Here is a 72,089-nt window from a genome sequence, read left to right as displayed (position 1 = left end):
AAACCGTGGGTAGAGCGGAAGGGCCTTGTCACTACCATTGAGGAGGATTTGGAGCCTCAGCTCAGTGAGGTGCGAGAAGGGGGGAAACCCACAATAGGCCTGGCCCTAACCCCAGGACAGAGAGAACAGGTGGAAGGTCTAATTCAGGAGTTTTGAGATGTCATTAATTCCCTACCAGGGAAGATCCATTTAGTCTCCCATAATATCCTCACCGAGCAGGGTAAGATTGTGAGGCAGAGGCCATATAGAGTGCCCGAAATGAGGAGAAAAGAGATTGTTCGGCAGGTGCAGGAGATGGTAGAGTTAGGGATCATAGAAGAATCGAATAGTCCATGCTCCAGTCCTGTTGTATTGGTACCAAAGTCGGATGGATCACAAAGATTTTGTATAGATTTTAGATGGGTTAATGCCATATCGCAATTTGATGCCTACCCCATGCCCCGCATAGATGACTTGCTAGATAAACTGGGGCGGGCTGAGTACTTAACTACGTTAGATCTCACAATAGGGTATTGGCAAATCCCTTTGACGGCGGGAGCTAAACCCAAATCTGCATTCAGCACTCCAATTGGTCTGTTCTAATTCAGGAGAATGCCGTTTGGGCTGAATGGGGCGTTAGGACAGCTCTGTGCCAGGAAAAATCGTAAAGTGAAAAAATAAACAAACTTTGAGCCAATCCCAGCACATTAGCAGAGCTAAAAGCGCTGTGATTGGTCAAAAGGACGTTGCATTACATATGTCCAAAAGAGCTGTGTTTGAGCTGTAAGAAAACGTGTCAGAAAACACATCAAATAAAAAAAATTAAAAAAAGGATCAGGAGGGGGCAAGGGCGCTCATCAGGAGCGTCCTGTATGGACGGCCATGCCCCCCCCCCCGCTGCTCCACACTGTCCGCCACTCCCCCCCCCCCCCCCCCCACACACGAGAAAGCGAAATTCTAGCAGCCCCGGTCCCCCTCCCTTCCTGTTCTTCTGTTTTGCAAAAGCTAACTCCGCCTCCCGTCATTCTTCCGCCCCATACCCCGCCCCCGCTGCCCCCCCTGAGGTCGACTACACCGCTCCCCCCCTCCACCGAGACCCCCCTCCCTATTACCGACCCAAGCAGCGCCTCTCATCTCTTTCTGAAGTGCTGCACGGGCAGGAAGATCTGTTGTGTTGGTCGCAGAGTCTCCATGACGTCTCTTCTTCCCTGGCCTAGGCCCGCCTCCTTCTGCTGCTCGGGTCGGTAATAGGGAGGGGGGTCTCGGTGGAGGGGAGGAGCGGCATAGTCGACCTCAGTGGGGGCAGCGGGGGCGGGGCACAGGGCAGAAGAATGACGGAGGCGGAGTTAGCTTTTGCAGAACAGAAGAACAGGAAGGGAGGGGGACCGGGGCTGCTAGAATTTTGCTTTTTCATGGGGGAGGGAAGCGGTGGAAAGTGGGGAGCAGTGGGGGGGGGCAAGGCCGTCCATACAGGACGCTCCGGACGAGTGCCCTTGCCCCCTCCTGATCCTTTGTTTTTGTATTTTGCTGACCGGGTAGCCACGTGTATGTGTTGTGGCTTTTTTGTTTGTTTGTTTTGATGTTTGCAGCATGCGCAGAGCAGCCAGCAAAACGCTTGGCTGCTTTGCGCATGATTTAGGGGCGATTACCGATGTGTATTGTGATCTTTGATACATTATACGTTTCAATACCGATCTGAGCATGTGTGACTTTTTTTTTTTTTGGTGCATTCTTCGTTTTTTAAAAATCGTTAGGGACTTTAACAATTTAGATTTTTTAACGTTTGGTTGATGCATCTGCCTCTAAGTAAGAGCTTGATTCCATTTGCTTTAGGACCAGGGACAAAAACAGTGACAGACTTCAGAAAGGCATAGGATAAACAGAGACAGAGTCTCTATTTCACCTCAAAGCTCAACTAAGAAGCACAGAGGGAGTAACCGGCACCTGACAGTAGATAATTCCTAAACAAAAGAGTGGTAACCAGTATAAAGCAGCAGTTACAACCCTAAACAAAAGAGAGGGGTAACCAATATAAGTGACAGTTACAACCCTAAACAATTTCTGAATTTCTGATCTGAAGAAAGCTTATCTTTGAAAGCTAATCAAAAAAGGTATTGTTAGTCCAATAAAAAAGGTATCATCTTACTTTCTTTTCTCTGTTTAGTTTATTTCTATTTATTACCTTAAAAAGTGGACTAACACGGCTATCCTACCATTTAACTCTAAACAAAAGATAGGAGCAACCTGCATGAAGTGACAGTTACAACTCTAAACAAAAGCGAGGGGTAACCAATAAAAACTAGCAGCTACAACCCTAGAGAAAAGAGTGGTAACCTGCATGAAGTGACAGTTACAACTCAAAAAAAAAAAAGATGGATAACCTGCATGAAGCAGCAGAAATGAATACTTGGGTCACAAATGCCGACTCTAGTGTAACCAGCTTCACTTTGCTTTCTTTTCCTGAAAGAGATTCATTTCTGTCATTTGAAATACATTTCTGTGGCTGGACCTTTTGTTGGATTATTTGTAGTAAATAATTAGCAGATTTTAGTACACACAGCTTCAGCTTTAGAAATGTTAATTTCTTTTCTTCATCTCTCTCATACACCCCAGAATAATTCACTGCTGAGTCACTTTAAAGTTGAAGTAACAAAACATCTGTTTACTCACAGTTTGTAGTTAGATTATATTCAGACAGGCTTATATATACATAATACTATACATTTGGATTATCAGCTCTTTCCATGTGCTTAGATGGTAATGGATGCTCACACCACCATAGATTCTCTCAGCTTAGGAGAGATCATGAGCTCCATGTGCTGTGTCTAACCCCCACAGGAAGTTGCATGGGTGTGACCTCTCTAGGAAATTCACATCAGAGGTCACAGAGTAATCACAAAGAAAAAATTGGTGACAGGCAATGCATGTAAAATACAATATATTATTCCAACAAACCCCTTCTCATGCATAACTGTCATGCAATTATTAATTTATACAAAGTCCAAGCTTTATACGCAGACTCTCAAAACGTTCTCTGGGTAACGGTTTGGTCATGATGTCAGCTGTCATCTCACTGGTGTGACAATAGTGTAGACTGATTACCCCTTCTTTCGCCAACTCTCGCACGTTGTGGTATTTCGTTGCGATGTGCTTGGTGCGTGACTGAACCTTGTCATTCTGTGACAGTCTGATGCAGCTCTGATTATCTTCCATTATCTGGATTGGTCTCTGTTCAGCTATTCCAAAATCCAGCAAATGTTTTTCAATCCACATCAGTTCTCTGCATGCTTCTGATACGGCCACATATTCAGCTTCTGTAGAAGACAGACTCACAATACTTTGTTTATGACTGGCCCATGAAATTTGTACATTTCCATACATAAACACATATCCACTTGTGGATTTATAATCAGAATGATCCCCTGCCCAATCTGAATCACAGTAACATATTAGTTTTGGATTACTATTGGCTAAAATCTTTAATTTACAATCAATGGTACCTTTTAAATACCTTACCATCCTTTTAACTGCAGTCCAATCTGATTTGGTAGGTGAGCTGACCCTTCTGCTCAAAATTCCTACTGCATTTGCTATATCAGCCCTGTATGTGGTAGTCAGATATAAAAGCTTACCTATGGCTGATCTATATTGGATGTTATCTGGTAAAGGTTCTCTTACTGTTTCATCCTTCAGAAAATCAGTGATCATGGGAGTGCTTACAACTTGGGCATCTTGCATACCTAAACTTTCAATAAGCTCATTTATTTTCTGCTTCTGGCTTAGAAGATAAGAACCATCATTTTGTTTCTCAATTTCTATACCAAGATAGTATGACACATTACCAAGTTCTTTTATCTCAACATTCAGGTTTAAATATTTTACAATGTCCTTGTACTCTTGCTCACTTTCGCTTGCAATGAGCAGATCATCAACAAAGCTAAAATGTATGCATATTGTCCATTTCTGCACCTAGTGTACAAGCATTTATCTGCTTCACCTTGCTTAAATCCTAAATTTGTCAATATTTCATGCAATTTGTCATTCCAACATTTTGCACTTTGCTTTAATCCATAAAGACCTTTGTTTAATTTACACACTAGCTGTCTTTGTTTTGTATTTATGAAACCTGTTGGCTGTTCCATGTACAAGTCTTCAGTTATATCTCCATGAAGAAATGCTGTTTTCACATCAATGTGGTTGACTTGCATGCCTTTTGAGACTGCAATGCTCAGAAGTGTTCTAATTGTCGTGTGTTTCACTACAGGTGCAAACACTTCATCAAAATCTTCTCCATATTTTTGAAGATATCCCTTTGCGACTAATCTGGCTTTATACCTTTCCACTTTTCCTTGTGCATTCCTTTTTAACTTGAATACCCATTTGCATCCTATAGCTTTCTTGCCAGGAGGTAATTTTGTAAGAATCCAAGTCTTATTTTTATGCAATGCATCAATTTCTTCTTGTGCAGCTTTATGCCATTCAGCAGCTTCTTCTGCTGGCATTTTCTCAATCTCATCCCATGTTAAGGGCTCTTGAGCTTCTGCTGACTTTGTTAGGTAAGACAGTCTTGGGGGTGGAACACCTTTGTTTTCCCTGGATGAGCGTCTGACAACAGGTTGGTCTGACCTTTCCGCATCCTCTAAATCTGAGAGTCCTTCTCCAATTGATTCCCCTTCTCCAACTGTACTGTCTTCTGCAATGATCCTCTCTGTGTCTGCTTCCTCTGCCTGTTCCTCATTAGATACAGATGAGTTGCTTTCAGACATCTGCCTTGGTATGGCATTTACAGTGGTGGAAATAAGTATTTGATCCCTTGCTGATTTTGTAAGTGTGCCCACTGACAAAGACATGAGCAGCCCATAATTGAAGGGTAGGTTATTGGTAACAGTGAGAGATAGCACATCACAAATTAAATCCGGAAAATCACATTGTGGAAAGTATATGAATTTATTTGCATTCTGCAGAGGGAAATAAGTATTTAATCCCTCTGGCAAACAAGACCTAATACTTGGTGGCAAAACCCTTGTTGGCAAGCACAGCGGTCAGACGTCTTCTGTAGTTGATGATGTCACGTCTGTGGCCGTGACCACCCTCATACTTACCCTGTTTCTGGAAGTCAGTGGCTGTGCTGGCTTCTGCTTGTCTCTGTGTCTGTCTCTGTCTTAGTTTCTCTCTGGCTCTGTGTGCTGATTGCCCTACTGAACCTCACCTGTGTGGGCTATGCCTCTTCCAAGATGGCTGCCGCCTCTTCCTCCTTGCCAGTTTCCAAGATGGCTCCCGCTGTTCCTTCCTATGGAATGACTGCTTTGTGTGTCAAGCCTCTGTTTGGTTGCAAGGTGATTGGTGCAGCTGTGGCTCTGGTGTTGATGAGCTTTATTAGTGACTTGGAGACTACAGTCCTGGCCTTTGCATTGCCATTCCCTCCGCAGTGCTTTAGGTCCCGAGGTTAGTGTGCTGTTAGCACCGTTTGCTTTCCTTGTCTTTTGCTCTGTGGGTTTTCAGCCCTTCTGTGTTTATTGTTCTGTGGGCTTCCTACCCTTCTGTGTTATTTGCTCTGTGGGTCTCCTACCCTTCTGTGGGCTTTCAGCCCTTCTGTGTTTATCGCTTGTGGGTTTCCAGCCCTTCTGTGTTTATTGTGTTGTGGGTTTTCAGCCCTTCTGTGTTTATTGCTTTGTGGGTTTCCAGCCCTTCTGTATTTATTGCGCTGTGGGTTTTCAGCCCTTCTGTGTTTATCGCTTGTGGGTTTCCAGCCCTTCTGTGTTTATTGCTCTGTAGGTTCCCTGCTCTTCTGTGTTTATTGCGCTGTGGGTGTTCAGCCCTTCTGTGGTTATCGCTTTGTGGGTTTCCAGCCCTTCTGTATTTATTGCGCTGTGGGTTTTCTGCCCTTCTGTGTTTATCGCTTGTGGGCTTCCAGCCCTTCTGTGTTTATTGCTCTGTAGGTTCCCTGCCCTTCTGTGTTCTTGCTCTGTGGGTTTCCAGCCCTTCTGTGACCATTGCTTTGAACCTACCTATTGCCAGAACCCGGACATTCCCTGCCTGTCTGCCTTGCCATCGCCTAGGGGCCAGGGGGCACTCCTGGACCTTCATTCCTGCGGTTCCGGTAAGTCCTACCGGCTGCCAGAACCTGAGGGCTCAACCTGAGGGGGAAGGCAGTCAAGTGTAGGTGAAGCCTAGGTCCAGTCCGGGTTCCAGTCCAGTGTGTTCCGGTCCGGTGTGTGTTCCAGTCTGGTGTGCTCCAGTCCAGTGTTCCAGTCCTGTGTCCTCCAGTCCGGGGGATTCCAGTCCAGGTGTTCCGGTTCGCTGGGCAGTGCCTGCAGTCCCTGCCGTTGTGCTTACCCAGTGTTGGTTGGTGGGTTTTGCCTGCTGCTGTTGCTCCTCGTCAGCAGCCCAAGGGCTCACGTTTGCTCCAGAGCCCGGTCCCGTGGGCTCAGAACCTGACAGAACCTGACAGAATGCAAAGGCCATGAGCCCGGCAAGAACCCCCACCCAGCTGACCCAGCTGGGGTCCAGCTCCATCGTTGTTCTTGATCCTTCTATGACTCTTCGTCAGTATCGTGGGAAACTTTTGTCTCATCCTGTTTTGAAGAAGACCCCTGAAGCGGCAGCTGAGAGAAAACGTGTCCGGTGGCTTGGAATCGCTGAAAACCCAGTTTCAGATATGGACCCTTTATCACGCTCGCTGAATATCGCCGCAGCCTTGTCTTGAATCCAGCTTTGTGGGATACTCCTGAAGCTGTCGCTGAGAGGAGACATCTTGGGAATTCCATGCTCTGGGCCCAGCAGGGGTCCAGTCCCGTTCAAGCAGCGCGCCCAGACAAGCCTCTGAATCCCGTCCAAGCAGCACGTCCAGCCAAGCTTCGGAGTCCAGTCCAGGGGATGCTTCATACTGAACCTCCAATTCAAGTCCAAGTAACGATGCCACTTAAGGCTCCGAGTCCAGTCCGAGGGGGGCTTTCGATGGAGCCTCGGATTCCTGTTCGAATGGTCCTCCAGGTCGAGCCTCCAGTCCTCGTTCAACTGGCACGCCCTCTGAAACCTCTGAGTCCAGTCCGTGGGGTGCTTCTGACGAAGCCTCAGATTCCTATGCAAGTGGCGCTCCAGGTCAAGCCTCCAGTCCTCGTTCAAGTGGCACGCCCTTTGAAGTCTCCGAGTCCAGTCCGAGGAAAGCCTTCGATGGAGCCTCAGATTCCTGTGCAAGTGGCGCTTCGGGTCAAGTCTCCGGTTCTTGTTCAAGTGACCCGTCCAGTCAAGCCACTGAGTCCAGTTCGAGGGGGGCTTCTAACCAAGCCTCCGATGCCAGTCCACAGGGTGGTTCAGGTGGCACCTCCGCTTCCAGTTTGGAGGGTACCTCCACTCAAGCTCCGAAGGCCAGTTCGAGTGGTGCTTCCGCTCGAGCCTCCGATCCCTGTCCAAAGGGTGTGTTCTGCCAAGCCTCAGTTAAAGTCCAGTTCACGGGGCGCTCCCAGCCAAGCTCCTGAGTCCAGTTTGAGGGGCCCTGCCAGTCAAGCTTCTGATTCCAGTCCGGGTCCCAGTCCCGGTTCAACTCCTGTTCAAAGTTCCAGTTCCAGCCAAGATGCTGACCCTGCTCCGAGCTCCAGTTCCAGCCAAGATGCTGAGTCTGTTCCAAGTTCCAGTTCCAGCCAAGATGCTGAGCCTGCTCCAAGCTCCAGTTCCAGCCAAGATGCTGACCCTGCTCCGAGCTCCAGTTCCAGCCAAGATGCTGAGTCTGTTCCAAGTTCCAGTTCCAGCCAAGATGCTGACCCTGCTCCAAGCTCCAGTTCCAGCCAAGATGCTGACCCTGCTCCGAGCTCCAGTTCCAGCCAAGATGCTGAGTCCGTTCCTAGTTCCACTTCCAGCCAAGATGCTGAGCCTGCTCCTAGCTCCAGTTCCAGCCAAGATGCTGAGTCTGTTCCAAGTTCCAGTTCCAGCCAAGATGCTGACCCTGCTCCTAGCTCCAGTTCCAGCCAAGATGCTGAGTCTGTTCCAAGTTCCAGTTCCAGCCAAGATGCTGACCCTGCTCCTAGCTCCGGTTCCAGCCAAGATGCTGAGTCCGTTCCTAGTTCCACTTCCAGCCAAGATGCTGAGCCTGCTCTGAGTTCCAGTTCCAGTCAAGCTTCTGACGCCCACCTGGGTCCCAGGCCCGGTTTGCTTTTTGACTCTAGTCCGGGTCCCAGTCCCGGTTTGCTTCCTGAGTTCAGTCTGGGGTCCCTCGGAGAAGGGTGCCTTTTGAATGAGGTTCCTCTTGATGCTTCCAAGTTCCTGAGTTGGCCCAGCGGGGATTGGAAGGAGCCTCCTGTTGACAAGTTCCGCTCCTGTCTGCCACTTTGGAACTTCTTTGTGACTTCCAGTCCAGTGATCTATGTCGGGCTTTTGAGACCCATCAGGAGGTTTCACCATAGTTACCCCTGGACACCTGAACTCCTCAGGGGGACCGAGAGGGGGGTCTTGAGGAGGGGGTACTGTCACGTCTGTGGCCGTGACCACCCTCATACTTACCCTGTTTCTGGAAGTCAGTGGCTGTGCTGGCTTCTGCTTGTCTCTGTGTCTGTCTCTGTCTTAGTTTCTCTCTGGCTCTGTGTGCTGATTGCCCTACTGAACCTCACCTGTGTGGGCTATGCCTCTTCCAAGATGGCTGCCGCCTCTTCCTCCTTGCCAGTTTCCAAGATGGCTCCCGCTGTTCCTTCCTATGGAATGACTGCTTTGTGTGTCAAGCCTCTGTTTGGTTGCAAGGTGATTGGTGCAGCTGTGGCTCTGGTGTTGATGAGCTTTATTAGTGACTTGGAGACTACAGTCCTGGCCTTTGCATTGCCATTCCCTCCGCAGTGCTTTAGGTCCCGAGGTTAGTGTGCTGTTAGCACCGTTTGCTTTCCTTGTCTTTTGCTCTGTGGGTTTTCAGCCCTTCTGTGTTTATTGTTCTGTGGGCTTCCTACCCTTCTGTGTTATTTGCTCTGTGGGTCTCCTATCCTTCTGTGGGCTTTCAGCTCTTCTGTGTTTATCGCTTGTGGGTTTCCAGCCCTTCTGTGTTTATTGCTCTGTAGGTTCCCTGCCCTTCTGTGTTTATTGCGCTGTGGGTGTTCAGCCCTTCTGTGGTTATCGCTTTGTGGGTTTCCAGCCCTTCTGTGTTTATTGTGTTGTGGGTTTTCAGCCCTTCTGTGTTTATCGCTTTGTGGGTTTCCAGCCCTTCTGTATTTATTGTGCTGTGGGTTTTCAGCCCTTCTGTGTTTATCGCTTGTGGGTTTCCAGCCCTTCTGTGTTTATTGCTCTGTAGGTTCCCTGCTCTTCTGTGTTTATTGCGCTGTGGGTGTTCAGCCCTTCTGTGGTTATCGCTTTGTGGGTTTCCAGCCCTTCTGTATTTATTGCGCTGTGGGTTTTCTGCCCTTCTGTGTTTATCGCTTGTGGGCTTCCAGCCCTTCTGTGTTTATTGCTCTGTAGGTTCCCTGCCCTTCTGTGTTCTTGCTCTGTGGGTTTCCAGCCCTTCTGTGACCATTGCTTTGAACCTACCTATTGCCAGAACCCGGACATTCCCTGCCTGTCTGCCTTGCCATCGCCTAGGGGCCAGGGGGCACTCCTGGACCTTCATTCCTGCGGTTCCGGTAAGTCCTACCGGCTGCCAGAACCTGAGGGCTCAACCTGAGGGGGAAGGCAGTCAAGTGTAGGTGAAGCCTAGGTCCAGTCCGGGTTCCAGTCCAGTGTGTTCCGGTCCGGTGTGTGTTCCAGTCTGGTGTGCTCCAGTCCAGTGTTCCAGTCCTGTGTCCTCCAGTCCGGGGGATTCCAGTCCAGGTGTTCCGGTTCGCTGGGCAGTGCCTGCAGTCCCTGCCGTTGTGCTTACCCAGTGTTGGTTGGTGGGTTTTGCCTGCTGCTGTTGCTCCTCGTCAGCAGCCCAAGGGCTCACGTTTGCTCCAGAGCCCGGTCCCGCGGGCTCAGAACCTGACAGAACCTGACAGATGATGAGGTTTGCACACATGTCAGGAGGAATTTTGGTCCACTCCTCTTTGCAGATCATCTCTAAATCATTAAGAGTTCTGGGCTGTCGCTTGGCAACTCGCAGCTTCAGCTCCCTCCATAAGTTTTCAATGGGATTAAGGTCTGGTGACTGGCTAGGCCACTCCATGACCCTAATGTGCTTCTTCCTGAGCCACTCCTTTGTTGCCTTGGCTGTATGTTTTGGGTCATTGTCGTGCTGGAAGACCCAGCCACGACCCATTTTTAAGGTCCTGACGGAGGGAAGGAGGTTGTCACTCAGAATTGTACGGTACATGGCCCCATCCATTCTCCCATTGATGCGGTGAAGTAGTCCTGTGCCCTTAGCAGAGAAACACCCCCAAAACATAACATTTCCACCTCCATGCTTGACAGTGGGGACGGTGTTCTTTGGGTCATAGGCAGCATTTCTCTTCCTCCAAACACAGCGAGTTGAGTTCATGCCAAAGAGCTCAATTTTTGTCTCATCTGACCACAGCACCTTCTCCCAATCACTCTCGGCATCATCCAGGTGTTCACTGGCAAACTTCAGACGGGCCGTCACATGTGCCTTCCGGAGCAGGGGGACCTTGCGGGCACTGCAGGATTGCAATCCGTTATGTCGTAATGTGTTACCAATGGTTTTCGTGGTGACAGTGGTCCCAGCTGCCTTGAGATCATTGACAAGTTCCCCCCTTGTAGTTGTAGGCTGATTTCTAACCTTCCTCATGATCAAGGATACCCCACGAGGTGAGATTTTGCGTGGAGCCCCAGATCTTTGTCGATTGACAGTCATTTTGTACTTCTTCCATTTTCTTACTATGGCACCAACAGTTGTCTCCTTCTCGCCCAGCGTCTTACTGATGGTTTTGTAGCCCATTCCAGCCTTGTGCAGGTGTATGATCTTGTCCCTGACATCCTTAGGACAGCTCCTTGCTCTTGGCCATTTTGTAGAGGTTAGAGTCTGACTGATTCACTGAGTCTGTGGACAGGTGTCTTTCATACAGGTGACCATTGCCGACAGCTGTCTGTCATGCAGGTAACGAGTTGATTTGGAGCATCTACCTGGTCTGTAGGGGCCAGATCTCTTACTGGTTGGTGAGGGATCAAATACTTATTTCCCTCTGCAGAATGCAATTAAATTCATATACTTTCCACAATGTGATTTTCCGGATTTAATTTGTGATGTGCTATCTCTCACTGTTACCAATAACCTACCCTTCAATTATGGGCTGCTCATGTCTTTGTCAGTGGGCACACTTACAAAATCAGCAAGGGATCAAATACTTATTTCCACCACTGTATATACACTGGCATGTCTATTATGGTTCTAGTTTCATATTCTGGATGATAAGGCTCATCTGGGATAATCCAGCCTTTATCAACCCTTTTGTTTTCATCAAAATATGTAACATGTCTTATGCCAACAATGCCAGTTTTCAGATTCAAAATTCTATATCCTTTGTGTCCTGGAGCATAGCCAACTAAAATGCCCCTTTCTGTTGTGGAATCCAGCTTATGCCTTCTTTGCTTTGGTACATGAGCATATGCTGTACTTCCAAATGTTCTTATGTGTGACAGGTTTGGCTTCCTACCTTGCCATGTCTCATGTGGTGTGCGCTCAGCGCCTTTAGTTGGCATTCTGTTTTGTAGGTACACTGCTGTGAGAATGGCTTCCCCCCATAGTCTTTTAGGGAGATTGCTATCTGACAGCATACATCTGGTCATTTCCACAAGTGACCTAAATTTTCTCTCTGCAACAGAATTTTGCTCTGGTGTATAAGCTACTGTTGTGATATGCTGAATGCCTTCTTGTTCTAGAAATGTGCGCATGCTTTGTGAAGTGAACTCACCACCATTGTCGGTCTGAAGAACCTTTGGTTTTCTTTCAAATTTATTGCTCACCATGGCTACGTATTTCTTCAGCATGTCTGTGACTTGACTTTTTTCTTTCAGCAAATAGGCCACACAGTATCTAGAGAAATCATCCAAGAATATTAGCACAAATCTGTTATTTCCCAATGATGGGATATTAAACGGTCCACATAAGTCACTGTGTATTAAGTCCAGCACTTTATTACTCCTATTTCCTGTGTATGCAGGAAATGAGGGTCTCACACCTTTTTGAGTAACACAGTCTATGTATTTCTCCATTTTACCAGTATCTGCACTTATCTGAATGCCAGTGGCTAGTTGCCCACTGTGAAGATCCTGGATCACCTTAAAATCACGATGTCCCAGGCGGCGATGCCAGATTTCCAGACTACATTTACCATCATTCTTCCTTACTTGCGCCAGATGTGAGGCTTCACCTGAAATGCTCAGTTTATAAATATCATTATGCATAAAAGCTTCAGCATACACTTCATCATTTTTAGAGATTGTGCACTTACTGTTTTCAAAATGAATCACAAATCCCTTCTTATCTAATGTAGATACACTAAGCATATTGCAAACTGCTTGGGGAATATACAAGACATCACTTACAGGAATTTCTTTAACTTCATTAGACACTTTGCATTTTAGGAATCCAATGCCTTTTGCTTGGATCTTAGCAGTCCCTGCGTTTGCAGTATTAAGAATACCTTCTTCTGGACACATTTCCTGAAAGAAATCCTTACAATTGGTTAAATGGCATGTGCTCCCCGAATCCAAAATCCAAGTACTTTCATTTGAATTATTATTTACCATAGTCAAAGATTTTTCTGCCATTAGAAAGCTCTTATGTTTATTATTGTCCTTCATACATTTCCTGGTTGGAGAATTCTTTTGTTCCATTGGCTTAGGTGAGCTAGAGGGGGTGTTTTGTGTTTCCTTACACCATTTAGATACATGTCCCTCCTTTCCACATGAATAGCAAATCAGCTTGCCCTTGGGTGGAGTTTTCCCATAGCTCCGCCTTCCTCTGTTCTTTGCCAAGAAATTTGTTTCATTTCTCTCTGACTGACTTTGAGAACACTTCTCCTCAGAATCATTAATTATGCATTCCTGCCTCAGTTTTGATGCTGCCTGTTCAAAAGATTGCCCTTCAATGGCTTCATTTACAAACCTAAAAACATCAAACTTCTTTGATAGTGAGGTAAAAAGAAATGCTCTTTTCAATGCATCACACATGGGAATTCCAGAAAGTTCTAACTTTTGAAATGAAGACATAAGATGCATAATGTGATCATTACACTTACTTTTATCCCTTAATTTGGTTTCATTCAACTCTGCTAACCAAATTGGTTGCTGTTTTGCATATGTAGTTGCATACATAGTTCTCAGTTTATATAACATTTCATTTGCTGTATCTTTTTCTTCCAGCAATATGGCTTGTTTCTCTGAGAGAGCTTCCAAAAACATGCACTTCACATAATAGTTTGCATTGTCCCATTCAGCCATATTTTCAGCTGTTCTGTTTTGGTCTAAGCATATATTTAATTTCTTTGCTTGAAGGAGACATATGAATCTTAGTTCCCACTGCTGATAATTAAATTCAGTTAATTTAGGCACCTTGAGAGAGTGGAAAAATGGTGAATTTCCTCCCTCAGCCATTTTCTTAGCCTTCTGTTTGGTGTGTGGGGGGAGAGAGAGACAGACTGAATCTTTCTTTTAAAACTTAAGAGAAAAAATGTGGCTTTTTTACTGCCTGGTAATATTTCTCTTCTTTTTCAATTCCTGGCCCTGGGCCCATAACCCTTTTGTTGGATTATTTGTAGTAAATAATTAGCAGATTTTAGTACACACAGCTTCAGCTTTAGAAATGTTAATTTCTTTTCTTCATCTCTCTCATACACCCCAGAATAATTCACTGCTGAGTCACTTTAAAGTTGAAGTAACAAAACATCTGTTTACTCACAGTTTGTAGTTAGATTATATTCAGACAGGCTTATATATACATAATACTATACATTTGGATTATCAGCTCTTTCCATGTGCTTAGATGGTAATGGATGCTCACACCACCATAGATTCTCTCAGCTTAGGAGAGATCATGAGCTCCATGTGCTGTGTCTAACCCCCACAGGAAGTTGCATGGGTGTGACCTCTCTAGGAAATTCACATCAGAGGTCACAGAGTAATCACAGAGAAAAAATTGGTGACAGGCAATGCATGTAAAATACAATATATTATTCCAACACCTTTCTCCTCCTAGCCATCAGCAGGTTTCCTTCCTTTCACAAAACTGGACATCAACTGCTGTTCTACAAGGATTTGACTTCAAAGTCATCTGGAATAAAACAAATACGGGGAATAACAACTTTGATGCTTTCAGGTCATAACCTCTTCTCTAAGCATATAGATGGTAACTCCCAAATGGTCTTAATGATCATACATTGTACACCTAACATTTCAGTGTATCGGAACAGAATTTAACATATCTTCATAATGATAAATGGTGAAACAGTGTGCAGAATGAAAATAGAATGTAACCCCAATTTTGATGGGTGAGCATTAGGCAGGTTACTTTAGTCAATTTTAATAGTTTGTAGAGAGGTCAAGGCTGCTGTATGGTATGAGTGCCAGCGAAACAAAAGCCAAAGACAAGGGATTTGAAACTAGGTTAGGGTTTTATACAATCACGGTTTCCCTTGAAGAGCTGCTTCTTCCTACCACTGTCAATCAATGGTAAGACAACCAGTCCTTTGTTCAGGAAGCTGTGGGGAAATTTACAAGTGAAAATCAGCTTCTATGCACTTAGACAATTCCATGCCACTCATCCATTCCTGGACCAGTCATCCCAAATTGCAGTCCTGCTTGCTTTAGTGATTTCAAAATTTGATTACTGTAACGTTGTATATGCTGGGATATCGCAGTCACTTCTAAACGGACTTCAATCAATACAAAATTTAGCAATAAGGATCCTGTGTCAGGCTACCCATTTTGACCACATTTCCCTGCTTCTGAAGCAGCATTATTGGTTACCAGTCGCCTATAAGATAATATTTAAAGTGCTAACACATAAGGGAAAGACTCTACATTCTAATATTCCTGTATATCTTTCCTCACATATCGTTCCCTATATTTCCTCTCATATTCTCCGCTCTTTGGAAGACCACCGCCTTCACCTACCCCCTTTGTCTTCTGCTCACTTGGATTCCACCTGGTTATCTACATTTTTTCACCATATGCCATCCCTCTGGAATTCATTAGCAAAACACCTTCACTTAGAAATATCTTTTCCAAAATTCAAAACTGGTTTGAACCCCCCCCCCCCCCCCCTGTTTTCAAATGTCTATGGGTCCTAACTCCATTGTTCATTCTTCCTCAAATATCGACTCCCTGATTCAGCAGTGCCTCCACCTCTGTCTGTCTTTCTTATATCCTCTTTATGCTTCTACGTTTCTACATTAATGTTGTAGTTCCTTTCCCACTGCTGACTGCTTTTATTGTAAACTGCCTTGACATTATCTTCGAAAGGCGGTATATTAAAATTAGAAAAACCCATAAACCATATATTAATAGAACCACTAGATGTCTCTGCAGTTCTTTAAAGAGCAGAACCTTGGGATCTCATCAAGAGGGAATAATAACACTATGCTGGTAATACAAGCTTCCACGAAAACAAGGCATCATACAGAAATGACCAACTTACAAAGCCATGTGTTTAATTGCCATTACACTGGCACTTGCATAGGTTTGGACACTTTATTGAATAGTGCTCGAATTTGTTTGGCACACAGATTTGCTCATTTGTCTTATGTCAAGATATGGGGACAGAGTGTTTTGATATGAAGACATCAAACTGGATTTGTGTAGTGAAAGCACCTCATCAAAGCTTTAATGAATAGCCCCAAGTTTCATATAGTCATAAAGAAATGTTTACACCCCTGAAGATTAGTGAACCTGCCACAAAAGGTTTTAGCATAAAAGAGGAAGCAATAGACCACTGATGTAGAACTAGCATAATGGGATTAAAACTTTGTATAACATAAAGCATGGCATTGTTGCACAGAAATGCTTTCAGAGGAATCCCACTACTACATTTTAAATTACTCACTCTAACTTGCCCACTCACTGGCATTTGCACTTTGTGTGGGATTGAACAAGACAAATATGTGCCAGATAGATATTTGCTAGAGTATTTCCCAAAGGATTAGGATGTAGGCCCACTGGGCCTACATCCTAATCCTTTGGGAAATACTCTAGCAAATATCTATCTGGCTTTATTTAAATGTTGCAGATTCTAAGTGAACCGTAAGGAAAATACTGATTTGATGACTCACATCATAAATATGTTGATTTTAGCATGAAGCCAATTTTATTTTATCAAAAAGTTCACAACATTTAAGAGAAACAGAATGGGTTTTAGGATCATTATCAGTAGCTGGTCATTCCAACCTGAGATAAACTATTGTCAGGCAGTTAATCAGCTTTGCATCATATCTACAAATGGAAGTGTTAATGCTGACCAGCCCTTCCACCTTACTGGCAGGGAGGCATTGCAATCCGATGGCATTCTCCTCCTTGCCAGTGTTGGGGCAGCATTGCTTCATTGAGGGAGGGGTCCTAGGCTGCAGGCACATGCCAAAGATGTGGCTTTGTGGATGGCGAAAGGAACTCCTGCTGGGGCCACTGTAGTTCCACTTCCGGACCAGGAGGTATTTCCCCAAGCGCTACTACTACTACTACTACTTAACATTTCTAAAGCGCTACTAGGGTTACGCAGCGCTGTACAATTTTGCAGAAACAAGGCTGGCAACATAGAGGGACAGTCCCTGCTCAAAGAGCTTACAATCTAGTAGACAAGTGAACGGTCAAATTGGGGCAGTCTGGTAAGAGTTAGGTGCCGAACGCAGCAATGAAGAGGTGAGCTGTCCATCCTCAGTCAATGCCTCCACAACACTTTAAGCTCTGCTGTCTGTAGTTGCCAGCCTTGTTTCTGAGTTTTCAGTTGTTTCTGGGTTCCAGTCTTCAGCTTGTTCCTGAGTTCCAGTCTTCAGCTTGTTCCTGAGTTCCAATTGTCTACAGCCTTGTTCCTATGTTCCAGTCTTCAGCTATTCCAGAGTTCTAGTCTTCAGTTGTTTCTGGGTTCCAGTCTTCAGCTTGTTCCTGAGTTCCAGTCTTCAGCTTGTTCCTGAGTTCCAATTGTCTACAGCCTTGTTCCTATGTTCCAGTCTTCAGCTATTCCAGAGTTCTAGTCTTCAGTTGTTCCTGAGTTACAGTTGTCAGCTTGCTCCTGAGTTCCAGTCATCTACAGCCTTGTTCCTGATTTCCAATCATCTGCAGCCTTGTTCCTGAGCTCCAGTCTTCAGTTGTTCCTGAGTTCCACTCTTCAGCCGTTCCTGAATTCCAGTCTTCAGCTTGCTCCTAAGTGCCAGTCTTCAGCAGCCTTGTTCCTGAGTTCCACTCTTCAGCTTGTTCCTGAGTTCCAGTCTTCAGCCGTTCCTGAGTTAATCATCTGCAGCCTTATTCCTGAGTTCCAATCTTCAGCTGTTCACAAGTTCCAGTCTTCCACAGTTCCACTCCTGAGTTCCAGTCTCCTATTGTTAGTTCCTGGGATCCGGTCCACAACTTTCCATACCAGGCTTCCTTTCCCAGAGTTCCTGTATCTGATTTGCCCTGGTGGTGACACCGTCTGCCCTCTACGGAGTCCTCCCTGGTTCAGAGCTCCACAGCCTAAGGGCTCACTATTTGGTTGAACACTCACAATCCTAACAGTTAATTTCTGATTCATCACTTACAATTATTATATGAATTGCAAAGTCATTTTTGCTGGATCATTTTTGTGCATTGTATTGAAGGCCTCATATTCTTGCCACTGTTGCCCTATATAAGCCACAAAATCTTAGTCCCCTTTCAAACATATTAGCATTGTCCATAATGCCTGGGGTCTGATCAGAAATAAAAAGCTGAGCAATATCAGCTTCCCTGAGCCTGGGAAACAGTGCCTCAGACACCAAAAAAGGAATCCAGTCTTCTCTGAGTGGGGTATACTCTGTGCTCTTGGAACATGTGTTACTCCTTTTCCCCAGGATGTAGCAACCACCACACATCCATCAGCCTCCCTCTTGGCATAACCATAGGATCCCCCCATATTTCTCTTCCCTCACTAAGCTCATTAGAATCCTATCCATAATGGAATCCACAACCCTATTAAAGAATCTAGCTATTGTCACTGGAGCTTCTTCTAACACTGCTAGAACACTCCACATTTTTTTTGCAAAATAAGGCTCATTTCTCTTCATGGGGAAAGAAACTGAAATAGCCAGCATTTATCCCTTCCTATTTCCTCTAATACTCCCACACATCACCTTAGAAGATCCAGAACTGTCACCTACTCTATAAATAGCACATTTTCACAGATCAAACTGGCTACCCTTACCTTCCTAGGGTTAGGTGCTGATGCAGAATAAGAGAGGTCCACCCAATTCCTCTTAAGCCTAGCATGCTCCTACTCATCTAAATGGGTTTGTTGCAACTGCACCACCATAGCTTTTGGTTTTCCAGCACATCTAACACTTTCTTCCTTTTTAAGTAGCACAAAAGATCTTGATTCCATGAAATCAAGATCTTTTGTGCCACTGTAGAACATCAACCTCCAATTTCTCACCCCCACACACAAACACCTCATGCAGCCATTATGCACTCACCTTCCCCTGCTTTAACCCCCTCCTCCCCATTCACTCATCCACATTCCTTCCTCATCCTACTCCCATCCCCTCCTTCCAAATCGACATCCCAGAGGAAAAATGTCACCTCTGCGGTAACCTGGTGGGAACCGGGCAGTACGTGGCAATGCCTGATTACTGCCGGGTTAGTGCCGCGCTAGGGAAAACTTTTTCCCTGAGCACCGGAAATGGCGCATGCTCCATTCGGAACTACCAACGGCAGCCACACTGGGCCAGCGATAGTTCCATTTTAGCTTGCAGTAAGCTCGCATTGGGATTACTGCCGCTTTGTAAAAGACCCCATGCATCAGCCCTATTCTCCAGGTCCCATGCTATCTCGCCACATTCCACAACCATCTTTTCTTTACCACATAAGCATTATTTGAGATCACTGACTCAGCTTTTGCCAAATTTTAGGAACACGATAAGCTAGCATCATCCTACCTCTAACATAAGGAAAGATAAAAGATGAATTATTAATAGCTCTTCTGTTCCTAAAAAGAGTAACAAATAGAAATTGAGAAAGTATTCCAGGCAAGCGCCATTTAAAACCTTACATGAGAACTTAAATAGAATCCTGGCTTCTATGGGAAGCCAGTGTAATCTTATATAATACCCTGAGATACTATCATGTTTGTTTAGAGCAAAAGTCAAATGAACCATAGTATTCTGAATTGTTTGACGCTATTTAAGTAAATAAGGTTACAACAATCCAACTTGGACAATAATAGAGCCTGGACCAATAATCGATCAGTTTCAAAAATTTCCTAACACATCTCAATTTTCTTACCCCCCCCCCCCCCCCCCCCCCGTTTACTAAACCATGCTAGTGACTGCCGTGCACTAATGCCGACACAGCCCATTCACTTTAAATGGGCTATGTTGGCATTGCTGCGCGGCAGTTACGAGCATAGCTTAGTAAACAGGGGATGTTAATAAAAATAATACATTTCTAACTAGGGCATTAATATGTGTGTCAAGAAAAAAAAGTTTGATCCACATAGACCCCTAAGATCTTAATTACTGGAGAAAAAATGTGCTTAGTCTGATCAATATGAATATAGTCAGAAAAAAGATCAGGTTTATTATTTATTAACAAAAATGTTGTCCCAGTGGCTTGTTTTTATGCATTTTTCTCTTAGATTTTTTTTTTTTTTTTTAAATGGTCACAAACGAAAAATGCACTGAGCACAAAATGTCTAAGAAATGATCATTTTCAAAACAAAAAGACATTTTTCAGGTTCAAAGATGGCTATGTTTGGCACTTGATTTATGGACATTTTCAGCAAAACGTCCAAAGTTGGATTTAGACATCATATCAAAAATGCCCCTCATTATCAGTAATTTTTGCCTGTGCATTAACCATAAGGCTTATTGCAGATTGTTTTAAACTGTGAAATCCACATTTAGCTGTGTAAAGTTAACTATATCCCAACGTTCAGCTAACTTCCTGTGAAAACACTGGCACACAAATGTGACTACTGATGCGTCATCCTTCTCATCTCTAAGCAGATTCCTTCCTTCCTTTTTCCCCAAACTGCGCCTCCCTTCCAGTATCAAACTCTGCTGCTGTGCTTGTGACCAAAGCTACAGGGCAAAGGGAAACCTCAGGTCCACCTGGTGCCAATTTGAATATCTGTGCCATTGTGCATAAGCAACTGGATATAGTGCATGTCCAGGGGACCCTTGACTGATGATTTGGGATGAAGAAGGTTGACTGGGGGGGGGGGGGGGTTGAGAGACACTGACAAGCCATTGGCTATTTAGTTGTGGTGGAGCTTATCAACACTCAAGATCGGTTTGATACCTGGGGAAAGATATATTTGCTGGAAGACTAGATTTTCCTTGGAGAGAAAGAAGGAAGGGCAGCACACCTGATTTGGTAGGACAGCATATTCAGGCCTACATGCCCCTTTTGCCACCATGATCATGGGGAACATTAACAAGCATGTATATGTTTCAGCCACTAATAATGTACAAGCATTAATACTAAATAGTACTTTAGAAGGAGATACCCAATCAACAAATCATTCAAGATACAAAAAATATAGGGTTCTTTTCTAAATCGCAAGCAAACGTGGAGAGTGTTACAGGAGGAAAAGCCTCGAGAAGCTCCTAGATGTACTTTACAATCTTACAGGAGCAGGACTTCTTCATCATTGGCAAAAACCTCCTTTATTTACAAAACAGCCCTCTGAGTAAATTCAACCCCAAAATCAAATTCAAATCATCAAACTTAGCTTTGGCTGCCGGGTCTCTTCTCTTCTCATCCTTCAGACAATTTATTCAAACTGACCATGATCAACGGTGGTCAGCATTTTGAATAACTGCAGTGCTTCAGAATCACAGGCCAGAAGAATCTGTAGGGGAGAGAGATGTCAATTTTTTTCATAAATGGCATTTATTTTCGTACCATATCCTCCACTCTTCTTTGCTTACTTTAATTCCGTTCAAAAGCCGACGGAGGCTGCAGAGACAACTTCCTGAAAATGGCGACCCTTTTCAGGATGGAGCCATTTCTTATAAGACACTCGTTTGTAGCCTAGTATGGCATAACCAAATGCTAACATCTTTACGGTAAGATCCAGCCGTACTTAGTTTTTTAATGTTTCCTTAAGGCTTTCCATTGGCTACTAGGGCAAGAGCGTGTGATGTCATCTAAAGCTTTATAAAGGGTCGCCTTGGGGACACCAGAGCTGGAGAAACTGAGGAAAATCATAAGAGACCTACAGCCTCTACTCCAGAAAGATGAATTACTGAAAGAGATATTCCCATCCCCACCAGTGCCTGCCTTCCGACAGCCACCCAACTTAAAACACAAGCTAATCAGAAGTAAACTCCCAACACAGACTGAAAAGGAAAAGAAAGGCACATTTCCCTTTAATATATCCAGCTGCAAGCTATGCCAAAACATTTCACAGGACCCCACAGTCATTCACAAAGGAAAAATATTCAACATAAAGGAATCTTTCACATGCTCATCTTCCAATGTGGTATATATCATTCAGTGTAAAAAATGTAACGAAGGATGCTATATTGGAGAAACAGGCCAGATGCTTAAGACAAGATTCAATCTGCACAGACATCACATGAAAATAGCCGGTGCCAGTCAGGTTCCCACCCCGGTGGGCTAGCATTTTACAAGACCAGGACACTGCACCTGAAAGATAACTTTAAAACAATACAGGAACGTAAGACCTTTGAAGTCAGAATGATTGAATATTTTGACATCCAACAGACAGGACTTAACAAGGATTTGGGTTTTCTAGCCCATTATAAACCATAAAATTGTATTTCTCTGTTTAGCACCCTCCTCTCACCTACCCACACCCATCCTGTTAGAATATCAATGAAATGCTTTGATGTCCCCATGCATACCTCTTACCCACCCCCACCCTCCCACCCTGTCAGACTGTCAAAGTAATGCTTGGATGTTTCACTTATATATACTATCTGCTACCACATTTGCTTATTTCCGATCTGACGAAGAAGGGCAACCTTCGAAAGCTAATCAAGAAATGTATTAAGTTATGTCCAATAAAAAAGATATCATCTTATTTACTTTTCCATGTTTTATTTTGTTTGATTTCTATTGATAACCTTAAGAGTAGACTAACACGGCTACCACACTTCTCTATATACAGTATATAAAGTCAATTCAGTACTAAAATGCCAAAAGCAGTACTAAGATGCCAATGTATGAAAGGTTTTCTCCCATTGTTTGTCAGAGAAAATTGCTTACTACATCTGGCCATAAATCTGAGATATTCTCTACAGAAACTCCAATTCAACAGCATTTGTTGTGACTTTGGCTGATATTCCACTGAAGAATATTTTCAATGTTGGTAAAACAGAGTGGCATTATGTATCCATATCTTAGATCATAAAAGCAACTTTAGAAAATGCGTTCCAGGCACCCAGATGGTCTCAAAATGTTCATCAGCCCTTCTCCAATAGGAAGATTTTCACATTTGTTCCTTGGCAATGATTATTCCAAACTTGAGAAGAGAGAATACTTTGAGATTTTCAAGCTGAAAGACCTTATTTAATTGCAGATAAATACAAAATAATAAGAGAATAAGACTAACCATACTGAGTCAGACCAATAGTCCATCTAGCCCAGTATCCTGTTTCCCAACAGTGGCCAATCCAGGTCACAATTACCTGGCAGAAACCCAATTAGTAGCTACATTCCATGCTGCCAATCCTGGGGCAAACAGAGGATTCCCCACGTCTGTCTCAATAGCAGACTATGGACTTTTCCACCAAGGAACTTGTCCAAACCTTTTTTTAAACCCAGATATGCTAACTGCTATTACTACATCCTCCGGCAACGAGCTCCAGAGCTTAACTATTCATTAAGTGAAAAAATATTTCCTCCTATTTGTTTTTAAAGGATTTCCATGTAACTTTATTGAGTGTCCCCTAGTCTTTGTACTTTTGGAACGAGTATAAAATCGATTCACTTCTACTCATTCTACACCACTCAGGATTTTGTAGACCTCAATCATATTTACCCTCAATCACCCCTTTTACAAGCTGAAGAGCCCTAATCTCTTTAGCCTTTCCTCATATAAGAGGAATTCCATCCCCTTTATCATTTTGGTCGCTCTTCTGTGAACCTTTTGTAATTCCGCTGTATCTTTTTTGAGATACGATGACCAGAACTGAATGCAAAACTTCATATTTAAGTAAGGCATATATTGTTTGAATTTTGAAGATGCTTCTTACACATTGTATAACTAATTTTATAACTATGCGCATGCATAAGGAGTATGCACACATTTTCCCTGTGTGAGCTTCGGTGAATTTTCAAAATGAAAGTATTCACATATTGCCACTTTGAAAATTTCTCAGGGAACTTATGCACACTTATTTACATGTGATGTTTGATATGCCCATATTTTCTCATTTTTTTAGGCACACACAAACTGGTGACTATGGGGCTACTCATTCCTCTTATCTACCTTCATTTTCTATGTTTCTATCTGAGGAAGCAGTACAGTTTAGGGCAGTGGTTCTCAACCCAGTCCTCAGGTTCACTCCCAGCCAGTCAGGTTTTCAGTATATCAGTGATGAATATGCATGATAAAGATTTGCCAACACTACCTTCTTGGTATGTAAATCTACAGAGGAAGCATTTCTGTACAACCACCTAGAGAACTATCTTAAACAATGCTAGCCAGCTTCCTAGGGACAGAGTTAGATCTCTCATCACTGCAGCCTAACAGCCATATCCCATAAGAGCAGCTGAACATTACACTTGTATAAATATGCCAACTTCCCCAATAGAAATACCCAAATTCTTAAATTGGCCATCCGCACACCACAAGAGAAAATAGCCCATTCAATTTAGTCCAATCCATTGTTGTGTTGGAAACTTCGCCAATTTATCCAGATTTAACTTAAACGCAAGAATCCTCCATATTCCTGAAACTCTTGGATCAACACTTTTAGTGAGTGGTGTTGATTGGTGAGGTCTTCAAAAGACTGCAAACATGGATAAACAAAATTTATGTCTCTTTTTGTTACTCTTATGGGTTGAATTCTAGATATGGTGCCGAAAAAGCGCTATTCTATAAGCCACAAGTTAGGCACGGTTTATGGAATAGCACTTATGCCCGAGAATCACACCTAACTTTAGGCACAGCCATTTGCACCATCTGAAACATGGTGCAAATGTACGCACCTAAATTAGGCACATATCCACCATCATTCTATAACAATGGGTGTAAACATAAGGAATGACTCCATTTTGTCTATGACCCTCCCATTTCCGCATTCCCTTTTTCAACTTGTGCATAAAATTTAGGCACAGATCTTATGTCTAAATTTATGTGCATATATTCCAATTAAATCTAATTAGTGCCAATAATTGCTTGGTAAAAAGCCATTTACTGGTGCTAATTAGCTCATTATTTAATAAAATTGCAGATGCAAATTAGGCACATGCCCAAATTTGCAAGCACAGTTGGTGACTTTTATAGAATTAGGGGGATAATGTCTATATAGGTTCATAGGTGAATAGGGGATCCAAAGTTGGTACAAATATCAGTGGGGACAAGGGCAACACTGTTTCGTTCAATGTTCCAAATTAAATTCCTCTGATTGCACTCCATTAGCCATCACCTCACTTGTGAATTAGAATATAATAGATGTATCACCTGCACACAAGTTTCCTCCTGCCCACAATGACTCAACACCAAAAACATTTAGGGTTGGATTCTATATATGGTGACTAAAATCTGGGCGTGTCCGATTTATGTGCCTAGCAGTATTCTATAAGCCACAACTACATTCAGACGTGATTTATAGAATAGTGCATGGACAAAGTGGGTGTGCCTAGATTTAGGCACAGCCATTTACATCAGTTAAAAGCTGGTGTAAATGCCTGCACCTAAATCTAAACACACTCCCCTGAATTCTGTAACCATGCATGTAGATCTGATTGATTGCCCTGACATGCAAACTCTTCTCCCATTGCAATGCCCCCTTTTTGGCTATGCCTAAAAAGAAGTGTGCGTAAATTCCAATTATTGACAATTAGTGTTGATAGTTGGCCATTATTGGCCAATTATCAACAGTAATAGCCTTGTTAACTACCACATATAAATCGGCCATGCGTACAATTTAATGTGCGCTACTCGGCACACCAAATATAAAATCCAGGGGATAGTGCCAGTGTACCCTATCAAATGCCAACAAGGGCTCCTCCTCCTCCCTTTGGACACAATAGACTATGGATGCCAAAATCCATCGTACATTCCCAACTGCATATCACTCAAGCACAAACCCCCACCTCTTACTTGTGCTCAAATTCAGCAGGATCCCAGCCAACCTATCTGCCAGGATTTTTGCAAACACTTTGTTGTCTGCATTCAATAGGAATATGAGATGATATGATTCCAGTTTTAAGGAGTTCTTGGTAAAAAAAGGAAGCCAGTGGCTATTGTGGAGGAGCCAGGAAGCGATAGGTTCAAGTGGGAGGAAGCCAGGAGATACAGCTGGCCAGAGAAGGGTGAGACCCTTGGAGGCTCTCTCCCTCTGAACTGCTGGTGGGATTGTCAAACTGCTGGTTTTTGAACTACCTGTTTAGAAGTGCTTGTTTTCTTTGAACTGCTTGTTTTTTGGAACGGTTTTTGTTTTTGGAATTGCTTATTTTGAATTACATCATTGTGACTGCTGAGATTCATGCCCTGTTTGTGTTGAACTGCATTATTGAAACTGTTGGGTGATTTCTGAGCTGGGTGTTTATGAACTGCATTTTTGAAGCTGTGGAGATTCCTGAACTGTTTTAGGGCTTTTCGCAATGCAATCTGAATATGCTTGCCTACTATCCTGACTGTTATCAAAAAATACTTCCAATCTATGTGGGACTTTGTCAAAGGCTTTACTACTACTTGACATTTCTAAAGCGCTACTAGGGTTACGAAGCGCTGTACAATTTAACATGGAAGGACAGTCCCTGCTCAAGGAGCTTACAATCTAAAAGACAGGTGTACAATCTAAAGACAAGTGTGGAGTCCATCTGATAGGGAATATTATATTTCACGAAAGGTTAGGTGCCGAACGCAGCATTGAAGAGGTGAGTTTTAAGCAGAGATTTGAAAATGGGTAGGGAGGGAGCTTGGCTTAGGGGTTGAGGAAGATTGTTCCAGGCAAAGGGTGAGGCAAGGCAGAATGAGCGGAGCCTGGAGTTGGCAGTGGTGGAGAAGGGAACTGAAAGGAGGGATTTGTCCTGTGAGCGGAGGTTACGGGCGGGGACATAGAGGGAGATGAGGGTAGAAAGGTAGTGAGGAGCCGCAGACCGGGTTGCTAAAAATCTAAAAACACCATATCTAGCACTCTCCCTCAATCCAAATCTGTGGTCACCAAAAATAAATCAGATGTTTCTGACAAGACCTGCCTCTAGTAAATCCATGTAGCCTCAAGTCCTGTAATCCATTGGATTCCAAAAATGTTACTATTCTCTGTTTTAAAAGCTTTTCCATTCATTTACTTACCATATAAATCAGACTTAGCTGCCTGTATTTCCCAACCTCTTACTTACTTCTGCTTTTGTGGAGAGGGACCACATCTGCTCTTCTCCAGTCCTCTGGGACCACTCCCAATTATGTGTTCAGCATCAGTGCTGAATAAGTGTGTCTTTCAAAAAAAAATTCAGGGCAACTGAACATATGATTCTAGACTTACCCATCATTATACATCCAGAATTATACAGCCGAAAAGGGGAAGTACCCAACATTCCTTGCTACCAATCACATGGTATGCAGTGACTTCGCCATGTCTATCTCAATAGTAGTGTCACAAGCCTAGAAGGGTAAGCCCTTGGACCGCCACCAGGTTCCCAACCTGGAGGTCAGGAGGTTCCTGACTGATGGCAGGCAAGTCACCAGGTGGCTCTGAAAAGAGTCCTTGGGGACAGACCAGAGGCAAAACAAGGCAGGCTGGAGATAAGGCAGGAAGACAAGGAAGGGCAGACTGGAGACAAGGGAAGATGCAAGGCACGGCAGGGCTAGGCAAGGCACTAAAGACAAGGGTAGACAGGGCTAGAGACAAGGCTAATAGATGGAAAACAAGGCAGACATTATGAAGGCAGTGGGGGAAGGCGAGTTGCTGCTTTAATGGGACCAGGCGCTGGATGTCATCAACATATGCCCAGTCTGGCCCTGCACTGCAGGTCCTTTAAAAGATCTTCTGGCACATGTGTGCATGCCTATGGATACTGGCGCTGCAGGATGCCAAATTAGTCAGCCGTGCCAAAGACTAGGCCCAGAGAGACCCGGGAGAGGATGACAGGACTCCACTCCACCCCCTGCTAATGCCTGCCGGTAAGTCAGGATGTGGGGCACGGCTGTACTGTGACATGCAGATTATAGACTTTTCCTCCAGGAACGTGTCCAAACCTTTTTAAACCCAGATATGCTAACCACTGTAACCGCATCCTCCGGCAACAAATTCCAGAGCTTAACTATTCATTGAGTAAAAAAAATATTTTCTTCTATACATTTTGAAAGTATTACCATGTAACTTCATTGAGTGTCCCTTAGTCTTAGTACTTTTTGAAAGAATAAACAATCGATTCACGGTTACCCATTCTACACCACTCAGTTTTTTATAGACATCTATCATATCCCTCTTCATCCATCTCTTTTCCAAGCTGAAGAGCTCTAACCTCGTATGCCATTCCTCATCTGAGAGGAATTCCATCACCTTCATCATTTTGGTTGCCCTTCTTTGAACCTTTTCTAATTTTTAATTAGTTTCAAATTATATGTTGCCAGTGCTGCTGACTATTGATCTCACAGTACACTTCCTGGACATAGGTGCGACTGACAGTAGATAAATGCTGCTTATGTGAGGCCTAAAGCTTTGTTATTACTTGCACATGCTGAAGCAGCTGCATTTGTTTTTATGCAAGTTCTGATCTAGCCCTTAATTTCTGCATTGAGCAAGCTGAAACTATTGCAAAATAAATTGCTGTAAGATTTTCTTCTGTGCCAAGTCCATGAGAAAAACCCTTGATAAGGTCACATCAACATGAAGCTCCACATTTTGTGATTCCCTTTCAGTCAAAGAATATTTTATACTTACACCATGAAAACCAATTCGTCATCTTTCTGTATTTTCATTCAGTCAGGGGGAAATAATCAAATAGTAACATAGTAACATAGTAGATGACGGCAGAAAAAGACCTGCACGGTCCATCCAGTCTGCCCAACAAGACAAACATATGTGTATACCTTACCTTGATTTGTACCTGCCTTATTCAGGGCACAGACCGTACAAGTCGGCCCAGCAGTACTTCCCGCCTCCCAACCACCAGTCCCGCCTCCCATCACCGGCTCTGGCACAGACCGTATAAGTCTGCCCTCCACTATCCTCGCCTCCCAACCACCAACCCCTCTTCCCCCCACCTGCTCCTCCACCCAATTTCGGCTAAGCTTTTGCATGGGTAAACAGGTGGTTACTTACCTAAAACTGAGGACACCTTTTGCTAAACAGCAGTAAGCCCAACACGAGCTTACCGCTCGTTATTCAGGAAGTACCGCCAGGCTACAGCAGCAGCCCAGCGGTACTTCCCAGCCCTAGCGTGCCGTCATTTCCGGCGCTACAGAAATTTATTTATTTTTGTAGTGCCGGAATGTACCCAGCGGTAGGCACTGCCTGGTTACTGCCGGATTAACGTGGGAGCTCTTACTGCCACCTCAATGGGTGGCAGTAAGGGCTCCCCCCAAAATGGCTGCATGGCAAACGCTTTACTTACCGCGCAGCCATTTCCTGTAGGAAGGCAAGGCTTCCCTTTTACCAGCTGTGGTAAAAGGGGGCCTCGGCGCGCATATAAAACATGCTCCGACACCAGCGCCGGCTGCCTTTTGCCGCAGCTTGGTAAAAGAGGCCCTGAGTTTGAAAACTGGCCTCTATGAACATAGCACCGAGGGCAATTCTCTAAGTGTGCCTATAGTTGGCCCCTAGAGGGCACCTGTTAGGGGCCTACAGTACAAAGCACAGTATGGTTTATGATTTACTAGTAAAAAAGGCCCGTTTCCAAAAACCAATGAAACGGGCGCTAGCATGTGGTTTTTTGTGTGTGTGTGTGTGTATGTGTCACAGAGTTATTTTGTGTGTGTGTGTGTGTGTGTGTGTGTTTGTGTGTGTGTGTGTGTGAGTGTGTGAGGGTGCGGTGTGTGTGCAGGTTGTTGATGTGTTTCTTTTTTTGTTTTGTTTTTTGCTTGGGGGTTGGGGGATGTGCTGTGCTGGCAAAGTGGGTTGGATTGGTGTGTGGCTTTGAGGGTGTGTTTCTGTTGTATTGTGTGTGTGTGGTTTTGTCTGTCAAGGAGGTTTTTGGAGGGGGGTCTTTCTGTTGGTGAAATGTAAATGTAAATTTTTGCACATACCCACAGCAGGAATATTCTTCTCTCGTTCCAGCGGTGGTTCTGTGCTCTCCGTGCTGCACAGATAATGAGCCATTCTGCTGGGGAATGCTCCTCCCTTATTGTCACGTAGTTTCCTCTGATTGGTCCGTCTTACGTTGCCTAGTGTTGCCTGGGAACGGTGTTGTGATGGTCCTTTGTGTTTCAGAATGTTGAGGGTGTTTTTTCTGATTGGTCCGTCATGTGAGGGCGGGGCAGTAAGACATGGTCAGTGTTGAGGCTTCACCACCATGAATCCATGAACGCTTCAGTGACTGACTGAGTGACTTCAGAATGTTGTCTTCAGAACGTTGAGGGTGAGTTTTATTATAGTAGATAGTTTGCTTAAAATATAATATACCACCTTTCCTGGAAACATAACAAGGTAGTTCACATTATAATAAAATGGAGTAGAAAAGTGGCCTTATGGTTCGTGTAGCAGGTTGTGGACCTGGGGAACTGGGTTTGATTTCCACTGCTACCTGATGGTCAGCAGTGGATTGAGATCCTGGAGAACCAGGTTCAATTCCCTCTGCTGCTCCATGTGACCCTGGGCTAGGGTTACCATATGGCTCCAGAAAAAGGAGGTCACATTGATCCAGTCCAGGTTTTGATTCCATTGAAAGCAATGGAAGTAAAACCCAGACTGGCTCAATCTGTCCTCCTTTTTCTGGAGCCATATAGTAACCTTACCCTGAGCGAGTCATTTAACCCTCCGTTGCCCCAGGTACAAGAGTAGTACAATGTATAACTTAGATTATGGGCCCACTAGGGACAGAGCCAGTACCTGTCAAATAAAATTGTAAATCACTTAGGTCTAAGCGGTATATAAATACTTAAATGAATGAATGAAATGAATAAGGAAAAGAACACCATTTTAAAGGGGAAAGAAACAGTCATACAACAAAGAAACTTCAAAGAAGGAAAGAAAACAATGAGCCTAAAACTAAACAGACAAAAGGAATTTGGGTCAGTGGAACTGCGGCATCCCGCCACTGTTGGCTATGATATCTCCAAAAGCCCTTTCAAATAAATGTAAAGGGCAGTATGAAATTTGGAATAGGGGTATACTTTCCTTTATAAAACACTAGCATAACTGGGTATATATGCACACAAGCTCGCATGTGCCTCTGTTCATTAAGAGAAAAGAAACACAAACAAACACCTTATTTTGCTCCGAGAAACCATTTCCAACAGGAGTCTACACAGGTTACTTCAAGATGTGGCAGCCTGATTTATGAATTCTGAATGCTGTTTCTGGGCCTTTTGAAACTTTCAGCACTCTTGTGATGGTTAAGATTTTGGTCTCACTTCAGAGCTGCAGTGTACCATGAGTAAATAGACGTATTGTTCACAGGTAAAAACAAGACTTGTGAATCCATGTGTTACAATGGAGTGCACTTTATAAAAGGGGCATTTTCGAAAGGGACGTCCAAATCGCAACTTGGACGTCCCTTTCGAGGTGCGAAGATTTACACCAGGGTGGTCCGTGTTATCTGGTTAACAACAATATTCAGACCACTAACCGTTAATTGGATAAAGACAGGTATCAGTTGGCGTAAATCCTCATGCCCAAAGTTGGACATGGATCCCCGCGCTATGTGCTTTTCTTTAAATGGCATCCAACTTGGAGCACCGTTCATAGAATAGTGCTCAGCGCTCATTTTTTTGCGGTGACTAAATTTGGGCACCATTTATAGAATCTGGCCCTAACTGAATAGTGCTGCTGAATATCCACTCTGACCACCTCAGCGCTGACCAGACAGTGTCAGGGTGGTCCGTGTTATCTGGTTAACAGCAATATTCAGACCACTAACCGTTAACTGGATAAAGACGGAACAGTGAAAATGCTGTCCTAACCTTTTCTGGTTTGTTATCCAGTTGGCGGATTTGGATAGGCCGGAGTGGACGGCAACTTCAGTAGTTGGAAACTAAGGACAAGGCCAGGCAGACTTCAACGGTCTATGTCCCAGAAATGTCAAAGAGAGACAATGATCAAGTATTTTATATCACATTCATTGCTGGTATAATCATAATTTGATAATGAGTGTGACGGCTGGGCAAACTGGATGGACCCTGTCGCTAAGCTCAGTTCTGTGTGGTAGGCCTGCTAACGTGGGATGCTTCTTTAGAAAACCTATTTGTTTCTGAAAAAAAACTTGGAAACAGTCCTAGAATGATGTATATTTTAAAATGTTATCTTCAAAGAACATCTGGCAGATAACAACTCATCAATCCACCACAGCACCCAAAACTGTCTGCCTTTAACTTTCGGTGAGTCACATTATAGGGTGAAAATGCTGTGACAGAAAACATACAGAAATAATTTACTGAAGCATTAACTGCCTATAATCTAAAGTACTATCATCCGCAAATCTCTTGATTGCTATTTTAAGTTCAGAGTAGCAATTCCACACACAGGATGCTTCATAAGAATAAAAGTATGATTGTATTGTTGTAGTTCTTGAGTATTTCCACAGTATATGAGGGGGTAAAAACTGGAACCCCATACCTCTGGGGTCATGTTGAGTAGACAAAAGAAAACCTTCAAGTCCCTAACTCAGTGGATTTTACTTCTCTCTCATGCAGGGCCTTTTTTGAGGGGGTACTGAGTACCGGCACCTTTTCCATTGTCTGCTAAAATTGACCCACGGACCACAAGTTTTAATGAAAGAGCTCAGGCTCAACACTCCAATTCTGCCTTGTCATAAGTTCTGTGACTGGTTGCAGGGGGTCTGGCTATTGTGGGGTGAGTCCCTCAGTGATCACCCCACCCCTGAAGGGTGGCCTGGCATTTGAGTACCGGCACCTTTTTTGCTAGCAAAATTGCACTGCTCTCATGTCACCACCAATCACTCTCATGAAATGAAATAATTTAGTCTGAATGGCTTTTCCAAAGAAAAGGGATCTCTACTGATGAAATTGTTCAAACAAGTAAAGAAGCAAGCACACAGCAAAAGTCCAAAATCAAAGCGGGATAGAAATAGAAAAACACTTTTCTACTCACAGTTCACAATTTTTGCAGTTTGGAGGGAAGCCCTGGTAAAAAGCAAAAACAACAGTTTTTGCTCTTTACCAATAGTGAGCCCTTGATATCCCTAATCAAATCAAACACTTCTTCCAAAAAGACTTGCACTTAAGACAGGACCAGCATATATGTTGAAAAGTGCCTGTCTCACCACATTCACATCAACACAGATCACTTCCATTCCCATACATATGTTTCCATCATACTGGAGTATGAAGAGGTAGGACAGGAAAGGGGGGTGGGGAGGTAGAGTCAAAAAGGTACAGAGAAGAGCGACGAAAATGATAAAGGGGATGGAACGACTTCCCTTTGAGGAAAGGCTAAAGCGGCTAGAGCTCTTCAGCTTGGAGAAAAGGCGGCTGAGGGGAGATATGATACAGGTCTATAAAATAATGAGTGGAATTGAACAGGTAGATGTGAAGCGTCTGTTTACACTTTCCAAAAATACTTGGACTAGGGGGCATGCGATGAAGCAACATGTAATTAAACTCTGGGATGCATTGCCAGAGAATGTGGTAAAGGCAGTTAGCTTAGCGGAGTTTAAAAAAGGTTTGGAGGCCTTCCTAAAGGAAAAGTCCATAGACCTTTATTAAATGGACTTGGGGGAAAATCCACTATTTCTGGGATAAGCAGTATAGAATGTTTTGTACTTTTTTGGGATCTTGCCAGGTATTTGTGACCTGGATTTGCTACTGTTGGAAACAGGATGCTGGGCTTGATGGACCTTTGGTCTTTCCCAGTATGACAAAAGTTATGTACTTACGTCTTCCCCAGGGGCGGACTGAGAATACTCTGCCCCCCCCCCACCACCACCGTCACCACCCTCCCAACCGCCGCTAACCTGCCCCACCACCCCCCACACTCTACCACCATCCCCACAGCCCTTACCTTCCTCCATGTCCAGCAGCATGCCCTCTGATTTCCCCTGTCCCACCTTCTTCCATCCCTGCTGCTGCTGAGCGTGCTGCTGCTGCTGCCCATGGCAGCTCCACAATTTAAAATGACATCTGTGACTTCTCACGGTAGTCTCGTGAGAGTTCGCAGCCACCATTTTAAACCATGGAGCCAGCACAGGACACAGGCAGTGGCGATGTGCAGAGGCAGTGGCAGCAGCAGCAGCAATGGACAAGGGCAACAGGGGCAGAGCCTCTGGGGCCCCTGAAGTCTCTGGGTGCTCGGGCACTGCCCGGTTGCCTGAATGGTCAGTCCAGTCCACCCCTGGTCTTCCCCCTTCCTTTCTCTGAAATAATATTGCTTGAACTGGATCCTTAAAGCCAGTTACCTTCCCATTTGGAAGAGAGAGTGAGAAAGGTTTCCCTCTTGTTCCTCCTAAAGAGATCGTTAATATGGAAATATGGAGTGATGGTTAGGGTAGAAGTCATTGTCCAGTATACTGGTCAGTCTGGGTGCCACAGCAGGAATGACACTGCTCAATACATCTACTACTGAAAGTATAAGTTTCACCCACCATGCTGACAAATGCTCACCTTCGTAGTGTTTTATAAAACATGGGTAAATATAAGCCTCATCCCAGCTTCATGTCCCACAGAAAAAGAAGAATGAAAAGAATCAGCTGCTTGGGTCTTACTCCTACATCTTGTATGATCAACTGGCAGTAAGGATTGCAGAAACCTTGTAAAATTGTCAGATGGTGAGGACCCATCACTGCTCCTATACAGTATATTGAACTACCTTAAGTTTCAGCTATTACAACACATAAATGGCTAATAGACCAAGATAGGTATTGGCCTTTTCAAGAAACAAACATGATTTTCCTTAGTCATCACTCCTTCCTTAGCCATTTGTATTTAAATTACATAACCAAAATCAGGTTGATTTCCTTTTTTATTATTATTATTTCAGATATAATTGATAAACGATCATTATCAAGCCTAAGCTTGTATAGAAAAGTATATATTACAAGAATAATTAATATAAAGAAAGAAAAAGTTATAGATATGTAAATACACTCAAGTCTTCATTTTGGATCCAAGATTACCAATAGTGGAGAAAGAAGAAGATATAACATTTTCTAAAGTAATTTAGAAGCCTAACATCGAAGTGTCATATATTAACAGAGCTCAAATAAATGTCAATAAACATTAACATTCTCTCGATCCCAAAGCGTATTTGGTTACAAGGAATTCTGTAAGCTGGGATGGCTAAAAAAAAACATATTTAACTGATTGGAATCTGACTATACATTTACAAGGGTATTGAAGATGAAAAGTAGCCCCAATCTGAAGAACTCCTTGCTTAAGCAGCAAAAACTGCCTACGTCTTTTCTGAGGTTGGTTTCCTACATGAAGAAAATTAGGATAAGTTTTTTTTTTAAGTTACATTAAACAAGCACCACAACAGTTTACTGAACAGTTTACTGAACTCTCACTCATACTACCCCTCTCCTCAAGACCCTTCACTGGCTCCCTATCCGTTTTCGCATCCTGTTCAAACTTCTTCTACTAACCTATAAATGTACTCACTCTGCTGCTCCCCAGTATCTCTCCACACTCGTCGCTCCCTACACCCCTTCCCGTGCACTCCGCTCCATGGATAAATCCTTCTTATCTGTTCCCTTCTCCACTACTGCCAACTCCAGACTTCGCGCCTTCTGTCTCGCTGCACCCTACGCCTGGAATAAACTTCCTGAGCCCCTACGTCTTGCCCCATCCTTGGCCACCTTTAAATCTAGACTGAAAGCCCACCTCTTTAACATTGCTTTTGACTCGTAACCACTTGTAACCACTCGCCTCCACCTACCCTCCTCTCTTCCTTCCCATTCACATTAATTGATTTGATTTGCTTACTTTATTTTTTATCTATTAGATTGTAAGCTCTTTGAGCAGGGACTGTCTTTCTTCTATGTTTGTGCAGCGCTGCGTACGCCTTGTAGCGCTATAGAAATGCTAAATAGTAGTAGTAGTAGTAGTAAATGAATTAGCACACATGTAGGAGCAACCTAGTGGTTACAGCGGCAGACAGATAATCAGGAAGGCACAGTTCAAACCCTTCTTCTCCCCCTAATAATTCTAGTAATTTTTGGGCAAGTCATCTCACCTGCTATTATCTCAGGTACTACTTAGACTGTAAGCCCACAGCACACTGAGCACAGTAGGGAAATAACTTGCCCTTTAATGAAACTTGCCATGAGCTCAAATATAGAGAAAGTGAGTTTATTTACATATATTTTACTGCAAATAGGATTAATAAAAATCACTTGGCTGAGAGCTAATCTTGCATTTAAAACCTCTGGAAGTTACAAAAGATCTATAATTAGTTTACTCAAATCATTTCATATTAAAAGTGGATACACTTGAAATAGGTACTGCTATCTGAAATTCTAGAAAATAATAAGAGCTATTAATCTACCCACTAACATGTTTACTAACATGTTTACCTGGCTTCTTTTGCTCCTATAGAATATTTCTCAGACTATAATGATGGCTGTCACCATCACTGCCAAGTCTTACTGTTAATTTATCTAGACTGTAAGCTCTTTGAGCAGAGACTGTCTCTTTTTGTGTATGGTGTACAGCGCTGCGTATGCCTTGTCGCGCTATAGAAATGATAAATAGTAGTAGTAGTACATCACACTGTACAACCACCACCTCAGAAAAGCACAACAAGAGAAGATAGGAAACAAGAATGAGCCATGACAAAAAGAAAACTGGATTTTTGGGCCTTGCTGGTGTGAAGCTGCAGGGATCTGCTGAAGATCGGTGGCAAGTCTAAGGGGCAGTCCAGCAGAGTTTCTGAGTGGTAGCCCCTGCCTAAGACCAGCCCTGTGTAGCCCCCCTCCCCATGCTTACCTTACAGCTCTGATGGTTTCCTCCTGTGCTCCTGCCCATGTGGTCTCCTTACTGAAAATGGCTGCTGCAAGTTTCTACCTGCAGTCTCGCGAGATTGCCTTGGGAACTCTCAGCAGTCTCATGAGATTGCCGTGGGAACTTGAGCCAGTCTCACCACTGGAATATCAGAGTTGTAAGGTGGGCCCGGGGAGGGAGGGAGTTCATGAGTGGGAGCTGGAGGCAGAGCTGGCCTGGGGGAAGGGAGGGGAATGGTGATGTCAGATGCTGGCTTGTAGCTGATTGGGCCTGAACCTTTGGTCGCAGCTCAGCTGTTTTTGGAACTGCAAGAAATACAGAAAATACTTTTTAAAAAATACTTTCTTGAATTGTATTTCGTTACAAAGTACAAAAATACTGATTATTTGTAACAAGTAAAAAGTATTGCAAAAAAATGTAACTCATTACAATTTAAAGTACTTACAACTGTACTTGAATACTGTTAATGAAGTATAAGTACTTCATTACTACCCATCTCTGTGCATTTGTAAAGGATATCTCGTTGATTTGTTCTACTTTGAAAGGATCATTGCCTCCAGAATACTTGAGATCTAGATGAATTGCTTGATGCAGAGTTTTTTCAGTAAAGTTCAAGTTTGGATTTACAAAAACCCTGGACTGGAGTGTCTTCATTGTGCTCTTGAACTAATAAAGAAAGAGTAAAGGGTAAAACTTAACCTGCACCTTCCCAATTGCCAAGGACTAAAGTATAAAACATATCATGATTCATGAATCTAACTTCCCCTACCTAGGATCCCAACTCTGGAATGCTCTACCCAGATACATTCGATCAACTAGTGAATACCTTCCCTTTAGGAAACTATTGAAAACCCATCTATTCAAACAGATTTACCCAAATGACTTGACCTACCATAAGCAAACATAAGCAACCCATCCATTTACCGGTTCATCTAATCATTAACAACAATGGCTCAGAAATTACCTCCTACCAATATTCTTACCTTCCATGCTCTTCCCCTACCTCTTCTTCATCGCTCCACTTCCTTACCCATCCCTATCCTTTCTCTCATACCTCTTTTATCCCATTTACCCTTGTTCATTTGTCCTACCACATACCTCCTTTGTTGATTCAGATACTACAGATTGTATTTTCTTGTTACTATGTAAGCCGCATTGAGCCTGCGATGAGCGGGAAAGAACAGGATACAAATGTAATAAATAAAAGGGCCTGACTAGCACCCTATGGCCTACTGGATCTTATCCGACCCCGGCCTGCACCTAGCTCAGAGTGTTGGGAATTGTGAAAGAAAACTGTTTGATCGTGGCCCGCATCAAGGGTGCCCAACCCTGAGAGCTAGTCAGTGCCTGAGGACATTGGAGAGAGAGTGGGGCCCGGGTTACATATACAAACAAACCTTTCCAAAGACAAGAAAGTGTTAGAACTAGAGGACATGAACTGAGGTTGAAAGGAGGCCAACTCAGGAATAACATCAGGAAGTACTTTTTCATAGAGATGCCTGGAATGCCTTCCCGCAGGAGGTGGTGGAAATGAAAATGGTAACGGAATTCAAAAATGTGTGGGATAAACACAAAACAATTCTGTACAGAAGATATAGAACCAAGCAAACTTAGTGGTGATTAGATGACACCAGTAATTGAGAAGTAAGCCGGTGCTGGGCAGACTTCTATGGTCTGTGCCTTGATCATGGCTGGACAGGGCTGGATGAGCTGGAGTGGGGTCAGGGCAGGACTCACAGCAGGGCCATGACAGGTTTACCACAAAAAAAATTAAAGCATTTTGTGCTAGCTTTTTTTTTTTCATATTTTATGAGGGGGGCATGTCATGGGCAGAGATTTGGCATGGAAGCATTAACCAGCTAGCACATTCAGGTTGCCACATGCTAATTGGCTAACATGGCATTAACACGGGAGAACTTAGTGCCTCCTATATAGGAGGTGGTAATTGCACTTGCATTAATTTTTTTCAGGTAGCACATGATAATGTTGACTTTAGCATACAATCTGAAAAAAAAATGGAAAACTTCTTAAAATACTGCCATGTTAGAAATGGGCTTAGCACAAGGGAAAGTCCCACATCAAATGCGCTAAGCCCATTTCCTAATGCAATTTAGTAAATGGGCCCTTAGTTCTTTGAGCTCAGTACTTAGCTCCTTGAGTCCTCAACCAGGAAGAGATGACTTCAAAGAATGCCCAAACTTCAGAGGGCTATGAACTTTACTGTCTGCTAGGATGTACTCTGGTTCAAATGAGAAAGTAAGCACAGCATCACAACACAGACTAAGGCAACCTAAGTACCAATCTGTCGGATTGCTATTTATAAATCAAGCTGCCCTTTGCTGTAGGCAAATAATTACAAAACTCTTAGGCCCTGATGCTCAAACTTACTGTGTTTGCAACGTTTGATTTAGATTGTTTGTAGCTGGTCTAGTACACTCGTTATTCAGTGTCTAATGCACAAAGAGGTTCTGTGTTGCTTTTCTATTTGTGGTAGCAGCTGTCACGCCCCTAGATCATGCCCTGCCCTCCGACCCACCTGCAGCCTTTGGCGGGGAGTCGGTATTGGCTCCATGCTTTCCCATAGACTGGGCTTGGTTTGGGACAGCGGCACAGCAAGCCGTCAGCGCGTTGGGATCGGGCATTCCGGGGGGGGTGCATTCTCCATGCTAGCAGCTGCTGGCTTCCTGGGGCACATTCCAGAAACTTACTTGAGCTCCACTACTGGGAAGGTGTTGAGATGCCTCTCTGTCCCTAATCCCTCCTCTCTGAGCCCAGCATTGTCCCTGTGTCCCTATCCCCCATATTCAGCATTTCCCATGTCCCTATCTGGCCCCCCATGCTCAGCATTGCTGCTGTGTCCCTATCCGCCCCCCTCCCCCGTGCCCAGCATTATCCCTGTGTCCCTATCCCCTCCTCTATCTCTGTGTGCCCAACTTTGTCCCTATGTCCCCATGTCCCTTTTTACCCATTATAACCCCTATGTGTCCCTGTCCTTATGATCCCTCCATGCACAGCATCTCTTCTTTGTCTACCTGACACGCCCCTTTTTCTTCCTTTTCTCCTGCACCCACTATCCTGGGGCCAGTATCTCTCCCTCTCAATTCCCACCATGCCTTCATGGTCCAGTGTCTCTCCCTGCCTCTTCCCTTGTCCAGTCACTCACACACACACACCCTCTCTCTCTCTCTCTCTCTCCCCTACCAGCTGGTCCACATCTATTACTCCCTGAGCTTTTATACTTCCTGGACCATGCCCTCCTGACTCTGCTCCTCCAGTGTCACTTCCTCCATCCTGGGTGGGAATGTGAGGTTTAAGGTGATTCTGCCACTGCGAGGAAGTGTCATTAATATGGAGTGGTAGATCCCTCTAGCCTCCCTCACAAAAGGGTCTTGTCAAATGTGATCATTCAATCAATTCCAAGGTAGATTGGGGGGGGGGGGGGGGGGGATAAAAATCACCACTGACCACAGAAATGTGCTTGTTGTACTCACCCATGTGTATTGTTCTTCATTCAGCAGGTGGGTTTGGCGAGCAGAGAATCTTACCTGCTGGTTTTTCCCCTGCTGGCTTTCCTCTGCAGTCAGAACCACTGCAACCTTGTTTGTGAAAATATTAATGTTATGGTGGGGGCCAAATTCACTTGTTTGCCTACAGCTCACCAAGCAATGTGCTTGTTTGCCCTGGTTTTGGTATCCCCAGGATAGGTTTTGGAAACTCTGTAGCAGAGTGAAACTCCCCAGAGCCACTAATGCTCTGCATAGGAGTCTCAAGAGCTAAATAATTATACAGGGCTATATGGAAAAGGCTTTGCACACCTGTTTCAGACTGTTCTTTTTTTCATATTCTGTCAAAACATTCAGGGCCCCTTAGGTGTAGATTTACTTCATTTGGCTTCATGCCATTTCTAAAATTATTAGTACGGATTCTTTAATACTGGAAAATAGTGTGTAGCCAGGTGGTTAATCTGCTTTAAAGGTTAATAAATAAAATTACAACATAAAATGGAAAATAAGATGATACCTTTTGTATTGGACTAACTTAATACATTTTTTTTAACTTTAAAAAGCTAGAGCCTTCTGCGTCAGGTCAGGACAGTGTGAGCAAAAGATGACAATACTAGATTATATAAGGAAAACATAAAAACATTCCAATGATTCTTGAAAGGAAAAAACTGGGGGAGGGGGGCAGGAGACGGCTAGTGAAGAGAAGGAAGAGATGAATAGGTGATCAGGTGACCAAACAGTAGAATTTTATGGTTTATGATGTGATAGAGCTTAACAAAGATATGTTGGTACCAAAGTATTTCATCATTTTAACTTAAAAGATTAACTTTTTACTTGTTTTAAAATTTCCTTTTAGTGTTCTGACCAAAGTGCTCTTCCACATAGGGGTCACCTTGGTTTGCTTTGTGGAATTTGATGTCATGCCTAGCATCTGGCCTGTCTCCCAATCAGTGGCGTAGGAAGGGGGGCGGTGGGGCGGTCCGCCCCGGGTGCACGCGCTGGGGGGGGTGTCGGCTCGCTGGTTCTCTGCTCTTTCTGCCCCGGAACAGGTTACTTCCTGTTCCGGGGCAGAGAAAGCAGGGAAGCAGCAGAGCCGACGCAGCTCCCAGTGACGTGCACTGGGGGCGGATCGGCCCTCCCGCCTTCCCCCCGCTGCAAGGTAGGGTGCATTTTGGGGGGGTGCGCTCCGGAGGGGGGTGCGCCGTGCCCTGCACCCGGGGGTGGGTACGCAGCGGCACCCTCGCTACGGCACTGCTCCCAATATAATTCTTCACATTTTGTGTACTGAATTATATCCTATATAATAAAACTCACCTTCAACGTTCTGAAGACACTGACGTCACTTCCTTCAAGACGGGTTCGAAGGGTTCGTGGTGGTGAAGCCACCGAAAACGCCAAGTCTCGGGGCCCCGCCCTCGCGTCAAACGTGATGACACCGAGGGCGGAGCAATGGCGTACGGTCTGTTCAGGAGGTGCGGAGCAATGGCATCAGAACGACGAAGGGGTCGGCAGGTAGGTAGGGAGGGAGGGAGAAGGGGGGGTGTTGGGGAGGAAACCCTTGCTAGCACCCGTTTCATTTGCTCCAGAAACAGGCCTCTTTTACTAGTATTCTATATTTATGGAAAAGTATGAATAGGATCACTTTACACTGAATGTTTTTCTCATATGTGTAGCTATGCAATCTTGTGTTATGTGCTGGCACAATTTGCATCTTGGTATAGTGCAAGAATCACTATCATTCTCTCCTTTTTTTTTTTAGCTTTACGTTCGGAGCTAACCCTAGTGGTTAGGATGGTGGACTTTGGTCCTGAGGAACTGAGCTCGATTCCCACTTCAGGCACAGGCAGCTCCTTGTGACTCTGGGCAAGTCACTTAACCCTCCATTGCCCCATGTAAGCCGCATTGAGCCTGCCATGAGTGGGAAAGCGCGGGGTACAAATGTAACAACAACTATTGTTGTTTCAAATTGGGTGGTTATCAAAAGGCCAACATTAGTGGAGCAGGAAATCTTTCAGCAATTCATCCTCCTGGAGTACTGTTTCTAACTCTTATGATTTTTCTCAGTTTTTCCAGCTCTAGATTGTATATCATTACAAGGGTGTTCTCTCTGAGATTTTCTCTACTTTGTACTGCAATAGGTTTTCCCTGGGAGTTTTTTTTAAGTGAAGAAGCAATTTTTCTGGAAAAAATTATTAGTTCGTAGCCTTTTTGTTTGAAAGATTCAGTCAAGATTTTAAGGTCTGGGATAAGAAATATATTAACCACATTATTATTAGTGTGATTTTTAAAACAATGAAAGCAAAATCACCACAAATGATCCCCCGGCACCCGCCCGTGATTCACTGCATGCTCTGCTAATGTGGTTTACTGAGGGCTTTCTGGGCCCAGGCTGCAGAGTAAGTTTCTCAACTTTTTCTATTACTGGTTTGGCATTTCGGTGTCCTCATATTCTCTTGTATTACACATATGTTTTGAGATTGTGAAAGACCTGCTCTTTAGTTTAACTCATCTGCATCTCCAGGGTTATTAAGCGGCAGCTGCTTGTCAGTGCTCAGCATTTAGTCCCCTCACACAGCTTCTATTCCTGAACTAGTTCGCCTGCAGCACAGGGTCCTCCCAACAGAAGCACAAGTGGTACAGGTCCAGGTTTGAAATGGGCACATCGAAGCATGGCTAGACGTAACTGTGCCACCCAGATATTAGGTTGCTTCACACTCCCCAGTTACCAATCACTGTGTCCCAAAACAAGCAGACTGAATTGCTACTTATGAATGTCTCACCTTCCTCAGCCAAAATCCCAGATGGCAAAAAAACATTTCACAAGGCAGCAAGTACCAGCATGGGTGTCTGTTCCGAGATCTGTTCAGAATTCGGTGCCCACCCAAAGGGCCTGTGTTTTGCAGAGAGTTTCACAACCTGGTTCTCACTGCTCGCTCCTTTGATTCTCAGGGAGAGAAGGAGGTGAGCATTAGTAATCTTCCTCCACAGCAGGCTTACTGCCTGAGTCCCACCCACTCAGGCTCTGCTCTGAGTCACTTCTCTTTCTGAGCCCTGCTTCCAAACCAATATAGCTTGCACAGAATGGGAATCAGAGTGGGCTGCAAGTAGCAATATGATTCCTCGCTGGGCCAAAGTAAAGTTAATGAAGATGAACTTCAAATAGCTCATGCAGAGCAAGATATGACACTTCAGGACAATAGACCCACTTGGGGGACAGGACGAGGGCCTTGGGCACTAAAAGGCAGTGTATCAGTCCCCCAAAATCCCCCTGCCTAGATGCCACCCCCTCCCATACCTTTTCTGCCCAGCTTGTGACATAAATATAAAAACATTTGGGTAACATATGATCTAATAAAATGTAGAGACAAATTGGCAAATGATATGTAATAGCAGTATATGCAGTGGCATTACTAGGGGGGCTGACACCCGGGGCAGATCGCCTATGCGCCCCCCCCCCCCCGGATGCAGCTCGCCCCCCCCTGGCGAAAGGACACCCCCCCCCCCCCCGGTGCACGCCGCTGGGGGGTACCGCGTGCCTGTCCTTCATTCGTTCCATGCTCCCGCTCTGCCCCGGAACAGGAAGTAACCTGTTCCGGGGCAGAGGGAGCATGGAACGAACGACGGACAGGTGCGCGCGGCACCCCCCCAGCGGCGTGCACCTGGGGCGGACCACACCCACCGCCCCCCCTAGGAACGCCACTGAGTATATGTAATACAAATGATCCTAATTATCAAAAAACAATAATATATAAGGAACATGTTTCTAATATATTTTGTTAACATGTTCCATATATGATTTCCAACATGTTTTTCTTATTGCTCATTTACGTTGCTTATTCATTCTCTCTTGGCATAGTTGTTACTTTGTTTGTATTTATGTTTATGCAGACTCCTGAGGAAGGCACCGTGCATGCCGAAACACGGTACCCTGTTGAGTCAATCTCCAATAAAGCTTTTGATTTACATCTAGTGTCTCTGGTTTGTTTTGAAGAGCCTGACTCTATTCCCACTCCTTGCCGTTAGCATTCGGCCATTTTTTAAAATTACCACAGGGCCACTTAGCGCCACGGGCGTAGCCAGACTTTGGCGGGAGGGGGGGTCCAGAGCCAAGGTGAGGGGGGCACATTTTAGCCCCCCCCCCCCCGGCGCCATTGCCGACACCTCCCTGGCGCCGGCACCACCACCAACAACTTTGACCCCCCCCCCTGCCGACAACCCTCTCAACCCCACCCGCCCGCCGTCGCCTACCTTTGCTGGCAGGGGACACCAACCCCCGCCAGCTGAGGTCCTCTTCTTCCTTCGTTTTATTTCTGAGTCTGATGTCCTGCACGTACAATCTGCAGGGCTTCGTTCTGTTTCTGTAAGTCTGACGTCCTGCACGTATACGTCAGACTCTGAAACAAAACGAAGGAAGAAGACTTCGGCTAGCGGAGGTTGGGGTCCCCTGCCAGCAAAGGTAGCAGACAACGACGGCGGGTTGACGACGGGTTGGAGGTGGGGGGGGGGGGGTTGAGAGGGTCATCGGCAGGGGGGTCCAGGGCCAAATCTACAGGGGCTCAGGCCCCCGTGGCCCCATAGTAGCTACGCCCCTGCTTAGCACCACCTACCTTGTAGGTAGTAAGGTCTCTTGCATTATCTGTGCACTGACCAGTTCATGCACATTAATGTAGATGTGCTAACAGGTTAACACAGAAATGCCCAAACTCCTCCCCTGACATGCCCCCTAAAAAGAATTCCAAAAAAATATTTACCACAGTTAGCACGTGCATATCCCACAACAAGCATATAATACTTTAGTGCATCCCTCATTGGACCACTTTTGTGGCGTTAAGCATGAAGTAATGCCTAATGCAGCTTGTTAGAAAGGTCCCTGTGTTGCATCTGTGAAAACACAGGCTTGAGCCCACAGGACACTAAAGAGGAAGAGAATGAGCACCAGATACAGAAACTCAAGAATCTATTGCAGCACTTGAAGTCCACAGTAAAGCAGAGTCTTGTAGAGTCGAAAATAATGTGCTGGATAAGGTGCAGGATTGTAGTAAAAGTAAAAAGAAGCAGTGGAGGAGTGGCTTAATGGTTAGTGTAGTGAATTGTGGACCTGGGGAACTGGGTTTGATTCCCAGTGCTGCCTGATGGTCAGCAATGGTTGTGATCCTGGGGAATCAGGTTCAATTTCCTCTGCAGCTCCATGTGACCCTGGGCAAGTCATTTAACACTCCATTACCCCAGCTACAACAGTAGATTGTGAGCCCACTAGGGACAGACCCAGTACCTGTAAAATGAAACCCTAAACTGCTTAAGACTAAATGGTATATAAATACTGAAATGAACTATGGATGAGAAGCAACAGTAGAAGTAAGCCAGATGTTCAGTGATCCCTATGTAGCAGAAGAACAGAGTAAAAGAGAGGCACTAAGAGCCTATGAGGGAAAGGCAGTTCTTCTAACAGTCTACTAGTGAAGGAAGACAGAGGCAGCCTTGGTGAGTATTGAAGCTAGTCTGTGCTCTACATCCAGGACTTAGCATATTACTCTGTGCAGAAGAACAAGTAAGAAAAATAACCAAAAGCTAAGTACAAATAATCTGGAAATTTCTAGTATTTTTATGGAACTCTAGACCTATGAAACGCCGTATATCTGTAAACGATTAGCAGACCTGACATGAACTTTGCAAATTAAAGCCAGCCAAGTTTGGGAACTCCACCTCAGTGTGCGCTGCAATTCTTGTAGTTATGCAAACAGGTATTGCATACATTTTGGATTGAGGAGAGTGCCCAAGAGCTAGTATAGATACCTGAGATCCACTGCGCAATCTTATCGACCTACATATTAAAGAGCTTACAGAACAGCTTAAAGACTCAACTGCAAAACAGCAGCTACACAAGCACTATCCATATTCAAGTCCTACTTCTAACCCCATCTCTTTGGGAGAGCTTTTAAATTCCCAAACCTTTGTGATTTGTGATTTTATCTGTCTCATATTAAACATTTTCACTGTGACTAGAAAAAAGGCCCATTTCTGAACACAATGAAACGGGCGCTAGCAAGGTTTTCCTCGGAGTGTGTGTGTTTGAGAGAGTGTGTGTGAGAGTGACTGTGTGTGAGAGAGAGAGAGTGAATGTGCAAGTGTGTGTGTGTGTGTGACAGAGAGAGATTGAGACTGGTTGCGAGTGTGTGTGTGTGAGAATGAGAGTGTGTGGCAGGGTCCCCTCCTCCCCTTCCTCCCGTCCAGTGCCAGCCCTCTGTCCTGCCGCCCTCGCCACAACGCCACACTCTCCCATGTCGCTACCGCCGCCGCTCACCCCTCCACCATCCTGAGGTCTCCATCGCTCCCCTGCTCCCCCCCCCCCCCAAGGTGATCCAACAGCCCCCCCCCCCAAACTGCCCTGAGGTATCTCCCTCCCTCCGAGTGTCAGGGTCCCCCTCCCTCCCTCCCAGGTCCCCGATTTTCAGGGTCTCCCTTCCACTTCCAGGATCCCCCTCCCTCCCTTCCTCCCTCCCTCCCAGTTCCAAGATCCCCCCCTCGATCACAGTTCCAGGGTTGTCGTGCCTCCCTTCCTCTCTTCCTCCCATCCACTGCCAGCCCCCCTCCTTCCGAATTTTAGAAGTCTCACTTACTTAGTCTGGGTGACGGCGGACGGTGGCAGCAGCATGTTGGTTTGGTGGGGGGGTTGGGGATGTCCCATGCTGGCAAAGTGGGATGAAGTGGTGTGTGGCTTTGAGTGTGGTTATTGTTGCAGGGATGATATAGAGTGAGTGAGAGAGAGAGAGAGATTGAGTGTGCATGTATCCTTGTGCATCTTCTGTGGTTTTGGGGGGGAGGGGGGCTTGTGAAAGATCATGTGTGTCACTGAGCTACATTGTGTGTGTCTGTGTCACAGAGTTAGTTTGTGTGTGTGTGTGTGTGTGTGTGTGTGTGTGTGTGTGTGTGTGTGTGTGTGTGTGTGTGTGTGAGTGAGGGTGGGGTGTATTTGGAGGTTGGTGGTGAGTGTCTGTGTTTTTTTTATATTTTTGTTGTAAATGTTGGTTTTCGGGGGTGGGGGGTTGGGGGATGTGCAGTGCTGGCAAAGTGGGATGAAGTGGTGTGTGGCTTTGAGGGTGGTTATTGTTGCAGGGTGTTTGCAGTGGAATGTGCGTTTCTGTGGTATTGTGTGTGTGTGTGTGTGTGTATGTGTGTTTGTGTGTTTGTGTCTGTCAATGACGGGGGGGGGGCGTGGGTTGGTGAAATGTGAGGGTGATTGGAGGGTGGTCAGCGTTTGTTGAGGGGTGGAGTGGGTTTTGTCCGTGTTGTTGCTTGTTTTTATTTTTGTGTGTGTTGTTCTGGCAAAGTTGGAGGAATTGTTTTTGAACTTAGAGGGTTTTGCAGTGGTTTTGGAGGTGGGTCTGCGTGTTTCTTTTTGTTTGGGGGGAGGGGGATGTATTGTGTGTGTGTGTGTTTGTGTCTGTCAATGACAGGGGGGGTCCGTGGGTTGGTGAAATGTGAGGGTGGTTGGAGTGGGGTCAGCGTTTGTTGAGGGGTGGAGTGGGTTGTGTCCGTGTTGTTGCTGGCTCTTTTTTTGTGTGTGTGTGGTGCTGTCAAAGTTGGAGGAAGTGTTTTTGAACTTAGAGGGTTTTGCAGGGGTTTTGGAGGTGTGTCTGCGTGTGTTTTTTGGGGGGGAGGGGGGATTCATCTTCATCGTCATTGTTACGTGTAGACTCGGGACGCTTTGGACTGCTGCTGCCATTTGAAAACACCGACGATGGAAGGATGGTGCCTGCAAGTGTGAGGTAGGGTGTTTCAGAGGGACGACGACCCTTGAGCGCGGGGGGAGAGGGTGGGGTCCTGTACGTCCGGAGGTGTGTCGTGACAGGAGGGTGGAGAGTATGGATGAATTTAATGCCGATTTGGGAGGGAGTCTGTCGAGGAGGAGGGGGAGTTCTGAAGTTTGAGAGTAGAGGGCGGGTGTCCGAAGTCGGATGAGGGTGGTTGTTGCCGGGGGACATGGTCCAGTAGCATCTCGGGAGGGGCGAGTGACAGAGCACCCGGGGGGGGCTTTTTTCGATTGTGTCAGCGAGGTTGTTTTCTGTGCTTTACCGGCACTGTTCTTCACGGCAGTTGTGTGTCGTTGACGTTCGGGCACGCTGTTTGGATCGTGTTGCTTTCTTGTGGTTGGTCAGTGTCGCTGTTGACGTACCAGGAAGTACCGACGTCAATTCATCAGATGGAGAGCACGAATAGCTCAAGGTTTAAGTGCCACGGAGTCAGCTTCAGAACGTTGGAGGTGCTTTTTATTATATAGGATAGGATATTTAAAATCAAGCATGGTACCAGAAGTCTGGAGGGCAGCCAATGTAACGCCAATTTTTTAAAAGAGTTCCAGAAGAGACCCGAGAAATTATAGACCCGTGATCCTGACATTGGTGCTGGGTATTATAAAGAACAATTGAGCCTGCAAAAAGGTGGGAAAATGTGGGATACAAATGCAATAAATAAAATAAACAAAATTACAGAACATATACAAAAGCATGGATAAATGAGAAAGAGGGGGATTTTCGACAGTGCATCTAAGTCGGACTTTGGACATTTTGCACTAAACATACCAAATCCAAATAGGAAATGGATGTTTTTCTTTTTTTGGAAAATAGGTATATCTTTTTTTCAAAAATACTATTTGGAACAAAATTTTGTGTTTTGTACATTTATCTTTTTATGCCATTAAAAAAAAAACGCAAAAGCTAAAAACGCACAAAATCAAGCCCTTGAAATGTAGAAGGGGCCAGCATTTTTAGTAGACTGGTCCTCCAGACATCCCATGAGAGTAATGGGGTCCCCTAGAGACCACTGCTGTGAACTTCATATAAATGCTCCCAAGTACACATGTCACCATTGCTCCCTTATCTTGTCTGCTGAGCCCTCCAAAACCCACTATCCCCAACTGTACACCATTACAGTGGCCCTAATGGGTGAAGAGGGCACTTATATGTGGTTACAGTGGGTTTCTGGTGAGTTATGGAGGGCTCACAAGCTTCCACCACAACAGGTAGAAGGAGGTATTGGTGTGGGTCCACCTGTCTACAATGCAATGCACCCATCACAGGGACCTGTATGATGTTCTGGACCTGACTATAACATCTGAGGCTGGTGAGTATTATTTTTATTCACATTTTTTTGTTGGTGGGCGGCGGTCATTATCCACTAGGGTCATCCATGAATCCCTCCAGTGGTCATCTGGTCATTTAGGGCACCTTTTTGTGTCTTATTCATTAGAAAAACAGGTCTAGACCAAAACATTGAAGTTTTCACCCTAGTTTTGTTCCATTATGGCTGTAAAATATCCAAGTGTTAGGTACACCCTAAACCCACCTCAATCCCACCTTCAAAATGTCCCCAACACACCTCCTTATGTTTCTGACACACTGTAGATGAAATGCACAGATAGACTTCTGCAAAATAGGTTTTGAAAATACCAATTTGGACTTTATGAGAAGAAATCCGTACAAATGGTGCTTTATGATACCTTTTGGATGCTTTAATCTTTTAAAAATGAGCCCCAAAGCCAACATGGATTTACTCATCTACTACATTTCTTTGAAGGGGTGAATAAATATGGATAAAGGTGAGCCGGTCAATATTGTGCATCTGGATTTTCAAAGGGCATTTGACAAACTACCTCATGAAAGACTTTTGAGGAAATTAGAAAGTCATAGGACAGGAGATAATGTCCTAATATGGATTAAGAACTGATTAAATGATAGAAAACAGAGACTAGGGTTACATTTTCGGTACTCTAAATGGTGGGATTCTCAAGTGGACTGTACTGTGATCGCTGCTTTTAAAACATATATATAATCTACACATGAGAATAACTAGTGAGGTAATTGAATTTGCTGATGACACAAAGTTATTCAAAGTTCTTAAATAACAAGAGGATTGTGAAAAATTGCAAGAGGACCTTACGAAACTGGGCATCCCAACAGCAGATGAAGTTTAATGTGAGTAAGTGCAAAGTGATGCATGTGGGAAAGAGGAACCCAAATTATAGCAACATGATGCAAGGTTCCACATTAGGAGTCACCGACCAGGAAAGGGATCTAGGCGTCATCATTAATGATACATTGAAACCCTCTGCTCAGTATTCAGAAGTGGCTAAGAAAGAAAATAGAATGTTAGGAATTATTTGGAAAGAAAAGGAAAACAAAAATGAGGACGTTATAATGCCTTTATATCATCTTAAGGTGCGACTGCCTAATAGTTAGTGCAGTGGGCTTTGATCCTAGAAACCTAGGTTCAGTTCCCACTGTAGCTCCTTGTGACCTTGCACAAGTCACTTAACCCTCCATTGTCCCAGGTACAAAAAACAAAACTAGATTGTGAGCCCTTTAGAGATAGATAAAGTATCTGTGTATAATGCATGCACAGTATGCTTCATAGAGTAGCACTATAGAAATGATTAGTAGTAATAGTAGTCTTACATGAAGAACCCCTTCTAAGGGCTTTGGCAGAAGCCCTTTTTTATGGGGGGGCACACTTTTCCTCTCTGCTTTTCCCCGAGGCTCAGCCATTCAAGGATGCCATTCAAGGCCCCTGATGGCTATGCCACTACCCTCCACACCCCTCCCCCACTGCCCCCTTAAATAGGTGACCTCTCCCCCACCTCAGGTCACTGATAAAGTACTGTCACTTTATCACTTTAAAGGCTATTTTATCAATGAAAAATTACAGTCAGTGGTTTTAAATACATTGTGGACAATATTCAGCCAGCAGCAGTGAGCATTTTCCTAACTGCTCACTGCCTCAGCCAAATTAGACCTGGACATTCATAATCAGGCCATTCAGGCACCAGTAATCAGCATCCAGGTGAGTGGTGATACTGAAACGTTATGCAGATATGGCCAATATTCTGTGCCCTACCCCCATAGCTAAAATGGGCAACATTTTATACCACACTTAAGGGCACTTTTACTAAGCCACGTAGGCATGCACGTGCGTCAGTTTTGACCTACCACCCGGCTAGTGCGAGGCCCCAGCGGTAATTTCATTTTTTACACGCGTTCACTAGGTGCGCCAGAAAATTTCCGGCACGTGGCGCTAACCAGGCGGTAATTGGTATTGTACACGTGTAGATTATTACTGCCCGGTTAACGCATGAGACGTTACCGCTAGGTCAATGGGTGGCAGTAAGGTCTCAAGTCAAAATGGATGCGCGCCAGTTTTTATTTTGCTACACGCCCATTTTCATCAACAAAAAAGGCCTTTTTTGCAGGCGCGCTGAAAAATGGACCTGCGAGCCTCCAATACACACGTCTACACCAGCGCAGGCCATTTTTCGGTGCACCTTAGTAAAAGGACCCCATAGGTGTGATTTGATTTATTAGAACTTGATTGATCACTTTTCTGTAGGGAGATAACAAAGTGATGTACATAATCCATAAAATACAAAAAGGTTAAAAGAACACCAGTGTTTGAAAGGAAAGAGAAAAAAAACAACAAAGAGTATAAGGGGTAGAGGAAAGGAGGGAAATAGACTGCACTGCTAAAGGATCACGAGAGGACCATTTGCACCCAGGCGGGTAGAGAAAGCTTTTCCAAAGAGAAGGGCTTTCAACAGAGTTGCTTGTTCTATTGACTAAGATTAGGAAATCTTTGAGTCATGGTGTTCAATGGTTGTTACTTCAATTTGATATCTCAGGAGCATTTGACACCGTGGACCATTTCATCTTACTTACAATTCTTAAAGAATTGGGAATCTCTGGTACGATATATATCTGTTTTCAGGGTTTTCTAAAAAAAAAAAAAAAAAAAAAACGCCACTACTTTGTTGTAAAAAATAGGAAAAAAATCAAAAACTTGGACCTCATTCTGTGGGGTCCTTCAGGGGTTGCCTCTTTCTCCTATTTTATTTAATATCCTTATGAGTACTGCAGGTAAAATTCCTTTATCATTTGGGGCCGGTTATCTCCTTTGAAAATAAACTGGATAGTAACATAGTAAATGACGGCAGATAAAGACCTTTACTCGCCACAAGGGCATCATCAGGAGCTGTCACCTTGTGCATATAATATCATAACAAATTATAAAGCATCATTAATACATAAAAACAACCATTTATTACAAATGAACACTCACCAAATAACAAACAATCCTTATTTATAGCGAGACGTAGCCGAAGACTCTCCAAACCTTCCTTTCCTCTGTCCGATTCAGAAAAAATGCTAAAGGGACATACAAACCAGCTTTGATGCCACTATATGGTAAATGTATTTGCAAAACTAGGTGACGGTTCATCAAGGGAGAACTCTTCAGCTTTTAAGAGTTATTTACATGTGTATATATAGGGAGGAATATTTAGTGCACTTTTTATGTAATGTGGTATGGTGGATTTAATACATTTTTAATTGGTTCAGTCTTATATGTTGTCACAACTTGATTATTGTAATTCTGTCTGTTGGCCTTCCTTAAAAGGAACTAGACAGACTGCAACTTTTACAGAGTACAGCTGCTAAAATGATCTTGCGGCGTAGCAAATATGATAGGGTCACTTCATTATTAATGGATTTACACTGGTTACCAGTGAATGCCAGGATAGTTATAAGGTTTCTTAAAACTTAAATATCAATATGTTCAATATCTACTTTTTTTTTTGTTACATTTGTACCCTGTGCTTTCCCACTCATGGCAGGCTCAATGTGGCTTACATGGGGCAATGGAGGGTTAAGTGACTTGCCCAGAGTCACAAGGAGCTGCCTGTGCTGGGAATTGAACTCAGTTCCTCAGTTCCCCAGAACCAAAGTCCACCACCCTAACCACTAGGCCACTACTCCACTCAACTCCACTCCACTTGTTAAATTAGGTTAAAAAATTAAAAAAAAAATTTTTGAGTGAATATTTATTTTATGCTCTTTTTCTTGATATATTGTATTTGTTCATTATAGCTTTCTTGTAAACTGCTTTGGACTCTCAGTGGGAATTTGGTGGCATAGAAGTGTCAGATTAGATTAGTTTTATATTTGGATTATGAGTGCTCCATTTACATCTGCATTGACCTAGCATAAATGGGTGTGCCTACATTTAGGTGCACCAGTGTAAGTTTACACTAGTATTCTGAAACAAAACCTGGGTGCCCAGATTGTAGAATAGGTATTCCCCACAAAACACTTATTTACCTAAAGGGGGGCACCCAGTTATAGAATTGCCCCCAAACCCCTTCATTCCACAACAGGTCACCTAAAGTTAAGTACCAGTTGCACACAAGTTATAAAATGCTAGCACTAACGCACATATTCAGAATCGGGCAAAATTGCAAAAGCTAAGTAACATTATTTGTTTAAGCAAGTGTTGAACATCACGATTCTGACTATCTTTGATGGGTTATAGTTTATTTCATTCTTAGCCCACATTTACACACAAGTGGAGTTTTTAATGACTAGTGATAATAACAGAGTCAATGAAATGCTGGCATTGAGTACATTCACTGTTCTATCGCCATGCTATGACTACTGAGGTCTTTTTCTACACTATAAACAGAAGAAAAAAGCCTTTAAACTGATACCACATATTTTCAACACTTAGGGTTAGTCTAGCCCCATTCAGCTCTGTATTAGTACATATTTGCTACATTTTTTGCTGAATTTTTGTCTAGCATTATCTTAGACTAAAGGAGGCCAGGTTCAAGTTGAGCTCGATGCCAAGGAAGCCAACAGATTAATGTTTAATAAAAAAATGTTACTTGATTTCAGATGTTGTGGGAGGGGGTTTTATTTTGCCTTGCATATTTCAGAAAAGGTTACAAGCGAGCCATGTCTTGCCTTTTAACTACAGGAGGTTAATACAGTGTCTGCTGAAAAAGAGCAATGAGATGGAACAAATGCTGCCTAGCATCAGGCCCACACTGCCCACCACACTGCTGATAAAACAGCTTTCAATCTCAAGCAGTACAGGCAGGGATGATGGGCAGATTGACACAGGCCTTATAGTCGTTATCTGTCATTGAACTCCATCTTTCCCTCGGTGCATGCCAAAGTGATTACACTACTGTCTGCTGCTTGGGTAAGTCCTAAATAAAATGCTTGGGAGGTAACCTAAATTAAATAAAAAATGTATACTTGGGAAGAAGCCAGACTATTTGCTAGTTAAATATTTATTGGCTAAAGATGTGTAAAGTACTTTTCTAATTTTGGGTGCGTCGTACTGGAGACCTCTTAATGAAGACAACACTTGCGAGGACATGTTATGTTCTTTCCATGTTTTTCTCTTCTCTCTAACTCATGCTCTAGGTACACGCTAAAGATGAATCATGAAGAAAGCTCTGCTTTATGTGGGCTTTTATTAGCATATGAGTTCAGGAGATACAGATTTGCAAGATACATGTAGGAAGATGAAAAATGGAGTACAAAATAATCCCTTTTCCCTTCTACAGTTAAGTTTATATTTATTCCCGGATAATTCTTTTTTTTTTTTTCTTGCATTTCATATGCGGGATTTTGAAATATTTGGTACTAAATCTTATCTCCTGTATCATTTCTCATCCTGTTTACCTGCTTTGAGGAGTCAACTCTGTTGTACATCTTCGCATCATTTTATTGATGTCTTTTTAGATTATTGATGTAATTATATTTTTTGTGTATTTAGTTATTTTATAAACCACTTCACGTTTGGTTTAGGGATGGCAGTATAAGCACAGCATTACACAGTATCTCATGTGTAGCAGAGTCAACTTTCTCCACTGACCTCACTGCACCACAATTCACATAAATTATTGAACAGAACTGGCCCCTGGGTGGATCCATCATTCTTCTTTCCTCATTCTAAATTCTATTTACCACCATCTTTCTATTGTCTGTCGGAGACTCAATTTCTTATCTAGTCCACCTCCTCGGGATTCACTTCTGGGCTGCTTAGTTTATTTATGAGCCTCCTATATGGGTCAGTGTCAAAGGCTTGGCTAAATCCAAGCCCACAACATCCACTCATACCCCTGATCTAATATTCTGGTTACTCTACTTTGTCTGTCATAATCTGCCTTAGATCTTGTAACCTGCTGAATCCAGCTTCTGTCCCAGTTCCATTAGTTTTCCCAACACTAGGTACAATTAAACAGCCTATAATTTCTGACCTCCTTCCTGTTATGTTTAAGAAGAGCAGCCCCTTGAATACAGAACAAGATCTCTTTATTTCTAGCCCAGGGGTCGATGCAGAAAACTAATGCGGGCTACAGTGCGCCCTTAACGAGCATTACCTGCACAGCAATGACCGCTGCAAGTTTAAAGGGTTTCAGCACTAAGGTTTACTTCCACAATAGACATCAGCATACAGTATATTAAAATGCATGCTAAAGAGCTTATCTGCTACCCCACAGCAATGCAGGGCTGTGAGCTGATGTTTACCATGAGAGCTCAACCCCAGAAACCTACCACCAGATCTGAGGCTGGTGTAGAGCTCCAGTGGTCAGCATCGGCCCCATCTCTCTCCCCCCTCTGTCCCACAGAAACAAAAAATAAATGCCCCTCCCTGACAGGACCAACTCCTACCCTAAAACTATTGCCCCCTATATAACAGGCACACCTTCCCCCCCATACACACATTACCAGCCTCGTCCCTCCCTCCCAACTTAAAAATATTACCCTTTTCAGTCCTCCTTCCCCTCCCCCTACCCAATCCAACTTGACCCAACCCAAACGTTTTTTTAAAAAAGTACCTAGTGGCCTAACGGGCCCCTCCTTTCCCCCATCCTGAATCTACCCACCCCCAATAAAGAAAAAAACATTCCCTGGTGTCTAGTGGTCCCCAACCACCTCCCAACCCCTTTTGGAAGCCTCCCAGACCCCCAAACCTCAAGAGGCAGAAGGAATGCCCACTCACTCCTGCCTCCAGTACCGTCACCTACAAAATGATAGTGTCCTGCCCTGCACTGGGCATCCTGGAATGCACTGGGTGGGTCTAGTCTACCATATAAGCAGAATGGAAGATCTCTGCTCTATGGCTTTCCTGTGCTGGGTTCCAGGCATGTCCTCCACAAGTAGGCAGTCTGCTGCATGTCTGAGTCTCCTCTAGTATCTGTCATTCAATCCTCTCACTTTCTCCTCACCCAGTCTCTCTCTCATATCCCCTGATGCTATCATTTTTGTTTCTCCGTTTCAACCCCCTACTCCTCCTCACCCAGTCTCTCTCATCCCCTGATGCTGTCTTTTGTTTCTCTGTCTCAACCTCCCACCCCTTCTCCCCAGCCAGTCTTCTCATTAACTCGTAGTCAGCAACCCACAGCCTCCTTAAGCCAATTGCATTCCCAGACTCCTTCCAGTTCTCCCTCATCTTACAATACTGGCTAAAACAGCAGCCAGAAATACTGCTCCTTTCTAGGCAGCTTAGCACAACTCTCAGTGAGCTGGTTTTACAATCTCAAAAGACCCGAGACTGTAAGAGTAACAAGGAAGGTTGGGCTCAAACTCACTAAAATCTATGTGGTGCCAAATGACAACAGCAGTTTCGGCATGGAGGTGGCTGCAACAGAAGTTGTAGCAGGGCACAAAAATCCCAGGCACCATGGCAAAAAAATCTGATTTCCATGCTGGCCTGGCAACCAAGATTTGTAGATCCCTTTTGTAGCATGATAATTAGAAGTCTTAATGGAATTGCAGGCATTCATGTAACAAGGCCTGTCTTGCAAGCTGCAGTGATAGAATTAGTAAACAGTTGAGTTTGTCTGTTAGATTGCAATGCCAATAAAAACTAGAAGCGCTAGTGGAAACACAGGTACTCCTGCAGCAGGGTCTATGTAGCAGGCATTAGGAACAACAGAAAAGCAGGAAAAATCTCCACGTAGAAAGTCCAACCAAATGGAAGTAGAGGATAGATACTGGACACTCCACCGCAGGATTGTCCATTATCCATCCTCTACTTCCATTTGGTTGGTCTATCTAGCAGGGTGTGAAGACCTGTCTAGAAAGACCAAGAAGACCAGATATTCAGATAGCAGCTATGCAGGTATTGGTGGCTATTTGGTTTATTGTACATCCTTGTTGATGGCAGGGATTAATTTCTAGAGGAATAACCTGGGACATAGTTCCATGCCTTCATTTCAGAACCTAGAGCAGCTGATGTATTCTACTTCAGCTCTTCCCTTCCAGGGAGCTTGCAGGGAAGAAGAGGGGAGGGATGAGTCAGGAGCAGAACAGAGAACAGTCACTCACTTCCTAATCCAGCCCCTCTTCTCCTGTTGCCCATGCCCCTGGCCTGCTCACCACCTCCCATAGCTCCACAGGTCCACTTCTACTTCCCTTTTGTCAGCAAATTAAGACCTGGTTGTTGGAAATGGGAGGGGAGGATATTTGGTGTAAATGAAGAAAGGGAATCCTGTTCTGCTCCCCAAGATGGCAAAGTGTAAAAGTAGAAGCTGACAAAATTTTGTTGGAAAAAGAGCAATATCTTGCAACCAGTCATACTCTGTATTTGGTAGCTGGTAAATATCTGTAGCAGGATCTCACAAATGTGTTCTTTATGTCCACAAGGAGAATCATTCTACAGTTCCTGGTCCTATATTGACTCTTTCTAGCAGTGTAAGAAAATGGAGGCCAAATTGCTTGTCAGTCACTGATCAGGTAGAGTTCCCTCTCCAAATGAAAGGAGAGCATAAAAGGTCCTGCAAGTAGGGACCTGTGCTTTTACCAAGAAATTCAGGGAGCTGGAATGGTTATGGTTGCCCAAGGAGTTTTTGCTTCTTAGATAATGTCACCTATAATAGACTGTTGTATCCCATAAAGTGGCCAGGTTTGACCAACCTACAAACTAATCTAAGGGTGAAGGAGAAAAGACCTATAGGGATTTGGATCAGAATCCAGCCAGCAGAAGCTCAAGCCAGAGGAAGAAATATCTGAGGTTCCTGCTGCTTGGTTGGGAAAAAGAGAATAGAAGCTCGGATGTGAGAGGGCCCCTGCCACTCCAGTGCATCCCTGCAACATACCTGAGAAGACCCAGTACTGAGGCTGAAGGGATCTCACCTCACAGCAAATGGCTATGTTTTAATTGTTTTTATAATTTGATTTTGTTATTTTCACTCTTGGCAGGAAGGGCAAGTAATTCTATTCATGTGTTCATCTAGGATATACATCCCGCTGTATATTAGAGCACATTGAAGGAAGTGGATTTTTATCAACTGTCCAGAGCATTGTTTATTTAAAAAAATTGATAGCTCATCAGTCTTAGCCAAGGCCAAATCAAGGTGATGTACGTAGTTTAAAAATATAATGAAACAGGAAATTTTAACTCCAGTAACTGAAAGGATGGATATATTTATTTTATTTTATTTATTAGGATTTATTTACCGCCTTGAGTGAATTCCTTCCTGAGACACTCTAGGGTGGACCCATGGATGTGGGACTCCTCAAATTTGCAAAGCCTGTGCACATTAAGGTTAAATCAGGTCTCCTACCATCAGTTCCAAAATATACTCTGCCCAGACAAGCAATAGAAGGTCTGGGGCCCCTTATAGAGAGTTATCTGGTCCAAAGTATCCTTAGGGAATGCCAGTCTCTCTGTTATACTCCTATATTGCCCAAACCCCCTCTGAGTGGTGTCCTTCTTTTCTGGTTGGTGGGCTCCCAGATCTGTCCCATCAGTTTTCTCTCAACTCCCAACTGACTCTCCAGTTGCATTAGCCATATCCCAGGGTTCTAACAGCCAGGTGGAAGGTAACCCTGTCACTGTGGCAGAAGCAGAGTGAGTCCAGAAACATCCTGTCAGTTCATCTGGCATGGTTTATATTAATCTAATCCATGCATTGCCATTAGCTGCCTATAGGCTTTGTTTGACTCTCACAGCAAGCAGCAATACCTCTGTTTTTGGTTTCATTCCTACCAGTAAACTCCAGAACTTGGTAAATTTAATACTCATTTCTTTGTAAGCTCACAGGGACTGGTACTTCTTTTTAGTGAAACCCTCATAGTGGTTTTATAGAAGTTTCCAGAACAGCTTGCTATATCCAATTTTTCATTACTTGAACCAGTGGCATAGCCTTGCTGGCTGAACTCCCTCCTGTGTCGGTTAATCAATAAAGAAATTGGTGGCAGAAGTGGGCTGTTGGCTTCTTTGTTGCTCAGACAGCATGGGAAGGGACTCAGCCAGTGGACCACTTTGGCTGGCAGGGCTTGGGATCCCCACCAGCAAAGGTAGGATTTAATGCTGCTGGTGAGGGGGAAGAAGAGATGAGAGTAATGCATGGTCTCTCCAGCTCAGTGGCTGACACACTGCATTCCTTGGACAGAGGTCTAATGATTTAATTGAGCAGTCTTTGATCTGCCTCCTACTCCCCTGCTGGCCGCTTTGAAACCAAAAGATTAACAAGTAAAAAGTATGGCTAGTACATTTACTTGATTCTGAAAGATCTATTCAACAACCTGTGGATATAACCCAGGTCCAGATGCACTAAACCTTAACGACCCTTTTAATGACCCTTAACGAAGAAATTTTCAACCGTAGCATGCATCAAAGGCCCATATCTCACTCTAACTGTTACACTTGTAATGGAAAGCGTGAGCCCTCCAAAACTCACCAAAAACCTACTATACCCACATATAGGTGACCCTGCAGACATAAGGGTTATTGTAGTGGTGTATAGTTGGGTACTCTAGATTTACCCAAGCTGCAAAGGACTGGAGTGGAGGAGTGGAGTGGAGTGGAGTAGCCTAGTGGTTAGTGCAGCGGACTCTGATCCTGGGGAACTGGGATCAATTCCCACTGCAGCTCCTTGTGACTCTGGGCATTAACCCTCCATTGTCCCAGGTACAAATAAGTACCTGTATATAATATGTAAACCGCTTTGAATGTAGTTGGGAAAACCACAGAAAGGCGGTATTTAAGTCCCATTCCCTTTCCCTTAAATACAAAACAACTTAAGCATCTAGTTGTTCCTACATAAGCACACAACTGTGGAACACATTACCAAAAGCCTTGAAAATGACGTACGACCACCTAAAATTCCGGAAATCACTAAAGACCAACCTGTTTAAAAAGGCATACTCTACCGATCCAACTTAAATGCCTAATCTCTGCAACACAACCAAACTAAAGCACGTAATGGACATAACACAACTCTTCCGTTCTCTGATTCCCTAATATAGCTGTGCAACATGAGCTTGATCTTACCACAGAGGCCTCTCCGGTACTATGTAAGCCACATTGAGCCTATAAATAGGTGGGAAAATGTGGGATACAAATGTAACAAATAAATAAATATAAGGGGGTAACGGTAAGAAATGTACCTGGAACCTTTTATGTGAAGTCCACTGCACTGTCCCCTAGGGTGCCCCACTGCTTTGCTGGGATGTCTGTGTGGCCAGTCTATTAAGACCACTGGCTCATCCTACATCCCAATGGCTTTATTTTGTGCGTTTTTCACTTGGACATTATTTTTTTTTTCAAAAATGGTCGGAAAAAAAAATAGATGCACTGAGTACAGCAATGTCTAACAAATGGCCATTTTCAAAACAATAAGATAAATCACTATATTCACCACTTGAATTTTGAAGTTTTGAGCAAAACATCCAAAGTCAGATGTAAGCGTCATATCGAAAATGCCTCTCCACGCATGCTACTTTCACCCCCATTGTCTCAGGTGCATCTTAAATTGTAAGCCTGCTTGAGAAAGGAAATAACTTATATACATGATTGTAACTCACCTTGAGCAGAGATTTGGAAAAGGCAAGTAATTAAGGGGCCCTTTATTCTAAAGTTAGCGCACACTAATGGACATTAGAGTGCGCTAAATGCTTCGCAGCCCATTTTACACCTATGTACCACATGGCACTTAGTACACACTAATATCCGTTAATGCACACTAAGCTTTAGTAAACAGCCCCTATATTAAGACTTATATCCTTTCCCTTGAACAGGATCACTAGTCATCTTTATAGTAGTAGTAATAATAATAATAATCCAGAATTTTATAGACTGCTTCTACCAAAAAGGTCAGGGTAGTTTATAATGAAATAATTTTATACCAAAATTATAATTACAACACTATCAATTTAAGAAAACTATTTAGAAAACAACCACGTTTAAAGAATGCTTCTAAAACTCCAATAATCACTCTCTGGGGACAGAGTTCTGCCATTTAGCAGCAACTGCAGCCAACATCTGTTTCCTAATTGAAAGTTTCCTAAACACTGAGACAGGAAGAAATTGATTTTTTTTTTTTCAAGAATAGATTGAGCTAAGTAGACCACAATTGCAGAGGTAAATAAGAAGTCAGATAATTAGGGCTAAGGCCATAAAGAATTTTAACTGTAAAGGAAAATCATTTGAATTCAATTCTTACAGAGGTTGGGAGCCAATGAAGTGATTATAGCAAAGGGGTGACTCTTTCTGATTTCTTTTTGTGTAAAATTATTTTGATTGCTACAATCAGAAGTTGAAGTTTAGTCTTTTTCTTTTTTTTTTTTTAACACCCAGCACTTTCCTTCCGGATTCTTGGGCTATCTAGGTACAATATTTCCCCCCTGGGACTGCAAACATGAGTCCTGAATCTGGCCTCTAGATGTCACCCCTAAGCTATGACCACAACTCCAGAACTGCCTTTGCTCTCTCCCCCTCCCACCCCTGTTGCTGTGAATTCTGAACCTCAGCCAATCCAGGAGCAGATGACCTAACATATGAATAAATCCAAGGACCCTCTGCAGCAGCCATCCAAGTCAGTTTCCTTATGTTTCTTTAAAATCCCCATTACAATGTCAGCATTAGTCTGAAGCTGAGTTGTTGGCAGTGAATGAGGGGAAAGGGTGGGGAAGGTGGAGTTCAGTTATGACTCGCTACCTAGGAAATGCCTGCTCTCTCTGGTAACAGTGCTGAATTAAAAGCTTCTCTGAAGGGTATTTATATCTGAAGTTGAATTACTGTAATGTGTTTTTCTGAGACAAGTAAAAAAAAAAAAGCCCTGTTGAGCCTTTAGGATCTGTCAAACATATAAGCTCAATATATCACAATAACGCAACTATGTATCAATGTGAAAAGTTTTTGATTATTAATCACTTTATCATAATATATAAAACCTTGAATGCATAATATTTAAACTCACTCATTAATCACGCAACATCCATACTCTTTCATTCCACATTTTAACATAGCCATTCAACATATTTCATCCTACATTCTCATATACAAAATATCTTTATCAAAGTGCTGACATCCACAGAATCCTCACAGGCTGCCACTATCAAAATTTAATACATAGACAATATCTCTCTACCTAACTGAACCACAGATTATTGCACAATCTCTGATTATTACATCTTATACTTCTCAATGCTCAATCCATAATCATTATTCATTCTCTATACATATCCATATGTTTGTAGAATTTTCCCCAACAGTTCTTATAATCAACTGATTCAGTTCGGATTATTAGCCGCTCCGTTCACATTTAGTGGAATCTGATATACTCATCAAGCAGTATGTGAGGTCTGGAGCCCGTCAGCTCACACTTATACTTCAATGGATCCTCTGATCCTCTTATCATACATAAATCTTCATCAACTGTCTTGTTCTTGCATGACATGACCCTCTAATTGTGTGTAAAATTCCACAAGCACTTTCCTGTATAGGAGAATGTAGGATGAAATATGTTGAATGGCTGTGTTTAAATGTGGAATGAAAGAGTATGGATGTTGTGTGATTAATGAGTGAGTTTAAATATTATGCATCCAAGGTTTTATATATTACTAGTAAAAAAGGCCCGTTTCCGAAACAAATGAAACGGGCGCTAGCATGTAGTTTTTTTTTTTCTCCTGTAGTTTTTCCTTTGAAGAGAAAAGCACTGTATGAAGTGGCGCTGTCTTTTCCCGGGGTGATTGAGGTCAGGGAATCCTTGAGGTGGGTTAGGGGTTGCCTTATGCCAGGGATGTTTTTTGTTGGTTGGCAGGAGAGCAGCACTGTCTGGGGCCGTCGGTTTTAACGGTATTTTTGGTCCTTGTGGCAAGCAGCGGCGTCTTGTTTTGGGTGGTGTGGTTTGCGGAAGGGAGAGTATGCCACTCTTTCAGTTCGTTATAGGGCAGCAGCGTAGGAACGATGCAGGAGGAATGCAGGACGAATGCGCAGCGGGAAGCAGCGCGGTGTGTGCATCCTTGAGGTGGGTGACGGGTTTTTTGAGGCAGGGGATGGTTTTGCACGTCCTGGGTTGCTTGGTTCGTGAGAAGGTGAAGGGGGGGAGGTGTTCCAGTTATGTGCACGTGCGTGATAATGTTTTTTTTTTCTTTGTTGCCTCCGGTTTTGTATATTTAAGGAGTTAGCGGTTTTGTATATTCAAGCAGTTTGCCAGCCAGTCTCTACCGAATCCTAGGCTGGGGAGGAGTAGGGAAACACGCGCCTGGGTCAATCTGTGATGCAGGCTAGGTCGGGTTTAATTTTTGCAGGTGGCAGCGCACGTTGCAGATGGCGAGGGGCACGCTGTACTCCTGTTTCCCCGGGTCCAACAACAATATTTGTGTACATACCCAGTGCTGGGATATTCTCTGTTTCCAGCGGCGTTCGTCTGCTCTCTGTGCTGCTCAGACAATGAGGCATTCTACAGCTGAATGCTCCTCCCTTCTTCTGTTTTTTTCTTCTGATAGGTGAGTTCTATGTCGCATTCCGTTGCCTGGGAACAGTTCTGCTTTATTAGTGGGCAAGCCCCTTCTGATAGGTCCCTTCTGATAGGTCCGTGTTATGTCGGATGGCTTCACCACCATGAAACCATGAACCCTTTATCGTGTGCTGTGACTTCAGAATCTTTGTCCTCAGAATGTTCACGGTGCGTTTTATTATATTAGATGATAGAGTGATTAATAAAGAAAAACTTTTCGCATTGATACATAGTTGCGTTATTGTGATATATTGAGCATTTGTTTCAACTATAGTGGAATTTATTTAACCCTGTGTTTTCGATATTGTATAATAAACATATAAGTTCCCCACACCATAAACTTTATATTGTAAATGGACCATCAGAAAGTGGTTCTCAATCGAGATCTTCACCTTAACCTTGAGGTCAAGTAGCACCAATACTCCTCATAAGTCCAGGTATTTAAACTCCATATTTATTAACTTTTTAATGGAATTATATTTAATTTATCAAATGTTTTCTATTTTTCACAAATTTTCAGTCTTCATATTAAATCTGCACTTTAAAATCATCCATACTGGCTTAATTTCAGATTAAATCAAGTTTAACTTATTTTTGCAAATTGATAGTCCAAATGCTTATAGACCTTCACAGCGAGTCAGCCGGACACAGCGCCATGTTTCGCTTGCTAGCTGCATCAGGAACACGACTCTGTGAAGAAAAATAAAAATGAGCTTTCTGTTTCATTCATAAGAAAGAATACGTCATATTAAAAGCCATGTCCAATACTCTCATTCATTTTACTTCTTTGGCACATATCATGTGAAGCTCTTCATAGAATACAATTTGGTGATGACGTATGATATAAGCACCATAAACAGAAGTCACTACTAGTAACTACCAAAGTGAGACCACAGTTTGATTACATTATCGTTGATATTGAGTGGCAAAATAGCACTGGAAGCTACTGATATATATATATATATATATATATACAGTAATACAGAAGAGCAGATATCAGCTATTGCACAGAAGATGGCGTTATTGGATGATGAAGTATCTAACCAAGCTACTGGCATCTCTGGGCCTGATTTACAGATTTTTACAAAAGTTTAATTAGAGCACAATTTCATGGAAGCACATTAGTGCAATATATTAAGAAACTAGTAAAAAAGGCCTGTTTCTGACACAAATGAAACGGGCGCTAGCAAGGTTTTCCTCGGAGTGTGTATGTTTGATAGAGTGGATGTGAAAGTGACTGTGTGTGAGAGAGAGAGTGAATGTGCAAGTGTGTGTGTGTGAGAGAGAGAGAGTGAGTCTGGGTGTGAGTGTGTCTGTGAGAGAGAGTGTGTGTGTAAGTGCGTATGTGAGACACAGTATGTGTGAGAGAGAGAGTATGTGTTTCACACAGATACAGTGTATGCGAGAGAGAAAGTGTGTGTGAGACAGACTCTCTGTGAGACTGAGTGTATGAGACCAAGAGAGTGTGTGAGTGACTGTGTGACACATAGAAAGTGAACGTGATACAATGTGAGACATAGAGTGTGTGAGAGACAATGTGTGAGAGTGAGAGAGAGAAAGACATTGTGGGAGAGAGAGAGTGTGTGTTTGACAGAGATACCTCCCTCCCCCTCTCTGGTGTCAGGCCCCTCTCCCTCCCTCTCTCTGGTGTCAGCCTCCCCCCCCCCCCCTCTCTCTCTCTCTCTGGTGTCTAAGCGTTACTATGCAGGACGCTGAGCTCTGGCTGTGCTTCAAGGAACTGACCAATCCTATTTAATAGAATGCACCTCCAACATTCTGGAGCCGAGAAACCTCATGTGGTTGGTCACTTCTGCTTGTGATGAACCCGGAAGTACGTGATGTCAATTCAGGAGATGGATACAGAGAGCAGGAATGCCTCAGCCATGCAGTCAGCTTCAGAATGTTGGAGGTGCGTTTTATTATATAGAATGGTACTTCCCACAGGGATGATAGATTTACAAAGAACCTAAATTGTTTGCATCAGGTACTACATTTATTGAGAAGTGGAATGCAATATTAAATAAATGTAGCTTGGGCCTTATGTCATTGATTATTGAGACTATTTCAACTATGGAGACACAAATTATTGTTTCAATTGAGGAATTTCAAGATAAACAAGGAGTCAACTACTGGGGAGGAATTTCAGAAACAAACGGCTGAAGCACAATCATTAATAGCTTCTTTTAAATCATCACTGCGGCAGTTTAAGATTCAAAAATACCGAAGGGATGAGAAAGATTATGCTCAGAAACAGATTTATCCATGGATGTACAAGCAAAGAGTAGATAAACCTCATTCTAAACCATTTGAGAATTCATCATCTGGTTCAGAAGATAGTGATGAAGAAAATTCCCCCTCAAGGTAGGGGGGAATTTTTACCTCAGAGATGGCTGATCAACAGACCCTATGATGGGGGGAGGGGTGTCACAGAGTGCATTATGCAGTGACTGATCAATTGTGCCTGAACACCAGATCAGAGAATCGGCCATAGTCAAAATATCATTCAGACAACTCTCCCTGCCTCAAGAATCGGTCCTCAATTTGGGGCTGGGGTTTGACCCTACTACAGGCTATGATACATTTGAAGCACATATTGATATTTATAGATTAGATCAGAAAATACAATTGAAAGAGGTTTTTTTGTCCAACCTCTAACAGCTGATGGATCCATCATTTCATGCAAATTGATCTGGACTCCCACCGGGCATTATGCACCCTGCAATACAGACATGTCTAAATTTGACTTTACAAGATTTAGAACTACATATTCTAATGTATCAAGACAACAGAAATGTGCTTTGAGGGAATTACAGTCTAGATCAGATAGTCATTAGCAGGGCTGATAGGGTGGAGCTGTAGTTCTTCAATCCACTTCTCAACATATGGAAGAGGCGTATAAGCAATTGTTGGATGTCAACAATTATAAAGTATTATTTTCAGATCCTAAATTTTTATTGATGGTGCAAATATCTGAATGGAAAGGTCTTCATGAACTTCACCCACGTACTCCCCGGATATATTTTTTGATGAAGATTTATAAATCCCTGGATAATGTTCCAGGGTACCCAATTGTCAGTACAAAATTTTCCCAAATTATTGATATGTTTTTGAAACTGGAAGCTCAAAGAGTAAGTTCATTTTTTAAGAGGATTACATGAATTATTGGAACTTCCCAATGATTCCTGGTTGGTTACGATGGATGTGGTATCTTTATGTAATAGATGTCTCCTTCAGCCCCATGCCTACTACTACTACTACTACTACTATTTAGCATTTCTATAGCGCTACAAGGCGTATGCAGCGCTGCACAAACATAGAAGAAGAGCTTACAATCTAATAGACAAGAAATAAAGTAAGCAAATCAAATCAATTAATGCCTCCCATCATCGCAGGGCCACTTGTACAGGCTGATGAGAGTATGGAAAATACCAGTGAGGTAGCCATCCCTGGGACTCCACTTGCAGATGGCTTCAGTGTGGGATCCTCACCCGTTTCCTGCAAAACAGAAAAAGTACCAGCAGCAACCAGACCATGACCATCAGGCAATGGTCCAGGCAGCATGCATAGTGTGCTGCTTTCCCCGCCAGCCCAGCCTCCCACTGCCTGAAAAGGAAAAGATTGCCAACCCTGTCCCCAAGGCCACACTGAGGCCCTTGTGGAACACCCATACCTTGCAGCATACCCCTGTCCCCAAGGCCACACTGAGGCCTGCTGGAAAGGGGGGGCCTCCCCTTTGTGGAACATCCATACCTTGCAGCATACCTATCCCTTGCTGGACCCCCAATCCCTACTGACAAGCACCCCCCCCCCCCCCCCAGACATACCAAATCACATGCATTTGGCATGTAACACACACTTTGGTCCCTCAACTCCAGTTCACATGCCAAAGCCCTCTCCTCTCACACATTGAGAGAAGGAGGCTTTGGTGTGTGGTCAGGCAGCAGCAATCCCCCAATCACTGCTTCCTTTGCCAGCTCCACATGTAAAATGGTGGCCACAAACTCTCACAAGACTACCGTGAGAGGTCGCAATAAACCACGGAGCCAGCACAAGCAGCAGTGATTGGGGATTTCTGCTGCCTGACAGTACTCTAAACCACCAGGGCAAGGAATGAAAGGTGCCTGCACGGAGGGGGGGGGGGGAGTCAAATGTGAGGTGCTGCATCAGGGGGCAGGAGTATGAGGTGCCGCATTGGGGGGGGGCAAGGTGTGAGAGGTGCTGCATCGGGGGAGCAGGAGTGAGAGGTGCTGCATCGGGGGGGGGGGGGGCTGGAGTGAGAGCTGGTGCTGCATCGAAGGGGCAAGGAGTGAGAGAGATGCTGCATCGAGGGGAGCAAGTGTGGGGTGTTGCATCAGGGGCAAGAGAGAGAGGTGCTGCATCGGGGGGCAAGGAGTGAAATAGGTGCTGCATTGGAGGGGCAAGGAGTGAGATAGGTGCTGCATTGGAGGTCAAGGAGAGATAGAGGTGCTGGACAGGTAGCGAAGTGAGATCCAATCAGGCGGTGAGGAAGAATGAGGGCACAGAGAAGGAAAGAAGTGCTGCTCTTTAGGGGAAAAGAACAAGGAAAGAGAGATGTGCCAGAACTTGTGGGAAAGAAAGAAGAGGGGAGGTGCTGGTCCTGCAAAAGGGAGACAGAACAGGAGCGAGGGAAGGGAGAGGAACACTTGCTGGATACCTGGGGGGAGGCAGGGGGAGGAAAGATAGAGTGAGAGATGCTGGCCTGGAGAGAGACAGGAGGAAAGGAAAAGAGAAAGAGATTCTGACACGTGGGAGGGTAGGGAGGGGGAATAAGGACATAAAAATGGAAGGTGCTCAAAATGGCAGGAAGACAGGGGTGATACTGGGTCACCTAGATAGGGATGCAAAGAGAAGATGGATGGTGGACATGGAGAGAAAAGTGCCAAATGGATAAGGAGACTCTGGCAAGACAGCAACTGGCAAGACAGCAACCAGAGACTAGGACCAACACAGTAAGAAAAATAACATGACCAGACAACAAAGATAGAAAAAAGAATTTTATTTTCTATTTATTGATTGGAATATGTCAGTTTTTGAAATGTGCATCTGCTAGAACTAGTTTTAGACATGAGAAAAACCTCACTCATTGGCTTTCTATCTCCAAAATTGTGGTGGTAAATCTCAAGCATTGGGATGGGCCACCCTTGGTGTCTCTGCCCCCCTGAAGAGAGTTCCCCCACATTGTACCCAAACCCTGCTGGTGGCCCATGTCCAGCTGTCCACTGACCCTCTGCTGTGGGCCAAAGCCCTACTGCAAACCCCTCCCCCTGCCAGAACCCCAACCTGCTCCCCAACCAGGAATCCAAGGCCCTTGGGGTACCCCAATCCAAAGCCCAGGCAGCCCCGGAGTTAACTTGGGCTACCCCTGCAAAGGGAAACCCTGAACTGAAGTCCTTGCTACTTCCTGCCCTAAACTAGGGGCAGGCCCAGCCCAAGGAGCCAATGCTATTGCTATCTGCCACTCTCTTCCACTGCCCCTAGCCACCAGGAGTACTGATGGTCCTCAGAGCTCTCCAACTCAGCCACCAGACCAACATCCCCATCAAATAGGGAGACTCCTCCCGGCGAGGCCTACCGACCTTTCAGTTGAGATCCTTCCCACCCCTTTGCACTGGCAGACCTCTTGCCCTTCTTCCTCTCCCTCATCGGGTCTGCTAGCATCAACAATGCTGCAGCCTTAGAATGGGGCAGAGGGAGAGGGAAGGCACCGTAACTGACCTGCTTCAGTGGCACGTCCTCATCGAAGGAATCACCTGTCAGCAAGGAAACTTCGTCCAGCTCATCAGCAGAGGCTGTTCTGTCCTCCGACAGCCTTGCACTAGTTTATAACGTGATCCTAAAATGTGTGTAATGCTTTTACTGTTATTCTCAGTTCCAAGGACTATCATTGCTGCAGTTTCTCACTGCAAAGATGCATGAGCAATGCACTGTGGGTAATGTAGTTCACAGGCAGTGCAACCACACTTGTTTGGCTGTGTAAGAACTGTTACCACTGGTTGTGAGGCTGCCCAGACCTTCTCTCTCCTCTCTCTCTCTCTCTCTCTCTCTCTCTCTGCCAAGCTTGGCTCCTTTGTCTTCCTGCTATTATTTCCTGGTCATTCTATCCCTGTCCTGGGAGGTCAGCCAGGTATGACCTCTCCCTCCAATCGAGAACCATCTTCTAGGACCACCCCTTGCTACCCAATGGCAGGCTCTGTCCCCATTGGCCTCTATCTGCTCCTCCCTGAACCTGTGTGAAGCCCCAACTCCTCTTTGTCCTTTCAGCCACGAGGCTTTCTTGCACCATCCAGCCAGGGACATGGAGCAAACACCATCTTGCTCCAGACAGCTCTGTCCTGCTGAAACTCCCTGTAGAGAACCTGGTTTTTTACCCTGAGAATATCTCCTTCCAAATGAGATATCGCACATTCCAGTCACCCAGCTTTGGACTATTTCTACCTGTTCAACTACCTTTCCCTCCCCCTCCAATACAACTACCTCTCCTCAGATCTCCACCTCCCACAGCCTCCAGATTAAGAAGTCTCTATGTCCTGAAGCAGCATCACTGAACATCTATCTGTGAGTAAATTATCTCTGATTTATTCAATAAAAGAGACTTCATAAAAATAATAGAGACTTCAGGTGATTGGCGTGCCAGGGTTATACTCCATGATATTGGGGCTTCTAGTTAACAAGCTCCAAGAGTCATGACAGAAGCACCATAGGGGTGAGTCACCCGATGCCATGTCAGCTACCTCACAATATTAAGCCTCCTCCGAGAAGCAGAAAGAAGACCCTGTGACTTGGAGGCAGCTCCATTAAATAAACTTCCCTCCTCTCCCTCAATCCGGGTCGCTCTTCAGTCCTCAGTGGGGGCCTCAGCAGGAAAGTTTGCTTAAATATATATTATCCAGGCCCCCGAGGTCCCTGACCCGTTTGCCTTTACTCTCCCCCTTTCACCCTCCCCACCAACCAACCCTTTACTGGGCTGTCCCTACCCTAACCTTCCCACCATCCAGAGAACTGCAAGGGGGGGGGGAAGCCCAGCCCAAAGTTAAGCTCGCACTGCAAGACAGGGGACTCTTGGGCTTAAACTTTAGCACAGGTCCCATTAAATGCAAGGAGATCTCATTACCAACAACTGGTATTACAGTAAAATAACATATTTTAACCAGTGGCATAGCTAGGTGGGGCGCCAGGGGAGCGACCACTCCCCCAAATGGAGTTGTGCCGGCGCCTATTTTGTTTTGTCCTGTTGCAGTGAAAATGTGCGCCGGCGCTGGCGGAAGTCCGCTCTTGCTCCACCCACGCCATCAACTTGCCTCAACCTGGCTCCACTTCTGAGTTTAACAGTAGCCCATGTTGATAACTCCCCCACCAAGTTATATAAAATGGGACCTTGTGGCAAGTAACACATTAGCACCTATAAGTAAATCTTACCCTTAGACTGATAGCACTAAATGTAGGCTCCACCTTCTCAGGTGCATACGAGGACATACCAGTAGAGATGCTGTTTTAATTGTCACTGGTACCGTGTCATTTCGGTTTATAGAATCTTGCAGAAACAAGTTCAGCTAGATTCAGTCTCTCAAAACTAAATATGCTTTGCATTAGTAGTCTCAACAAACTCACCCAACTTAATTTCTGTAGCGGTTCCACCCTCAGGTCCAGAAATTTGTGCAAGGCAGTGAAAAGCTGAATCAACTAGCTCCCTGGACTTGTACCATTTTGACTCTGATATATTTTTTTTTTTTACGATGTTTCATTTTTATTTTTTTTAGGTCCCTTTTCAAATTACAGTACTTTCATGATTACCAGGTAGCTCAGTAATGCACAATGAAACTGGCTGAATTCATCCGTATTAAAAATGTGTGCCTTCCTCCTTGTTGAATCATAATGTCCTCCCTTCTTATTTCTACAGTTCAAAATTGAACAGAGAGCCAAGAGTGTAACACTGCCCCCAGATTCCTACTTCCTGCCATTTAATATTCAAAGTTCCTCAGACGGCAGTGGCCTGCCCAATTCCACCAACTTTCCTACCATACTCAAAGCTGATCCACAGGCCAGGAACTGCCCAATCAGTTACTAACTGATTCCCTCAACAGGCCCCCCTAAAACCTTCTGATAAAGAGTCTTACCTCTTCCCAGCTTAGAGACCTCTGTTGAAATTTTACTACCAACTATGAAGGCTGGAGGATGTGGCCATTCAAGTTTAGGTTTCATAAAGCAGTGTCCACATTTTTCCATCCAAGTTAGGTGGCTAGCATTGAAAATCAGTGCTAGCTGAATTTCTATCCCCAGCCTAACCCCACCCACAGGCCCATCTATCTTTTAGGCCTTAAATTTAGGTGCTCAGCCCCAATATCTTTTTCTAATGTTTCCATTTAGGCCCCCAACTCCCAAAATTAGATGCCCAAACTCTTTCAAAGTTGACCTAATAGTATCCATTTATGAATTTAAGAATGTCTACATATTCACAGCAGTATCTGCAATACAAAAAAAAAAAGTCAGAAATAACTTCCATTCATTCACATCATGACAGCTTACTGAACTCTTCATTTCCGCTGAGATTCAAATTTAGCCATGTGGGAGGCAAATCAAATGTTTTATAGTGACAGTGGTGGGTGTATTACAGACAAAAGACATAACAACCCCGAACAGCTAAGCACATGCTAGAATTCTTTATTTTTAGAGCAAGGAATTAAGA

This window comes from Microcaecilia unicolor, chromosome 1 (genome assembly GCF_901765095.1).
Source record: "Microcaecilia unicolor chromosome 1, aMicUni1.1, whole genome shotgun sequence".
Lineage (NCBI taxonomy): Eukaryota > Metazoa > Chordata > Amphibia > Gymnophiona > Siphonopidae > Microcaecilia > Microcaecilia unicolor.
Note: the sequence above shows the minus strand (reverse complement) of the source record.